A 72,089-nucleotide genomic window follows, 5' to 3' on the forward strand; every position below is an offset into this window, starting at 1 on the left:
TGGCCCATTTATGGAAAATTCTAAAGGTATTGTTATGCTTTTAAAAAATGGAAAGCCTATGTATTGGAAGTTATGGCCCATTTATGAAAAATTCTCTATGCTGATTTGCTAGTAAAATTCACATTTTGATGAATATTTTGGAAGTGTCTTTCTAATCAAAAGGCAATTTTGAATGTGCTTATGGAGTTCTCACTATGTAACTCTTCTTCCTTGAGTTTTGGGGCACCTAATGTCACCACTATAGACGAAGTGGTTTAGGACTCTCTCATCCTAATCCTACCCAACCTACAAAACCCGACCAAGGGGCGTAAACCTTAACTAAAGAAGAAGCACAAGAGGTTCCTACCAAGTTATTGAAGCTAACTGAGTGGCCTAAAGGGCAGAAGGGATTAGGATTGAAAAATCCTAAACCAACCAACTTAAAGATCAATGGCCGAGGAGCTTAAAACCCTAAAAAGATCTCCCATATCACAAATTGTGTGATGAGAGCTGGCATGGCATGCTATACGGAAAGATTCGTGATTTGTGAAATTGCATGTTGACGTGGCAACGTTGTACGAACAACCCACTCGGCATGAGCTTTTGGTAGGCCAAGGGCCTTTAGAATGTGTGTACTAAGCTCTCTCTTTGGCATTTTACCACGTGCAGAAGCAAAGCAGAGCGACAAAGTTGTACCCTATTCAAGCATTATAAAGATATTCGAAAAGGGACACCACAATTTGGGGCCTTGCAATCTCAGAGTGGAAATTCATCACTTTGAGTAAGTTCAGTCTGTTTTGAAGTGCCTAAAGTCTATTCAATATGTTCTTTTCTATATTGGCACGTGGTGTCATCTTGATACACCTAACTAATACTCTAAATAGCAAACAACACAAAAGGCAAAGTGATTTTTTATTATACTAGAATCAGATTCAGTTTTGGTAGTCTTCAAATGGCTAAATTTCACTCAACAAACATAGTATAGTTCAAACTTAGGTCCAAAATTTATATTAGCATACAATTTCAATTTGGTGTCAACTTAATAGATTTATATGCTATACGGAAGGCCACATTGTGGAAGCTAATTTTTTTATCCGTGCAATTTTTGTACTTCATAAGTGTGTTCCAAATTGTTTGAGAGAGACATGTTTTCATGCTGTAGGTGCTTAAACACAAAAGTAAAGAACCGTGTGTAACATGGAAGCATTTATAAAGGTGATGATAGGTGTATGAATAGAAACATTGATGATAGGTCAACAAAATGCAAAAGGTGCACTTTTTTTCTCTTGATTCTATGTTCAAAAGAAGACTTTTGGGCTTTTGCCAACCATAAACTTTGGTCAAGAACTCATTGATGTTTACAAGAAAAATGCGCTCGTTGTCTAAAGATTGTGATACCTTGTGTAAAATGGGGTTAACCTAGCAAATATGTTGTTTTTGGTCAAATTGAACACTCCTTTGGCCTTTAGAGCTCTTCATGACCATACAATCAAGAGTTGTGATTGTTTCTTGTTTTTCCGACAAAGTATGGAAGACTACCAACACATACATATGATAGGGGTATTTGATTTTTTTCCAAAACTCTGAAAGGACACGTTTATGTCTGTTAGGTTACTAAACTAGTGATAGCTTAATGAATAATTGTTCCTCTCTAGGCCAAAGAGTGAAAAAAAGCCTTAAGATGGGCATTAAAGCGACAGGTTGCTAAAAGTTTGAGTAGGGATATAAACATCAAAATCTTGCCAGGAAGTGTTTTGAAGTTGTAATCTGAACATGCATGCACCCAACAATGTCCCTCTTCAATACCTGCCAATCCCTCAAAGACATCTGCTTCCTAGATCCTCGTATGATGTGTGAAATACACACCATGTGAGGCCCATTCTAACCTCCCATTTCAATAAACCACAAACTTTGACGAAGACATGGTAATAAAACAACAAAATGTGTTGAGATTTGAAAAGAAAATGTGAAGCAAGAGAGAGGGATTGTTAATTCCTCATAATTAAAGAAAAATAGGTGCCTTTGTTTTAAAAGCATTTTTTTCTGTAAAAAACAAGGCTCTAGGTAGCTCATTACTGGCTCTTGTACTGTGGCCGAGAGACATACATTCCTCATGTATGTGACCTTCGGCTGACGTGAAGCATGGTAATGGCCGTTTCAATTTTTGCACCAAGAGATCTTGGACATTTACCACTTCAGCTATGGAGACAAATGGGGATTGATTGCTGCCTTAGAGTTTGACAAGATGGATGGTCAAAATCTATGGATACACATTGATAAGCAGCTGCTTCAGGATTGAACTTTGGCACTTGAATAAACTGCCCATGCAAATGGCATTTGAAAAACACACTTGATTAGGACTGATGCTCAAGGGATGCACCACAAAAGATGTTGAGTGTATCATGTGCATTCAAAAGGAGTTTTATTTTAATTCATAAAATTTAATTTATTTTAAATTAATTTACTTAAAGACGGGGGTTTTTAATTGAAAATTAGGAAAAACCAGTAAGTTAAACAAGGAAAAGCTGTCATTTTATTGCCTCGCAATATGTAAGTACAGGGTTTTTTCAATATTGTTTGAACCCAAGTAATATAGATGGTTTCTTATAAGTGCACGCCGCCCCCCCCCCCCCCCCCCCCCCCCCCCCCCCCTGAAACACACGCGCGTGCACACCTGTAAGTCAAATAACTGCCAAATATAAACATGCTGATAGTGGATAAGAACATCAAATAGCTTGACTAATAGCTTTGACAGTAGTACCTTCAAGAAAAGGTCCAATATGCGGTGCCTTAGCCCTTGCAGAGATTCAGTTGGCCGATTTCGGAACATTAGATCTGCTTCACGTTCTATAAGCTGAATTAGCTCTTTAGTCAGTTGACAATCAAATCCTTGGACTGTCCACTTGATGTACCCAAGTACACACATTCTTTCGTCGACTGTTCGAGAGCACTTGGCCAAAGCAGTATACAGCTGAAACAAAAGCAACTTCATTATCACCAGAGCTCTCTCTGTGCATCATCATCACATGGGGCTGATAAGATGTATCAATGTCCTCAATTATGAAACAAGTGACAAATGATGAAGCTTTATTACTCATTTTAAAGTCGTACAATCCAGTGGCAGCACTTACCGTGAGCAGACAGGGCCTACATTCAGTTTACCAAGGCATGTCTTGCAAGCTTTCTGCCCCATTGGCTATAAAAGAATACTCACTTTAATTCTGAATTGGAGCACAAATTAAATTTTAACATTTATCCATCTCTCTTGAGCTTGTTTCTATAGGTGCTTAGAGAAGAACCACTGCCCCTGGCCTTTCCAGTGTGAAATAAACGTTTTGTGGTTTCAGCCGTTTTGAAACGTTTTGTTTCAGGGCATACAAAAAGCGAAACAGGTCTCACAAAATATATGTTTCATATAAATATAAAATATGTATTTATTTATTTATACACATTAATATATTTATCTATTTAAATATACCAACACATCTATATCTATATAGACATACATACATATGAGGTTGCATGTGTCATAGGTTTCGTCGAAACATTTCGCAAGTTTCTAGGTTTCGAGGTTTCATCACACCCATGAAACGGGTTTTCATGTCACATTGGACCTTTCAAAATTGTGACCTAATACCAGCTCACCCCTACACACGGTGGATTCATAACTTCTTACTGCTACCAATTAGATTGGTCTTTGATCCCAGAGTGGCTTTGAAAGAAGAACTTAACTTTGGCCCACAAACCCCAATTTTCAGTAACTAGCGCTGTACTCATTTGTGATGGATAGATAACTTATGATGTAATATTAACATGTTCAAATCTCAGGGACTTCTATATATGTAGATTTTTTTCACCATCAGGGCGAGGAAGGTGATAGGGAGAAGAAAGCTGCTCGCTGCTGTTGTGCTATCCCCCCCTCCCCCCCTTTTTTTTTCTGCCTTTTCACCGTTCGTAGTTTCCTGTTGTTAGGCCACCATTCACTTCAGCAAGAAAACGCCCACTCCCGCCTTCCTCGCAGTAGAAGACACAGATGGAGGCTCGTGCTCCACCCCAAAGAGACTCACAGGAAGCCCTCTCACCCAACCCCGCTGAGCCCACCATTCGACTTGCTCTATCGCCAACAGAGCAAGCAAGCCTTGCAACAAAGGTGGAGCGCCTCCACACCACCTCTGTTATCTGCAAGATCATTGGCAGTCAACCCAACCGAGGCGAGGTACGCGACCTCCTCCAGGCCCGTCTCCTAGCAGAGGTGGGAAAGATCATTGACATGTAGCTTCTCGGGCAAGGATACTACCGGATTGTGTTTGAGACTCCCGAGATGGCTGCCAAAGTCATCTCGATGAGCCCGCTAGCCATCGGAGCAGTCAAGGTTCATTTTCGATAGGGGCGCCATGGGACCCAGCTTCTAATGTTCGTACCAAGGAAGCAAACCTGCCCATCTCGGACTGCTTCCCCGCCTGAGGAGAGAGTACATCCCGCTTCTTTCAAGGATCGGTTCCGAGATCGGGACAGCCTTGGAGACCCCGCGCACGACAGCTTCAGTTTCTGCCAATATTCCTATAGTACGAGACACTCATACTCTTCCGAAGGTGGTCCTTCTACCTAGGGTGAGTGGTGGTTGCACTTCGACAGAGGCCAGTGACCCACCAGCTGATGGCTGGCAACAGGTGCACGGCCACCGTCGACAAGGAAGAGCAGCCCTTGGTAGCCGACTTCCAATAGCCTAGGAGCAGTGGGTTCCCACAGGGAACCGTTTCGACCCTTTGTAGCAGGATTCCCCTGAGGAGTCTCCCTCCACCTCAACTTCACCGGCAGGTCAAGGCTCTAGAGTTCTCACACCACACAGGGGACCTGGGGGTGACAGATTTGATACAGACACTTTGGCCTCTGGCCAAGTTCAGTGTGACGCCACCGAATGCAGCAGGATGTAGGCACATTGTGGTTCACCTTTTTGTCGATACTCAAAGCCCTCTTTGCTATGTATTTGTACATGAGGATTCTTGGACAGAGGATGTAGCCCTACGGACTGCACGCTCTGCTTGGGCTTGGGTGGGACAGTCACTTTAGACGCGCCTATCTAGAGATCGGTCGAATACGGATTACTCCCCATCCAAGCCGGCCTCGAAGATAGCGAGGTTGGCTGTTGTTGCAGTATCGGTCTTTTCTCACTGGTCCCATGAGGATTGTCTCATGGAATGTGCAGAGTTTAGGTGGGCCCCAGTTTCAACGTTAGAGAGGTCGCTCGCGTCAAGAGCTTCAGAGACGCCTTGTGGGTGGTATGATTGATAATCTTATGCTTCAGGAGCACCATCTTTGTGAGAGCTGCATTCGACGATGTGGTTAGATTCTGTGTGGCCACTATGAGACCTTTTGGTCAACTTCTTTTGGACCTGGAGGCATCCAGAGAGGTGTATGTATGACTATAGCTGACTCATGGAAGCAGACCATTGTGGCAGAGATATTATTGTGCGAGGCAGGGCCCAATGGATTACTATGCAGGTTCATGGTTGCCTCATGGGCTTCCTGAAAGTTTATGCACACAATGTGGCAAGTGCACAAGCTAAGTTTTGGTCGCATATGGTAGTCTTTGCCGCATGCAGAGCAATGGTGTGTCGGGGGAGAATTCAAGATGTTGGAGGACCCCTCAGATAGGATTGGAGGTAGCCATGCTGCTGTGCACACGGCTGAGTTGGCATCTTGGAAGCGCTTATGTATGACCTTGAGGATTTCAGATGTTTTGCAGCATGCAGGCTCCACAGGTTGCGAAGTGTTGTTTTCAGAGGATCCGAGTTGTGGGCATCTGTGGGGGGACTCATTGCAGTTAAGGCTTGGTCGAAGTCAGTACCCCACATGTTTTTCGAGGTTCAGGGAGAGGTCGTCTTCATAGAGTCTCAATAGAAGCTCGACAGGTTGCAAAGTGCTGCTTTCAGAGGATCCGAGTTGTGGGCATCTGTGAGAGGACTTGTGTCATAGATCCTAACCCAGTAGATCTTGAGTCAGGACACTGGCGGCTTTGGGCTTGGGAGAGCCGCCCTTTGGTACGAGTGCAGTGGGACCCGCGAGTGTGGTTCTGGCGGGATCCTTACTCTTCATCTGATCACCCAGGGACTCCTTTTTTCCAGTACACAGCTCGCTTGGGGTGACACATACTGGCAGCACGGAGTGAGGCTCGCCCAACTGCAGCACTTCACTGGCAAGAGGAGGGTCTCACAGCCGAGTTCTTGTCAGGCTTCTGGGAGTGGTTGTGGGACAGTAGGCAACCAAGGAGAGTTACCGTTTTCAGTGGCCAGTTGCGCACAGGGCTGCAGCAATTGGGAGTTGGTTGGTACACATTGGCTTCTCGGTAGCATGTGCAGCTTGTGGCCATCCTTTGGAGAGTCAGCGTCACTGTTTGTGGGACTATCCCATGGCACAGCACGTTTGGCTTCAGGTTCTTCGGCTTTCCACAACCCAACAGTACACTTGGGGTGCTGCACCCTGGTCCACTCTCACGGGCGCTCCATTTTGAGTTGGCTTCCACCAACAGGATGATAGTGATTCAACGGGGTCGACCTACACTTCAGCTTTCCACAGAGCTGATCCCCCAGGAGTGTTGTGATAAAGAGTAGTGTTGGGAGCTCGTGTGCGGCCTGACACTCTAGTTCATCTGGCGGGCCCACTGCTTTCACATCTTCGAGGCTCACCCTGTCCCACCAGCACAGACTGTTCATGACATTTGGCTGGAGCTGATTCATACACTCGGGGGTCAGTTTGAGAGACTTCAAGGCAGCTCCGACCGCATGCGGGAGTGCCGAGAGGCTTTCTTGCGACTTTGGCGCCCAGGGCCTTTCTTCACCATGGTTCATGGCGAGCCTAGATGGCACTACTGGCCACTAGTGTGTCTCTTTCCCCCTCCCATCTTGTGATCTAGCCCTCATTGTACATACTTTTTTCTCACTGGGAGAGTCTCCTCATGTTTCTGATGTAGCCCTCTCTCGCAGAGGTGGTTTGTAGCCTTTGGGCAGTTATTATTAACTAATGGAAGCCTGAAGGATCTTTTTCTTGCAAAACCAAAGGTAATAGGGAGAACTTTATACATATCTGCATATTTACAACCAGACTTTCTATACACATCACGCCACACAGTGTGAACAACTCTGCCAGTGGAGAAGTTGGTAACACCCATCAAACACAGCTCGTGAGCCTCGAAACCTCAACCTTGGGGTTACATCACGACAACTGAGCTACGCTCTTCCGGTGACGTATATTCAATACCTCTTTTAGCATCATAGCTTTCAGATCAGAGATGATTGGAAATTTCCTCTTTGTATGTCTCCCAAGGAACTCTGTCTATTATGCATCCAGAATATAGAGGCCTGGACTTACAACAACCTTAACCATTTACAATGAATGTGAACACCAACCACATAATCAAGATCTTTTGCTCTAATAATTACAATTTATGAGCCAAATTAAGCGATAAACCCCTATTTCAAATGGAAGTTACTTCAAGCTGTTCAGTACATACTCTCATAAGGTCCGAAGCACGTAACGTATCCAGGGTTTGTACATGTACTAGTCTTCCATCAGACAATTCCCACTTCTTAGGAGCACTCATTCTGCACATCATAGCTCTAATCCGCTCCTCTTTGTTTTCACGGCCAGCTGCCATTTTCATTTTTTCTACTGCTTGAAGGAATTTTACCTCCTTCACACAGGTAGTGCACACACAAATGAGTGAGCAAGAACTGCAGCTTTAGATGTTACCTCGTCTAACTTTTGCACTACTCTTTTACATGGTGTCACAAATCCTTAAAACCAAGCAAACCTTGTGCAAAAGTTCTTGTAAAGCCAACTTTCTCTCCAATTCTGATAATCTCTTACCCTCGATTGATCGGAGCTCCTAGTCAAGAGAAACAAAAGGTAAGTTATTCATAATATTTTTCTACCTGAGATAGAATATGTCGGAAATGTTGATCAGAATGGGCAACTGTTGCAGGTGAGATGAAACCTCTAGGTGCCAAGCTGCAACTTCTTGGTATAACACATCAAAGTCTTGTTTCTTTCTAGGTTGTTTATGTTTGTGTATTTCCACCTTCAATTGCAACTCCTCCTCTACCTTTTGCTTCTTCTCCAGCTCAGCAATTAGCTACAGCAGTTGAAGTTATAATTGTCAACAAGGTGAACTTTCACGTTAGCATTCTGAAACATTAAAATGACAAGGAAATCAAGTTATGAAAGGCTGTAAAATAAAGGGACCTTTTGAAAAAAAAGAAATTTGAAAACAATGCTTCACATGAAAAGGTAGGTCCAATCAATGTAGGAAATAATAAAATATCAAATGCATGCCTAACTCTCTTCTTCTCTAAGGCTTGTTTTAGAAAGCCAAAAAAGACACAGCAATTCCTGTGGACCACATACTTGAAAAGCAGGTGCTTGGTAGCAACATTTTCCCGCTAATCATTTTACCATTGGCAGGCACAGGTGTGTAAGAACTGGCTTATATATATACATCGCTGGATAAATTGGTTCTACATTCACTTCTTGTAACAAAACGACCCACTACACAGTACAAAGAGGTGATCTAAATCAAATACTAAGAGTCGCACTCAAACTCTACATCTTGATATTAAGCAGGCAAACATATGACTTTTCTACTGGCAATAGGTAATGTAGGATGTCAACTATGATGATAGAGACAAAGGTAGCAATAGAAAACTAGCAAAGCGTCAAGAACATAATTCATAAAAGTAAATCATGTTTCAAGACTTACTCTTTATCAGGTTGTATTAATTCAGCAGAAGCTCGGATGTTTAGCAAAAAGACATGCAATTTGTGAAAAGGAACTTACGAAGAAGGCACTCATAACCCGAAAAAGATATCTTAAATTCATTACCTTAGAAAATTTCAATGCGTGCTTCAAAATGCCAAAAGGGCAATATGCCCATGTTGACCATGAAAAAGACAAAAGGAGATAAATGCTTATGCGGAAACAGATAAGTGTAGCACATAAGAGCTACCGCACTTCGAACTAACTCTCCAAGTTCAGTTATAACCAAGCAATGTCAACCAAAATAAGAAAGTGTATCTGACAACCTACCTCCAACCTCTCCTTTGCAAACTTCTGCAGCTTCTTGGCCTTGCACCTTGCATGCCTTCTGCGAGCATATTGTTGGATAGTAGTTGCTGCTTTGTTTCTCTTTTCTTCCCATGACTTCGAATCTTCGTAAGGCCCAACAACAAGGGGATAATCTCTAGTTGCATCAAGAACAAGACCTGGACGATCCATTTGTGTCCATGTTTCTCGAGTAGTATTCCATCGTTGGTTTCTCGTTTCACAAAGCTGAGTCTCTCGTGTAAAACATTGAGCTAGCTCATTGACCGTGTTTCGCTTGTGTTCAGTTTGCTGTGACGCATTTACAAAACATGTTCCTGCAATTGACATCTTTAGTCAACATGTGCTTCTAAAATGCATAAAACAACAGTTTGAAGTGCCTCTGGAATACTATCAACAGTTTGAAAATCTAGAAACAGCATTCATAAGACTTAATATATTGTCCAAAATGAAGCCTAAACATCAAATACACATGATGAACCTGTCGTGAATCGGAAAGAATCCACGTATCTCGAGTCACTTGACAAGTCCTAAGGGCCACAGTTGACTAGCCTAGAAGGTAACTTCAGAAATTTCATTGGGCCTAAAATATATTCAGTAACTAGGCATGTGAGCCTGCATTCCCCTCTTACCCATAAATCTTGAGGATTACATACCTAGATGAATCCAGGATAAGCCCAAATTCACCCTTAAAGTAAAGTGCAAGGTATAGACCCATGGTAGTCACCCACAACACAATATAACCATCAGCTCCATCATGCAGTAGTATTGACTAAATACGACGACATCCCCAATAACGCCCAATAGTGGGTGTAGAACTAGGTACTAACATATGCTTCCAAACACCACACACAACACACGCACTATGAGTAGACCGACACCAGATTGGCCCCTAACTTAAGCGCCCCTTTCGGTATTTCTTTATTGTTCAAAAGAGGGAATAAAAGCTGTGGTTCCTTACAAGCTGCCCCGCACAAACTCGGCTGAATTTCCACTGTTCCAGCCCGATTTCGGCAGCATAACTGTACTAGAACCCTTCACAGTCAGTATTCCCATGCATTGACTGACTTTCCCGACGCATACGGGCACTTTGCAAAACCTGGCGAGAATCTGCAGCACGCTGAATTCTCTGTTTTCAGCCCTGAAAATGCGCCAGATCACCTGTACATCGGTCCCCTTGCGTCCTTGAACCTCCTGGGGGTATTAGGGTCCGTTTAGGGCCAAAACCCTAAACCTGCAAAAATACACAGCAGGCAGTAATTTACTGTTTCGGGCTCCGTTTCGCGTGCCGGTCGCATCCGTAGCAAGTCCTCGAGCTCCCGCACCTGTAGGACTACTTGCCCTTTGAATCGGACGAGATTTTTGGCGTGAAACCTCTTCGAATTCACCTGTACCTGCGGGGGGATTAGCCGCTAGCTAATCCAGTACCTGTGCAAGAGGCTCTTGCCTCGGCAATCGCGCATGAACCCACACAACTGTACATTGGTCAAATGAAGAGCCCACTAGAGGGGCATAACATACTGCCAAAGGGGAGAGAGAGGGCAGTGCGTAGCGTGCAGGGCATCACTCCTGGCACCGCACTGTGCATAAGAGGGAAAGCAAGCACTCCATAGCTCTTAACCTGTGACAAATTCTGAAAATCAGCCTCCTCTCTCATTTTAGGCGCCCCCTCTCTGGCCAGGAGTAGCAGAATGCTCACAGAGTACCACATGGCACATTTTTCGACTTTGGGCATTCCCGGATAAAAATATCTCAACTGGTGCATCAGTTGACTTTGCAGCAGAGCAAGAAAATGTTCCCCTTGTCATTCCGGAGGTAATGACGCCAACACATTTTCAGGTCCCAAAATAGCAGTTCCCTAAATTTTAGGAGATGCTGCCATTGTATCTTTCTAGGTCATCCGGCCCTCTTTGTACACTGCGGCCACATCCAGAACTGAAATGTAGCCTCTGTAGCAAAGGATTCCACTTTGGCTAGTCAATGACCCCACTTGGCTAACCATAGTCCTTGTCCAACCTTAGTGCTCTCTTGTCCTCAGGCCTGGACTCCCTCTGGACAGTTCCACACTAGCTATGCAATGCAGGGCAGTTAGATTTCCTGAGGGGTGTTTCCAAAAAGTGAAAGTAAATAGATAATAAGAAAGAAATCAACAAAAAGGATAGATAGTAGTCACACGCTGGTGACAACGTCCCCAGACCGTAGCCTGCGTCGTTTGGAGGTGCTTAGAGTAACCATTGCTCAGACTTCTTAATACTCCTCCCGTATAACCATCCAGGTCTGGGCCGGGAGTAACAACAACAATATTTTTTTCAAGCATTCAATACTTCCCCCGCTAATAACCACAAGGGTCCGAGCCATGAGTATGTGCAAGCATTCTCAGACATCATTTCTCACTACTCCACTCAGGAGTAAATCACCAAGCATTGAAACCAGTATTCAAACTAGAGTCAAACAGTTCAAATTGGCAGCAAGACAGGTTCAAAACAGATACCATCCATTTGAAACAAATTCCAAACAGGATCACTAGACAACTTCTCAAACAAAATTCAAAAAACTGCTAATTTAAACTGAAAAAGCATTCTCGACATCAGTCGAGCTCGAAAGTCAACTTGCTTTCCATTCTGGAACCTGCATCAAAATTAGGGTGAGATTCCTTTCATAAGGTCGTAGCAGACCATAGCATGGTCCATCAGCTCTTGGATAGACAACCTTCCTCTGGCGGTGATGGTAGTCCCACCGGACCTCCAAGGTTATCAGCTCGAGAAGAGACACCTACTGAGAGATGTCGAGAAATTTCAAGTTATAATCTGCTAGGGTTTCCATGGCAAGCATTCCAGGATACCCCACTCTGCCAGAAGTTGCACTCCGAAGGAAGATGTCAGAAACCATATAACTTTGGGGGAAAATTTTCTTGAAAGTTTGCCATGTCCTTGGAGTGTGCGGCTTGGTAGCTACAGACTTCCACTACTGCATCTGAGAAAAATAGCAACTCAAAACAAATCTTGGATCCTTCTCTTGCAAGTGATCTTTTTAGCTTATGCCTTGGAAGATAGAGCGATGAAGATGGGAGCGCGCCCGATGCGGCGCGATGAAGTAAGGGTGGAAGTGGCTAATAAGTCTGGGGATAGAGCACGAGCACGAAGATTCTTCAAATAAAATTCTAGTAGCCTTTGGAAGCGCTGGTTTGCTCTGTCTGCTCTTTTGTAGGACGGGTATGCTTTCAAAAAAGCACATGCCTGATGCTTTGATACCAGTGTCACAAGACGGGCACCACGTGCCAATAGAAAAGAACAGACTTTTAGCACTTCAATAACAACTGAATTGAAAGAGAGAGCACATGGCCTTTATGTCACTTGGGCCCCATCAGTCGGGGTCCCATAAGTTAACGGGAACTCTTCTTTAAACATAGGCCACTTGGAAAGACTTTGCAAGTTGGTAAAGCTTCTTCTACTGCTTCTACTTCTTCACTGAGGGTTTAGGCCCCTCGGTCGGGATCTGCAGGTTGGCTCCGTTCTTCAATGGCTTGACACGTCAGCAGTTTGTGACAAATAGTACAACGCTGACACTATTCTCCAAGGTTATTAGTATGAAGAAAGACACTAGAAGATAGATATCTGGGAACTTCTGGTTGTAGTCTTCCATAGTTTCCTTGGCCATAATTTTCAAGTTGCCCCATTCTGCCAAAAGCTGCATTTCAAATAAGGATGTCATGTAACTCTGAGCAAAAATATACTTGAAAGCTTGCCATGTCCTCGTAGCGTGAGGCTTGGTAGCTATAGAACTCCACCCACTGCATAGCATTGTCTTTGAGAAAAAGCGGTGGCTCAAGAGATCTTTGATTCTTCAGCGTAGTTACCCAGGGCATAAGTATTGTCGATTTGTTGCAAGAATTGTGAAGCTTTATTGCTATCTTTCACTCCCAAAAAGGTAAAAAATTTATTGATAGATCCACCATCCTTAAAGACCTTGGGCTGATGTGGTGCAAGTCCAAGATGTGGATAATACAGGTAGGCATACAGGCTCCAACCATTATACCCAGGTGGAAGTGGGGGAGGTGGTGGCAAAGGCGGTTGCAAAACTCCCGCGATCGGATTAGAAGACCATGTGGGTTGTCAAGAGGAAGCCCTTGTGCTTTTTGGTGCTAAAGGGGAAAAGACCTGAGGCAACAAATACGGTAACTATGTCATAAAATATAATATGTAACTTTACCAAATGATTTTCTCATATTAAACTGATCATTTAATATGGGAAGATGAAAGGGGAACAAGAGTTAGGATATATATATGTGCTTCTAAAGCTATCTCAATAGGGGGAAATGGTTGCATCTCAATAGGGTCCAAAAGGAGACGGTCTACCAAAGAGCAATCTGCAATAAGTGCTTCTAGATTTACCTCAGCAAGGGACCAAGAGGAGAGATAGTTACATCTCAATAGGGTCCAAAAGGAGGTAGTCTATCAAAGAGCAATGTGCATCTAATGGAGCTTAAAATTCCTTAGGGTTAGCTTCATTAAAGACCTCCAAAAGTTAGTGTTAAAAAGTCCTTTGACCTTAGACAAGCAAGGTCTGACCTTGAGGTGGGAATCCTACCCAAGCATGAGGTGCTTGTCGGCTTGCTAACTAAAGTGCTTAGAGTGTTTGTGGGAACCTTGCCCAAGCTTGAGGTGATTCTCATGCTTAAATGACTAAGGTTCTTGAAGTGTTCAATTCAGAGATAAACTCTCAAGAGACATAAACGGTTTCCATGCTTAATTGACTAAGTGCTTGAAGTGTTCAATTCAAACCAAATGACTGAAGAAGCATAAAAGACACATGTCAAAATCCTCCACATGTGGCTCTCATGATGTGTTTGAATCCTATTGGATAGGCTTTAAAGGGGGCCAATGAGAATTTAGATGCATAAAAATAAATAATTAAGTTCTTTCTCTCAAAGAGAAAAAAAAGGACACATGTTCAAATGATATAGTTAAATAATATGAGAGAGAGAGAGAGAGAGAGAGAGAGAGAGAGAGAGAGAGAGAGGTGTGGACCAAGCATGAGAGGGGGTATACTCTCCCACACACACACACACATTCTTTCATTGTGTGGAGTGCAAAGTGCAAGAGCTCCATCTCCTTCTCCAAGATTGTGGAGAAGCTGAGAGCCTACACTAACACTCTTGGCTATGGAATGCAAATCCAACCAAGAGCCATGCTTCAATGTTAGGTGCAGCGGAATGATTGTTTGCGCTTTGCTCAAGATGAGTGCTCCGAACTGTGCTCAAGGTTCCTTTTGTTCTTATGGAAGGTAGAGCCTTCCGTTCTTAGTGAGAGAATGCTATGATCACAAACAAAGTGAATGGACACTGTGCGTGCAAGTGTATGAGACTGAGAGATAGAGAGAGAAGAGAGATACGACACCAGAGACATTGTAAAACCCTCCTCCGAAGGCCCCACTCTTGTCGGCGAGAGTGGTCTACTTATGATTGCACAATCTGGTACAAACGGTATGCATGAGACTGATGCAAGTGTAGGCTATGTCGACGATGACGACGGTGATGACGATGACGACACTAGGGCTGAAATCTACAATCTTTTATCTGCTGTCCAAAAACGCTATGGGCTGAAATCTGACCTGCTTGAAAACGCTTGGGAAAACGCTAAGGCTGAAAAATTGCGTCTACTGTAGGGCTGATAACCGATGATCTTTGGGCTGAATCTGCTACTCTTTTAGGGCTGAATTTTCAGGTTTTCTTATGGCTGAAAATCGCTGCATGCTGAAAAACGCCAGCCAGAAAGGGAGGCGATCTATGGTTCTGGAAAACGCTAGGGATGAGAGGTGGTCTTGCTTGGAGGGAAAATCTACCAAGGTCTTGCTTGAGAAGTTGCCTGCTGAGCTTGGCTCCTGTTGCCTCTTCTGCCAAATAGTGCTAGCTTTGGTTTGCTTATATATTTTCTTACCCAAATTGCCCTACCTACTTTTGTTGGAAAGTCACTTAAATTAATAAGTGAAAAATGCCAAAAATAGGTAAAATAGGCTAAATGCACTGGAAAATTCCCCTGATGGAATTTGATGGATTCTGATGGAGTCTGAGGGGAATGCTTATGATCATGCTGTGTGCAACCAGAGGATATGCATCTACACTAAGTGACTGGGCATGCACGGTCTACGAATAGACTCACAAAAGTACCAGATCACTTCTAATCTAGATTGACTGGACTGACTGAACCCTTGTCGTGCTGTAGCTTGTCCACGGACACATAGGGTTGGATGTGTCACGTGACATTCAATGCTTAAGCTTGCCATCTTCTTCATCTTCATTAGTATGCTATTATGTTATGCTAAGCAAGAAGAGTGATAATAAGTAAGGAACTATTTCTTTCTCCTATGGATGATTCTTCTTCCTCTTCCCTACCCTCATTCCCCGCTAGCTCTCTCCACCTTCGAAGGTGTTTGAGGCCTTGGGACTGAGGCTTGGGATAGTTAATGCTTTTTGCAAAGTTTATGTTATGCTCGTGATGCATGAAGCTTTCCATCTTCATTGCATCACTTAGGTCACAAGGAACACAAAGATTGTATTGTACCAAGCCTCTTTTGATGGGAGAATCTAATACAAACGCCTTTTGGAGGGGGACCCGGCTCCAAGTAAATCCGGTCCTCAACTATTGTCATGTTCTCTAATACTCTCTCTCTTGCAAAAGTATTGTTCATGTCAAGTTAATTAAGTACTATGTGTAGCAGGGCTACAGTGTCACTTCACAGGACAGACAGACAGTTGGACATTTAGTTACAATTGGTCTGGTTCACACTAGACGGACCCTCTGGGCGGGGGGGTGACACGTGGCAGAGTACCGACGGTGGTCTAGTGGACATCGTGGCCAGGTCACCACCACCACTCAGTTTGGAGATAGACTTAGCTGACTGGACATTTATGAGCCGTTGGTGGCTCTTTATGGTTGTACATATGAGTAGTCGTTTTGGGCCAGTGGCATTATCTTGTACGTAGTCGTCTAGAGTGAGTGATTCACAAAGCACATCTGAGCCTCGACACCCCCATTGTACCTGTGAGTCCTGGGCTGGAGCTGAGTGTGCTGCCACGCCAGAGTCTGTATCAGTCTTTGAGATAGTCGAGTCATATGTTCTGGTCTGCTGTTGTGTCTTTGTGAGCTCTGTTGATGTCTATTGTTTCCTTTCTGTTCAGTTGTTTGAGTGAGATTGTCACGCACATTGCACTGAGGACCACCCACTGTAGAGAGCACGACACATTATCCGCGCTACAGGTGCTCTCATTTTGGCGATCACGGTGGGACCTCAACTGAAATCTCACTTTGTGAGGTGCAAATCTTGAAGCTAGTTAGGTTTATCTAGCTTCGCCGACCTTGCCTTGCATTGTTCTCCTATCGCCTGGTCCAACTAGTCTAGTCCTCTCTCGCCCTGGTCCAACCCGTCCTCGTCCCTGGTCTAGACCTCCTCGACCCTGGTCTAGTCCTTCTCGTCCCTGGTCCAGCCTGGTCTAGTCACTTGCCTGGTCTAGTAGAGTCTAGACCAGTCTTCAGCCAGTTCAAGGTTTTCTTGCCCGAAGGTTGGTTGGGTTGGTGGTCACTGCATGACACATACAAGGCGGTCAGTCGAGCGTCAAAGCGCACTACTATAGCCCTCTGAAGTGCTATAACAGAAGACGACCTTTGGTGCCAAGTAGAAGTCCATCAACCTCATCACCTATCCCTCCACACACATCACCCATTCCTTCATCCGCTTCCACATCTTCCAGATCACCTTCTCCAGTAAAGCTCTCTCCTATTTTGCTACAGGCTACTGAGCTACAGGCTCAGCAAGGGGCCATGGAGCCGTTGGCTAGCGTTTTGGCTAAGGTAAACATCAAGTTCCCTACATTCAAAGGACTCTCTTCAGAAGATGCTGACGACCATGCAAGGAGGTTTGTCTCTCTCTGTAGGGGTCGTGGTCTTAACAGGGAAGATGCTTACTTGGTACTCTTTCCATCCACCTTGGATGGCTTAGCAGACAAATGGTACAGCCAGTTTGCAGAGAACCATTTTGCAACTTGGGCAGCCTTAAGTCAACAATTTTGTGCAGCTTTCAAGCCCGGTGATTACCAAGAGAAGGTGTTGGATGAGTTAGCCAACATGGTGCTCCCGCCAGAGGAGACTTTTGCAGAGCTTATGACTAAGACCAAGTCTCTGGTTGCCAAGCTTCCTCAGCAACCCGGTGAATTCATGGTGAAGAAGTGGGTGGAGAAGGCGCTTCCCAAAACTTCTCAACAAAAACTCCGAGAGAGTCTCCGGCCCGACGCCACTTTGGAGTTGTTCATCGCAGCTGCTACTAGGATAGAGGGGACTAGGAAGCTGTTCAACAACTCCCCTCACATAGAGACCTCCTCTGTGTTTCCGAAAAGTCCTACTGATCCATTGACTTCTTTACGTAGAGAACTTGAAGCCCTAAAACTACAACGCGCTCTTCAAGAGGAGAAAAATATCTCTCTTTGTCAGGAGAAACCCCCACATCTTGAGGCTTTGGATCAAATCAAGAGAGAGCTAGAAGAGCTTCGGTCTCAACAAGAGACTAAGGCTATGGTATGGTGCAGCTCGTGTCACTCTCCAGGGCATCCTCCACAGGACTGTCCTTCGGGCTTATTGCCACATACAGGGATTGCTACTATATCAAGGGGTTGCGGCAAATACAACAAAGTCTAGGTCCTTCTCTCCAACAAGGGCTAGCACGTGCATCGAACATGGTCTCACCCTATGGCCATCAAAACCCGTTGCCACCTCTGCTGACAACACCTCCTACGCAGCACAATAACTTTGCATCTCCCAGCTTTTATCATGCTAGTACTCCTTCAGTTCCCCAAAGCTTCTACACGTCAGCCTCCGGTCCCATGCAACAAGGGCAGAGACCACCTCGCCCCTCAAATAGGCCAATTTTGTGCTACAGGTGCGGGGAGTATGGACACTATCAGAGTAAATGTCCCTTACCAGAAGGGTCCCCTCCTTGCCGACATTGCCCTGAAGCTAAGGATCACTATAGTAAGGATTGCCCAAAACAACGAGTGTCCGCATCTGCAAGCACAAGCCAACAGGAGTTTACATTTCCAAAGCTTAACCTCATCACAGTAAGCTCCATTCCACAGGCACCACCTTCCACTCTTGTAGTTGCCTCTCAAGAAGGGTTGAAGCAAGTGGAAGAGCCGGCTCGGGTGCTCACACGGGCACAAAGAGATGCTCTTGGCCTTAGCCTCCCTGGTGGTCCAATCTTTCCATCTCCTGTCACACAAATGAGTCGACCTCCAGTAGTAGCTGACAAACCAGCAGGTAGTGTCAAGAGCCAGCCTACCTCGCTTCTATCAGATATTGATGGTGCTTTCATCGGAGCAGTAGAGGACTTGCAGAAGCTTAGCATACCAGAGCAAGCTCTAATCAAAGGAAACAAGCCCACAGCAGAGTCTATCTTGAAAAACACTTTTCAACAAGTGTCACTGTACGACATGCTTCGACTTGATGCAAATTTTAGAAGTGACACCCTTTCCATCATCCAGTCTCTGTACCCTGGTGCAGGGCCTAGTGGCGGGCACCTACCTGTACAGCCCTTGGAGTCCTACATGATTTCATATCCAGCTGCTCCCCTCGCCGACTATAAAAGTCCTCGTCTCACTGTGTCTATTCTTGGGCATCAATTCTCAAGCGTCATAGTGGATGGTGGATCTGGGATCAATCTGTTGCCAGAATTTACTATGTTGGCCTTAGGCCTGCAGCCTACCCGCCTTGCTCCATTCAATGTTACATTGGCAGACCAGAGGACAGTCTACCCTGTGGGCATAGTAGAGAAGGTGCCTCTGATGATACAAGACTTCACATTTAGCTTGGATTTTGTGGTGGTCAATCTTCCTCAGGTGGAGGGAGGATTTCCTTTGCTGATTGGTCGACCATGGTTGAGGCATACTAAGGCACTTCATGATTGGGGCAACGACGCCATGTGGATACATACTCCTGGCTCCCCCATGCAACCAATTCGGCTCGAAGGAGGTATGGATCCAGTGGTTCATCACAGCTCATTGTCAGTACAGTCCAACCCCGACCCTGAGCAACCCATCCCACCTGACGGGTATGACGACGGCCTGTTGCAGTGGTTGGAAGCTACCGCCTCGATGCCATGCTATATGGTCTCTATTCAAAACTCACATGTGCCGGTAACACTCTCTCTTCCAACTCCTCAGGCGGACACAGATGTCACAAGTCCTACACTAGACAGTAGTCCTACAGCAGACAGTGGACCAGTCCAAGCAGTAAGTGGGTCAGCCCCAAATTCTCAAGATTCAGATGATCCTCCTATGGAAGCCCTCGGCCTCGGGGAACCTATCACACATCACCGAAGGGGAAAAAAATCTGCTCTGCATGAAATCGCCAATGATTCCCCCCTTCCTCTAACATCTCCCAGGTCGGATGCTCCGCCCACTCTAAAGCACTCGGTTATGTCTGTCTGAAGATTTACCCTTCGATGAGCTTCCGCCTGGATGGTCACAAGAAGAGTATGCGGAGTTTCCAATCGATCAAACGCCAGCACATGATGTCTCGAAGCTCCAAGAGGCAGCTCATGTTTCAACTTCTAAAGTACCCTCCACAGTTACACCTCCTGACCCTGTCAAAAAAGTCAACCTGGGCAACCCTGACAACCCTCAACACGTCCTCTTAGCAGCTTGGTTATGGGAGCATCCCGCATTACTCAATCAGGTAGTCTCTTTCATACACTCTTTTAAAGATATTTTTGCTTGGTCCTACAAGGATTTGGAGGGGGTCCCACCAGAATTGGGTGTCCACACTATAACTCTGGTTGAAGGGGCTAAGCCTGTAAGAGGCCGAGCTTACAAGCTCAACCCGAAGTATGCTGAGGCGGTCAAGTCAGAGTTGGAAAAAATGCAAGAGGCAGGGATCATTGTACCTGTGGAGCACTCTGAGTGGTTATCACCCATGGTGATAGCGCCTAAGAAGCAATCCAACGAAATCCGTGTGTGCGTAGATTACCGTGCTCTGAATAAGGTAACTATCCCAGATGGTTTCCCAACACCTTTCACTGAGCGTGTGCTCGAAGATGTAGCAGGGCATGTATTGTACAGTTTCATGGATGGGTTTAGTGGATACAATCAGTTGGGCATCCATCCAGGTGATCAGCTGAAAACGGCCTTTGTGACTCCCTGGGGTATTTTTATCTACACAGAATGTCTTTTGGGTTGAAAAACGCTCCATCTTCTTTCGATCGAGCGGTGTATCTCATCTTTTGTCCTTTGCTTACGGATCATCTTCGCATCTTCATGGACGATTTTTTGACCTTTTCAGGTGCTCAATGTTCAACCCCAGTGGAAAATTTAGAGGAACACCTCGCTCAGCTCTTTGCTGTCTTCCTCAGGTGCAGAGAGGCACGGCTAAAACTCAATCCTAACAAATGTCACTTTTTGGTCACTGAGGCACACTTCTAGGCCATGTGGTGTCTGCCAAAGGTTTAGCACCAGACCCAGAGAAGATCGTGGCAATCTTGAAGTTACCCCCTCCTATCAATCCGAAAGGTGTTCAAAGCTTTGTAGGCCACACAACATATCATCGTAGGTTCATACGAATGTATGCACAGGTGGCTCAACCATTGACCCAACTCACTAGTGCTACAGTACCCTTTACATGGTCAAAACCTGAGGCTGAAGCATTTGAATACCTCAAAAAGCGCCTCAGTGAAGCACCTATTTTAGTGGCTCCAGATTGGTCTCTTCCTTTTCATGTGCATACGGATGCCAGTCAACTCGCTATGGGAGCTGTGCTGACTCAGCCTAGTAAAGAGTACAACCTGGATCGCCCGGTTCACTATGCAAGTCGCCTGCTCACCAAAGCAGAGCGCAACTACAGCACCACAGAAAGGGAAGGTTTGGCTATGGTGTATTCTTTACAAAAGTTCCGTCATTACTTGTTAGTGGTTCACTTCACCACTATCATCACAGATCATCATGCGCTACGCTATCTTCTAAATAAACCCCAAGTTGCAGGAAGAGTGTGGAGATGGCTACTCATATTCCAGGAGTTCGACTTCGAAGTCCAGACAAGCGGCACGTCATGGCTGACCATCTCTCTCGCATACACACAGGTGAGCCCAATACTGGGGTTGATGATGATTTTCCTGACAGTCATCTTTTTAAGGTGGACACAACCCCAGAATGGTATGGAGATGTGTTACATCTGCTCTCTACTGGCCTATATCCTGAGAATGCTTCTCCCTTGCAAAAAAGAAGACTCTTGCTGAAGTCTAGACCGTTCTCTTTGATTGGTGGACAACTCTACAAATCTGGGCCAGATGGTGTGCTGTGCAGGTGCGTCTCCCCTCATGAAGTAGACCACATTTTGGAGGATGCACACAGTGGTCCTACAGGTGGACACTACCTTGGTCACATCATGGCACAAAAAATCTTACAGACGGGCTTGTGGTGGCCCTATATATTTCGAGATGCTATTGCTCATGTCAAGATTGTGATGTCTGCCAGCGATGTGCGCCTAAGCCTAGCAAGCAATCAAATCGCCCTCTCCAGGTATCTATGGCGTGGTTGCCCTTTGAGAGATGGGGTTTGGACTTTGTTGGTCCAGTTACTCCATCTGCTCAACCAGGCAATCGTAAGTATCTCTTGGTAGCAACAGATTATGCAACGAAATGGGCCGAAGTGGTGGCTACCATCGACTGCATAGCTGCCACTGTCGCAAAATTCTTGTATGAAAATATTTTTTGCAGGTTTGGGTGTCCTCTGGAAGTCACCAGTGATCGAGGTAGTCATTTTGTCAATGACTTGATCTCCACTCTCCTCACGAATTACAAGATTTTTCATCGCAAATCTTGCTCTTACTATCCTAGAGCAAATGGGCAGGCTGAAAGCACTAACAAAGTGCTAATCGCGCTTCTTAAGAAAGCTTGTCATCTGCATCCAACCTCTTGGGCTCAGGCTATCCTCGGCACAGTTTGGGCTTATCGCACCTCCTTCAAGGCAACCACTAACTACACCCCATTCCAACTAGCTTTTGGCTTAGAGGCAATTGCACCATATGAGTTCAACTCAGGTTCAGCAAGAGTGGGAAGCGTCCGTGTCACAGCTGGGAGTGCTTCAACAAACCTCTCTCGTCTCTCAATGTTAGAAGAAAGCAGGAGATTAGCTTCACATGCTCTCCAAGCCGAGTAGATTCGTTGCAAAGCGTGGCATGATCGTCATCTCCGAAGGCTGAAAATAATGCAAGGCTTGCTGGTGCTACTGTATCAAGCTAAGTATCTGAAGAAAGCTAAGAAGTTGATCCCAGCCTGGCAAGGGCCATTCAAGGTATAGGAGATTTTGCCACAGGGGGCTGTGTAGTTAGTCACTTTGGAAGGCGTTCCTTCGCCACTAGTAAATGGATCAAGAATAAAGTGCTATCACTCACTTGCCTGACTCTATAGAATCTGGTTGTGTTATAACTCCCACATACAACTGTATGAGTGTCCCGTCTCAATTTTCGGCTCTCTCCATCGATCCATTTTCCCTCTTCTCAGATTTACCTTATCTCAAGTTCTCATCTCAGTTGTAATCTGTGTTATCGTAAAAATTCTCTTGTTTTATGCATGCATCAAACTCCTTCTCACCTCACATTGACATAATTCGAATTGGATTCCAACTACTCTCGAATTTTTTCTTTTTAATTATTGGAATTCACAAATAGATTGGATAATCAGCTTCCTGTTTCTCTCTGTCTCCGTGTCTATCTGTATTCTGGGTATCTCTATCTCTGGTCCTTACAACTTACAACTCTCTCTCTACTGACCCCTCTCCCTCTCCTTGTGGATTTCTTCAAAATGGCGAGTACAACTCTAATCAGATAGAATATGGATTTTCCCGATATTCTGGCGCATCTCTCTCACACTGCTCACACACACTAATGTCATTAGTAGCTTCTCCCACACTCTAATTCTATCAGGTGGAAGTCCTGATAGGCCATTGGCTATTAATTCTGCAGCATCTACACTCTGTATCCCTCTCCCTCTCTCTCTCTACCTTGTACTCCAAGCCGCTGCTGCAACTAGTTGCTCCTTACTATATTGCTTTGTGCTTTCGCTTACTGCTTACTGCTAGCTTTGCTTTTTTCACTCGCCCCTACCCAATATTGCTTTTTGCCCTGCTTACTGAGTGGTGCGTTCCCTGTATGTGGTGCTTTCCTGACATAAAGACTTTAACTGACGCCCCTACCCTCCCCTTACTCGCCTCCCCACCCTCTTCCCTACACAATTGTCCCTCACCCCTACTTACCCTACCACACCCCCTCGCCCCTACCCTACCCCCACCCCCTCGCCCCTACCTACCCTCCCCTTACTCACTCGCCCCTACCTACCCTCACCTTACCCCTCGCCCCTACCCTACCCAACCCCCTCGCCCCTACCTACCCTCCCCTTACTCCCTCGCCCCTACCTACCCTCTCCACACCCCCTCGCCCCTACCCATCCTCCCACACCCCCTCGCCCCTAACCTACCCCAACCCCCTCGCCCCTACCCTACCCAACCCACTCGCCCCTACCCATCCTCCCACACCCCTCGCCCCTACCCTACCCCAACCCCCTTGCCCCTACCCTCCTCTTTTGGACCTCGCCCCTACCCTCCCTCACTCCCTCGCCCTACCTGCTCCTGTGGCCCTCGCCTCTACCCTACCCCAACCCCTCGCCCTACCCTCCTCTTACTCCCCTCGCCCATACCCTACCCAAACCCCTTGTCCTCACAAATCCCCTCGCCCACCCTCCTCTTCCTGCATCCATCCGCCTGCTCATCACTTTTTTTGAAAGTGACGCCTACTCGCTTATTGCTTAATCCTCGCTTTTTTTAAGTGCAGCCTCCTGTGAAATCAAGTTATTCCAAGTACAACGCTACATCTCTGAATCTGGGAGTTCCAGAGTTCACCCTGCATACTGCCAAGCCAGGTAGCTAGCTTTATGATGGCTGGTACAAGCAAACAAGTTAGGAAGAAGAAAGCTCTCTCTCCAGAGAGGCCAACTGAGAAATCCCAAAGTTCTGCAGAGGAAGAGGATGTGGATACCTCCAGCCATGGCCTCACTGATGTGTCCTCCACTGATCACAGTGATGAAAATTACAAGGCGTCCGACTCAGGCTCTGCTTCCGACTCAGAGTCTTCTAGCAAAGAGGAAGAGGAAGAGGATGAAGAAGAAGCTGTAAAAAATCAAAAGAAGAGGAAAGCCAGCATGCAGGTACTGAGTCATCAAATTCCTCGGCCTCCTTCTTCCAAGACCCAAACCAAGTTCACTTTGAACTTCCATCTGTAGCAACCTCATCCGTCTCTTCGAGAAGTCTTATCAAAAGACCAGCTACATACGCTAGGTCTGTCAGCATTAGCAGACACCGATCTGCCTTCTGATATTCCCATGGATATGGTGCATGCAGTTCTCAAGTTTTTTCCCAAAGTCAGAGGACACCCACTGACTGCTACACGCATTGGTAACGCTTTGGGGATGACAACCTTTCCTGCAGTCAAACCGGCTACGAGAACCTATTCACAACTTTCGAAAGATGCGACAATCGAGACATGCAAAGAGCTACTTAGTACGAGTCATGCTGACTATGCAAGGAATAAAAAGCTATGGGCATTTTCAAGTATTACTTTTTGGTCAGAGATCCTAAAGTCAGCAAGGGCAAGGGCAAGGGCAAGGGCAGATGTGACGTGCCTACTATATTCTCGCACTGCGAAGGCCTATACTGCCTCATCCACACCATCCCGTGTGGCTTTCATCAAATTTTCTTTACCTCTTTACAGTCGCCGGCAAAAAGATTCAGAGCTTAGGTGCAATCTGTGCAATCTAGCTTTCAATGCTTTGCAGCTCCCATGTTGGCCTGGGTCATTAATATACCTATTAGTCCTATGGATGTGGATGCGGATATGCGGCGTAAAAGCTCTAAGGGAAAAGGGAAAGATATTGAACAGACAATGGATCTCCCTAAAAAGCCAAAGAAAAGAAGGGCAAAGGTAGTGAAGGACACAGTAGAATCTTAGTATCCCTGCCAGTTTCGCAAAGCCAACAGCTTCGAGTGAAGCAACCTGTTCAACGTGTTCCTCGTATATGGTCACTACTGATTCGATGGTAAGTTCAGGTGGTGTAGATCACACTATGCATGTCACAGCTGTGGCTTCTACAGTGTGTGTTCCTCTCTCTACTGCTGCTATTTTTACCCCTACCACAGTGACTAGCTCCCACGTCCCAGTGGCAGTTGCTTCTTCTCCTATGCCTAGTCCTGCTGCAACCACTCCCACCATCTCTACTCCGACAGAGAGGCATGCGCCCAGTCCACCACGAGCAGTCCCACCAGCTGTACCACTTGCCAGCTCTCTTCACCCTGACACTGTTACAGGACCTTCCACACAGGGTCGGACTCTACATCATTTTTTCGGCTATCTGAGGATATATTGCAGGAGTCTAGGCAAGCCATTGCCACCATTGAGCTTGGAGCAAAGCGTTTAGCAGCCACACACCGGCGTCACACAGCTACTTACGCAGCTATGGAGGGAGCTCTAAAGGTTGCTGAGAGCACCATCGCAGATAGGGATGCCACTATTTTCGCACTCCAACAGGCCCTGAAGTTAAAGTCTCAAGTGATTAGTGACCTTCAAAATCAAGTACAAGGATTTAGAGAATTGCTCTTACATGAAAATAGGACAACACAGCCTACGATGATGGGTATGGGATATGGGTGGACTGGAGCAAGTACACCAGTGCAGCATGCAGCAACGGGTCCTTCTCAGCAGTTTATAGGACTTTACTCACAGACTCCAGTTCCCGTTCAGTACTACAATCAACAACAACAGTATCCTCCTCAGGGGTTTCAGTCGTCACCATTGCCTCAGATGCAAAATATGACTTGTTGTGATGGAGTTGCTGGAGCACATCGCCATGGCTGTGTTACTCGACGTCCTCAGTACACTACAGGACAGGTGCTACCATCTGCCCAGCATCTGGTCATTTCCCAGGAAGCACACTTACTGACAAGAGAGCTCACATACAACAGGGCCCCATAATCGATTTGATGGCTCCACCTCCAGAGGCTGATACTTCGGATGCAACAGTGGCCACCACTCTATCTCTTGGATGACAGATTCAAGCGCTCACCATTGTACATACTAGTAGTTTTCTTTCCCAGTTTCAGCCTTCTTCTCACCGAGACAGTGAGCGGTCTTGTGGCGGGCAACTTGTAGCAGGGCTACAGTGTCACTTCACAGGACAGACAGACAGTTAAACATTTAGTTACAGTTGGTCTGGTTCACACTAGACGGACCGTCTGGGCTGGGGGGTGACACGTGGCAGGGTACCGACGGTGGTCTAGTGGACATCGTGGCCAAGTCACCACCACCGCTCAGTTTGGAGATAGACTTAGCTGATTGGACATTTATGAGCCGTTGGTGGCTCTTTATGGTTGTACATATGAGTAGTCGTTTTGGGCCAATGGCATTATCTTGTACGTAGTCGTCTAGAGTGAGTCGATTCACAGAGCACATCTTCACCATCCCTGCACATCTGAGCCTCGACACCCCCATTGTACCTGTGAGTCCTGGGCTGGAGCTGAGTGTGTTGCCACGCCAGAGTCTGTATCAGTCTTTGAGATAGTCGAGTCATATGTTATGGAATGCTGTTGTGTCTTTGTGAGCTCTGTTGATGTCTATTGTTTCCTTTCTGTTCAGTTGTTTGAGTGAGATTGTCACGCACATTGCACTGAGGACCACCCACTGTAGAGAGCACGACACATTATCCGTGCTACACTATGTTTATGTTGCTACCATCAATTAAGTTCACCCTCTATGTTCTCAAAGTAATCTCACAAAAATGCTCACTCTAACTCTCTTAATTCCGCTATTCTCAAAGTTCATAGGCCATTCCCATTACATTGGTGTCAGAGCATTTGGTTTCTCTTTTCTTGCTTAAGAAGAGAGGTCCTTAAGTAGCTTATTAATGGTTGATTTTGTTAATTATATTAGGGTAAGTGGGAGTGGGATCTATTATCGGTTTTGTTGAGTCCACTATGTGGGATATGGTGCACACCTCGGGAGCTTTGGTCTTAATAATGGGATCTTTTTAGAGTCGCCTACGGCTTTACCATTATTGACCCATAAGAAGTCCGAAAGGATCTATCCCTCGGCAATTCTGCTATGTTAGACTAACTCCACTACTCTCTATAATTAACCAATTCGAGCCATGGGTGTAGATACTTAAAGGCTAAGAGGAGTAGCAACTAAGGTTTTGAATTGCCAAAGGATACACTAAGTAAATACATAAGTATAATTAGCATGGCTGACAATTACCAAGAGAGTAGAATGAACATTGATAACTTTGATTTTGCACATGAAGGTGCTAATGATGATGCCCCCATGTTTATCAATTATCTTGCTACTAGGTTGCATCAAGCTATGGGCAATCCTACTTTGCAAGCCGAAGTTACTCGACAACTTCATGTTTATGGGATTTCCCTTCCTCTCCAAGAGGGGAGAGAGTTTAGGAGGCCTCTTGATGAGACTCCCAAAAGAAGACTCTCTCCCATAAGGGAGGAGGAATCCAAAGAACGAGAAAGAAGTGAATCCCTAAGTTCCTCTAAAGATGTGGCTCCATGAAGACGGCGGTCTAGATATCGCCAACTCCTCCCAAGAGGAAACGGTCAACCCATAGTCCTCCTTGTCACTTAGAAAGGGAAGAGAGGAAACAAAAGAAGAAAAAGGCAAGAAAGAGGTCACCCTCTTCTCCTTCTTCTTTACCTTTCTCCTCTTCCGACGAAAGCTATGGCTATTCTCCTAGAGAATACAAGAGGGAAGGACATCGCAAATCATACCTTGCATGGCGAAGATCACAAAAGCTCGAGAAGTTCAAAGAGGGAGGAAAGAGTATCTCTTTTCTCACCTATGATGGCACCTTTGGTGCCACAGACAAAGTTCATCCAACAATTTGATGCGGCCTTTGTAGACGAGGGCTTCACGGAGTCCTCCAAGCTACACCATGTAGCTATGCACTTCCAGAAATTTTCTCGTCAATGGTGGGCTAGCCTTTGTGGCAATGGCGAGGCCTCAAAAGACATGGAAAACTCTACGAGTTTCCATCATGAAGCAATTCCTTGCAAGCGATGCAAAGGACAAAGTGCTTACCGGATGGCGGAGCTTGAAGCTGCTCTTCAACGAGTCTATCCACAAATATGTAGACAAGTTTTAGGATTTACATCTCAAAGCTACAGTCTTTCAAAGGATAGACTTCACGGAACAAAAGCAACAATTTTGTGCGGGATTACTTGAAGAAATGGCCGAGTATGTCAACTCACAACGGCCTAGCACTATCACCGAAGTCATCCACTACACTGTGGTTGCTTCAAGGATCAATTTCCAACAAGGTCAAGAAGAAATTTCAAACCCATGGAAAACAGGATCGAAATGAAGCTAAAGGAAAGAGTAATGCTCAAAACTCTTCCCCAGGGCAACACCAACACCAACACCAACAACAATAAGGCCAAGGAGAAAGGAGCTTACAAAGGTGAAAATAATCTCTCTCGCGAAGAATTAGAGACCTTTATAAATGCTTTAAAGTGTGGAGAGTAAGGACATGATTATCGTTCTTGCCCCAAAAGAAATGTACGCAATGACACTCCTAGAGCTTCCATGGTTGAAGCTCCAAAAGAAGATACTCATCGCAAAGGCTCATCCCTCTCCTATGCTTGGGGAAAAGTAAGGGAGCATGATGCCCTAAGTAAGGGAGCATGATGCCCTTATACTCTTTGACCCTGGCTCTACTCACAACTTCATATCAACGGAGTTGGCCACTAAGTTTGGCATTCAAGCTTTTGAGATGGAAGATATTGTAACTACCGATACAGCTTTCAAGGGATAGCAAGCCTCCATTACTCCCTTCATTGGGAAGTTGAGACTTCATGTCCAAAGCTACGTTGACAAAGAAGACTTTTTCTTCTCTTTCCTCTCCAACATGAGGATGTTATCCTAGGGCACAACGAAGGTTCACGCGAGGAGCACGGCCCGCCTCGGCCTACTCAGGCGGAGATCGAAGAGATGGAGCGTCGGTGATTGATTGGCGATGCAACAAAGATGATGCTAAATTTTGCGAAGGACCCAAAATTTGCAAAATTTATGAGCCAGACCTCCTTCGACGAGGTGCATGCAAAGTGGTGGCAGACCATAGAACCACCCCTCAAACCGGCCTTGAAGAAACCTCCTACTCTGAGGATGTACACAGAGCAAGAATTAGAAGAGGTGGTTGATGCACGAATTGCTCAGCTTTTTGATGCGCAGAACAAAGCTAAAAAGCACGACAAAAAGCGGAAGAAAGGCATTGACTTCTCGGGTTATTTGGGTCATCAGTCTACATTTGAGTCGGCAGAAAACAGAAGAAGGGTTTTTTATTTGAAGGAGTACCCAGTTCTTCTTCTTCTTCTTCTTCTTCTTCTTCTGACAGTTCTTCTAGCTCCTCTGACTCGAGCGAAGAAGACAGAAAAGGCAAAAAGCGAAGCAAAAAGCAAAGCTTTGGAAAGGGCAAGAAAAAGGCAAAGAAGCTTAAATCTCGCCCAGTTGTTGACAATTTTACTGAGGACTCGTCTTCAGATAGTTCGGACTCTGACTACAGCAGCTTTTATGCAAAGAAGAATTTTTATAAAGCCAACCAGTATGACTTTCTGGAAGATAAAAGCAAGAAAGTCCAAGAGTTTAAGGAAGGTGGACAGTCAATTAAATTTGACACGTTTTCCGGTTATAGAGATGCTTCGAAGGCTTTGTCTTTTATACAACAGTTTGACATAGTTTTCTCTCGAGGGCGTTACTCAGAGCACTCCAAGATTCTGTGGGCTGCCTCTTACTTCAAGGGGAATGCTCGAACTTGGTGGTCCACGCTTCTATTAAACAAGACAGCGCCAATTAAATGGCTGAAATTCAAAAGGCTTTTTATTTCTTCTTGGCTGACTCGAGAGTATGAACGCGACATACGAACTGCTTGGAACCATCTTCGGATGACCAAGAAGGATACAGTGGATGCTTATTGCGAGAGATTCTGGAGCTCTTTTCTACCCGCCTCTCTTCATTTAAAGAAGATCTCGTTCAAAGAGCAGATTGAGTGGTTTACCTTGGGTCTTCCTTCAGAGATCCGAGATCACTGCTTAGAACAAAAGTCAGCTTCCATTCAGGAGTTGATGAGTCATGCGAAACGGGGTTTTGCCATTCACTCAGGTAGTTTGACCTACCCCACAGATAAAATCATGATGCAAAGGGCCGAACAGACTTCGAAAAATGAAAGTAGAAAGACGAAGAGTAACCCAGAAAAGAAAGAGAAGGATGCACGATCCAAACTCACACCTCAAGAGAGAGCTCTCTACATCAAGGAGGGGAAGTGCTTTGGATGCAGGGAAACCGGACATATCTCCGCGAAGTGCCCTAAAAAGGCATAGAAACTTGAAAGAACAGAACGACAAGGACGATGAGGGACGTGAGAGTTCGAGAGCGGATGAGGAATGTGGACGAAAAGGCAAGATGAAAACAGGACTGGTTTTAATTTGCGTGGGTACTGACCCCAACACGATGGACGAGAGTACAGAACTATGCCGAGCTTGGGGCAAAGTAAAAGACCAAGAAGCTCTGATCTTCTTTGATGGAGGAGCCAAGGCCAACTTCATTTCACCGGAATTGGCGGCGCGGCTCGAGATCACTGCCGATTGGATGGAACCACTTGCAGAGGCAGTTCTAGCGGTAGCCGGCAGGGACGTAGCCGTTACACCTGTCATTGGCAAACTTCGTCAGGAGTATTTGGGGCATGAGGACTTCTACATAATGCCTTTGGAAGGTTGTGATGTCCTCTTGGGAATTTCGTGGTACCATGAGAACAACGCCGTGGTTGACTATCGGGCGAGGAAAGCGACTTTGACCACAGAGAAGGGCAAAACCATTGTACTTGATAAAAAACTTAAGGGCGAGTCTGTCCCTATTGTATCAGCTTCGGCGATTTCAAAATTAATGAAATCCAGTCTGTTTGTTTACTCGATCTTTTTGAAAGAGTTGAGTGATGAGGATAGGACAAATATATCTAAACTTGATAAGAACGCCAAGATGTTCTCCATGCTCATGCCGATTGCTTCTCAAAGGGCCTGCCAGGCGAGTTACCACCCGCTCGTCCTGAAGATCATACCATTGATCTGATACTTGGAAGCACACCACCAAACTGGCCACCTTATCGTGTGAGCCAAGCCCAGAACGAAGAGATTATGAACCAAGTGAAAGACCTCTTAGAAAAGGGTCTCGTCCTTCCTAGTACTTAACCGTACTGCTCTCCAGTGTTGTTGGTTTTGAAGAAAGACGGATCTTGGAGAATGTGCATCGATTATAGAGCTCTCAACAAAGTCACCATAAAGAACAGATTTCTGATTCCTAGAATCGATGATATACTTGACTGACTTCAGGGATCCTCGTGCTTTAGCAGGATCGACTTGAAAAGTGGATATCATCAGATCCGAATCGCGCCGGGAGATGTCTACAAGACAGCTTTTCCGACGACTTTTGGGTTATTTGAGTTTTGGTGATGCCTTTTGGCCTAACCAATGCTCCTCCGACATTTAACCGAATGATGGACACGATTTTCTGAGAGTATAGACTATTTGTTGGCACTTTCTTTGACGACATCATTGTTTTCTCCAAGGATGAGGCAGAACATAGAGAACATCTGCTTCAGGTCTTTCAGGCATTACGAGATCACAAGTTGGTGATTAATGCGAAGGAAAGTGAAATTTTTCTACCACAAATACACTTTTTGGGACACATTGTCTTGGCAGCAGGAGTGCAGATGGACCCGGCCAAGATAGAGACTATCCGTGATTGGCCCGATTTGAAGAATGTTTATGAAGTTAGAAGCTTTTTGGGCTTGTGTTCGTACTACAGGCGGTTCATTAGAAAGTTTACAGAGGTTGCTTTCCCTTTGCATATCTTGACACAGAAAGGAGTCCCTTTCTTGTGGGGACCCACAGAGGTGACTGCCTTTCAAACTTTGTAAGAGAAATTGACTACGGGACCAGTTTTGACCTTGCCGGACTTGCAGAAGTCATTTGAAGTATATTGTGATGCTTGTGGTCGTAGTCTAGGTGCGGTCTTAATGCAAGAAGGCCATGTCATTGCTTACGAGAGTCAATTGTTTTCAAGGCCGGGATTGACAGCACAGATTTATGAGAAAGAGCTCTTGGCGGTTATCCATGCTCTTACTCAGTGGCGACATTACCTACTCGGAGCGGATTTTACTGTCTTTACAGACCATCAGAGTTTACGCTACTTCTTGTCACAGAAGCAGCTATCGAAAAAGCAAATGCGGTGGGCGAACGTCTTGTCACAGTTTCACTTCTAGATTGTCCATGTGCAACGACATAAGAATTTGGTGGTAGATGCTTTGTCTCGGAAATCATTCGTTCTGGCTATTTCCGTGATACATCATAGGAGCTTCGAGGATATGGTCGATCAGTATGCCACAGATACAGATTTTGCAGACATTTTCACACGGATACGGGATGGGGAGACAGTAGCGGGAAATTCCATTCGGGATGCCTACTTGATGAGGAAAACCATGTTGTGCGTTACACAGCCGCTGAGGGAAAAGGTTATGACCGACTGCCACTGTCCACCTTTTACGGGTCATGGCGGCATTGCTACCACCTTGAAAGGGGTAGAGAGATACTTCTTTTGGCCAAGTCTCAAGAAGGATGTGGACGAGTTTGTGTGCAATTGCTTGGTATGCGAGAAGGTCAAGTTTGACAGGCATAAAGCACAGGGATTGTTACAGCCTTTGCCCATACCCACCTGCCCCTGGAAAAGTATTGCAGTGGATTTCATTTTTGATCTCCCAAGAATACAGAGTGGTCACGATGATATCTGGAATATTATTGAAACATTTAGCAAGCAGGCTCATTTCATTCCAGTGAAGAAAACAATTAAGCCGGATCACTTAGCGAGACTGTTTGTGGCCCAAATCTTCGGATTACATGGCATGCCTAGGCGATTGTCTCCGACAGGGACCCCAGATTTACGAGTTTTTTCTGGAAGGCAATTTGGGAGAACATTGGCACGCGGTTGTAGTTCTCCTCATCTTTCCACCCGCAGACTGACGGGAAATCTGAGATTGCCAATTCAATGGTTTTAGATTTATTGAAGTCTTACATCTTGGATCAGAAGACTCAATGGGAAAAGTATCTACCTTTGGTGGAATTTGCCAACAATAACACGATACACTCTTCGACGGGGAAGGCGCCATTTGAGATTATTGAAGGTGTTGCGAAGGTTCCACCCTTCCTAAGCACGAAAGATAAGATTTTTTGAAGCCCGATGAGTACACGCGCGACTTGGACACGACTTTTGCCAAGGTCTGCAAGGCTTTGCAAAAATCTCAGGAAAGTCAGAAAAAGCAGCAGATCGCCATCGTCGCGATTTGAAATTAAAGGAGAATGATTGGGTGCTCTTACGTTTTGAGAAGGCACGTCTTAGAAAGAAAAAGGGAAAGGAGAGGCTTTTTCCAAAGCTTAGTATGCGATACTACGGACCTTTCCAGATCTCCGAAAAGATCAATGATGTCTCCTTCCGACTGAAGCTGCCTAGACACTTGGAGGATTCACAATGCATTTCATCTCAGTCTCTTCACACCTTTTAAAGGTGATATGCCTGAAGATGGGGAGCCTGATGAGCAACCGGAAGTGGAAGAAAACAAGGAAATCCTTGTTCCAGAACAGATCTTGACACATAAGGACAGAAAGATTAAGGGTAAAGTGAGAAGGCGGTTCTTGGTTAAATTCAAGAACTATCCTGCATTGGATGCGAAGTGGATGGAGGAGGAGGACCTAGCAGATACTCCTCAGATTGTGAAACTTTACCTTGAAGCTTTTGGTTTAGCATAGTCTATTCCAAATGGAACCCCGAATTCAGCTTGGCCGGAGATCTAGTGCAGTGGGTTTGCACAAGAGGGGAGCTACTCCGCTCCTTTGTCAACAGAGTCCTCGATGTTTGAATACTCGAGTCACTGATGTCTCTTTGAGCTTCAGGAATACTGAGAGCTGACAATATTCTGCTGTGTATGACTTTATGAAATGGAATTCCAGAAAATATGAAACTAATTTTTTCTTGACTTGTTTAAGTGCAGGAACTGATATATGAAATGGCTGCAGCATTTTGGTCGAATGATCTCGATAGACATGGTTGCAATAGGGATTAGTCAATCGGGCATCTATGAGGTCCTGAGTGGATCTAGATGCGATTGCAAATTGCATTGCCAATAAATCATGGTTTGAGATCCGAATGAATGTTGAATGTGATTTGTCATGTGATGTCCTGTGATGTCAAGTGATGTCTTGTGATGTGACTGTTGATTGGTACATGTGCTAGATGTGTGCTGCTAGTGCGTTAGTACTAACAGACAGTGTCTGCTAAGACAGTTTATGGCTTCTGTCTGTTTTGCAGGCATAATTGAAGGCGATTACAATGCTTTCATGGGGGGGGGTATGTCACAAACTGGTGACGTGGCTATCCCTAGGCATGGACAGTCCCTGCATAGGCAGCCCCAAAAAAGGACCTCCGCTGGCAGCTGCTCTCGGAAATGCAGATGCTGAATGCTGACGTGGCAGACACTGTACGGATAGGCCAAAAAACGCGGACAGGCTGATACGTGGCATCCTGTAAATCGCGGCGCTTTTTGCGGCAGATTCCATGGCAGTCCTGGCGTAGCTTTTGGATTTTGCTTTTTCTACGCAAATTAGAGAGAGAGAGAGAGAGAGAGAGAGAGAGAGAGAGAGAGAGAGAGAGAGAGAGAGAGAGAGAGAGCTTGAGAAAGAAAGAATATGCTTTTGATTTTCAGCTTTTGGGCTCTGCTTTTAGCATCCCTTGTAAACTCTTTAAATTGGTATTTTGGGCTCTCACTTCTCAGAGCATCTGGATGCAGAGTCTGAGAGTGAGTCCCGACTACTCGCTTGTACTTTGAGTTGCAGATTAATACAAAAGAAATATTGAAAGGGGCGCCAGACTTTGGGGCCGATATCTTTAGGCATGGAACTCTGCTAGGCCAATGTCGAATCAATTCTGAACTATGAACTGATTTGAAGTAATTTATTGTGGTGTCGCGGTAGAATCTCGACTTGGAATGTCCAAGTTGTTACACTGGTACAAGATGAAAAGGGTCTAAAATACTCAAAAGAGCGAAATCACAAGAGATCCATCATGGGTCGCTGACGGATCTCATCAATCTCCTCCATGGTCAGTAGTCTGACCGGGCATCGTGCATGTCTAATCCGAATCCTCTGATGCAACCTTCGTCGATGTTGTGTAGTCCTTCGCAGTCGTGGGCGTCTGGATCTCCCTAGCTCGGTCGCTCGATCGATCAAAGGTGTGAGGAGAATGTGAGCTCTACTGTGGTAGCTGCTCCTCCGGCTGCCCAATGTTCTTTGTAAAGGAAAATGTGATTCGTCTCTGAGATTGACTAGCCTCTCCTCTTATTAGGCTCTCTCTGTGGTTGCGCAGCTCGAGCAAAAATAGTCCCAGACATCTCTGGTCCTCATACCCCATGATTCTAGAGAGTGGTCCAAAGCCCTCTTTGAACAGGCAATGAAAGCGGCCTTGTATCTCATAGTAAACTGGGCAGTGGCATGTGTAGTGCAACTCTTTCTCAGGCTCCATGTGACATAGGAGACATGTCCTGGCCTCTGTTGGTACTCCGCTGTATCTACCAATCTCGATCCGAAGCTGGTGTGAAGATGTGCGTATCTGGCCAATAGCACATCGTATCCCATGAGATAAGTGGGTGTCCATGTATCTAGGCCTCGTCACAAAACCATCCTCAGTAAGTTGGAGAAGATTCTCTCTATAGAAAGCCATCTTCGTGCCTAGCTCCTTTGCCGCCTTTATCCAAGTCCTCTTGGTATCTAGCCTGCCTCTGCCCTCAATCTCACCCACATGTACCTAGCCTGCTCATTCGTGCGGGCTATATGTATCAATGGCTGCAACTCCTCCGTGAATAAGACTACCACTCTCCTTGAGCCCCGCTTCTGTGCTCTGATGGAGTCTCCCGTCTGCAAGCTGTCTCCCATCTGTATCCGTTGACATGTGGCATAGACTGCCCAAGGGCGTGATGTGTCTCAGAGTAGAAGATGATGTCCCTCCCAGTGAAACTATCCTCAAAAGCCCCCACATCAAGGGGTAGAGATCCATTACAATTCCAAGTAGCAACTTTGAGTGTGGGTTCTCGTGCCGTCATGTGGAGCGCCTCTTCATAATAACCACTCGTCCATACCTATAGAAGGCGAGTTTTCCTTTCTCTCGGGCTGGTCTTATCTCAAGCATAACTTCTTGCATATGAGCAAGCTGTGAGAGTGTGAGGTCGTCCCCAAGGAATATCCCTGTCTTCTTTAGTGTAGGACGCCTCTTCAAGAAATCCTTCTTTGCTTCCATGGAGGGGAGGGAAGGATCAATGCTCTCTCCTTTGAAGTCTCCGCATTTCCTTCTCTCTTCTTCCCCACTCTCCAGGCCTTTGTGTGAGTGGCCTCACTACCCATCATAATTAGAAGCTCTTTGACTTCCCCCTCCACATCATCACGGTCTTTTAGACCGGTCACTTGTGCATGTAAAGCTCTAGCCTTCCTCCTTCGCTCTTCCTAGGATGTTGATGATTGTGGGAGGGGATGGCTGTTGGTTCTTTCCCTTTTGCTTTCTTGGCGACTTCTATCCATTTCTCTGCCTTATCTACCTTCTTCTGTGTTTTCGTGATTACATCTACCCACGATGACGTCTTGGCCTCATGTTGCTTCCCTTCTTCTTTGATCTTCCGGACTTGTTTCTTTGATGACTTTGAGTTCTTTATCATTGAGGGCTGGATTTCTCCTTCTTCAAGTCCACTCCCCGCTCTAATTTCCGCAAGCTCTCGCTTGAGGGCTGAGACTTCCTCTCGGAGCGCTTGGACTTTCGCCTGAAAGTCTTTTTTCTGACGTGGCTGAATTGTACGGAACTTAGTGATTTGCGTTGGCTGCTTTTTTGGCAGTTTTTGGAGCCAGTTGCTTTTGGAATTAAGATGCTTTTGGGATTATTGCTTTAAGAACCAATTGCTTTTGAGTTTAAATGCTTTTGGGGCTCTACTTTTGGCATCCCTTTGTAAGAATAAAAGAGCCCTAAGGGCCTCACTCTTTAGGGCATTTGGACGCAGAGCCGGGGAGCCGAGGACCCACGGTAGTTGTACTTTGCAATGATTAATGAAAAAGAAATACCGAAAGGGGACGCCAATCTTTGGGGCCAATCTCTCTAGGCACGGATTTACGATGGGCCGTGTCGACTCTCTTTATCAAAGTGCAGTGATTATGAAGATTTTGTTCGTATGTTGCTATTGATTTCTGGCTTGGAGTGCCCAAGCCTTTTACAGTGGTATCAAAGCCTTGAAAGATTCTTCTTCCACAGAGGATTCGATCCTTTTTGCAGCACACACAAGTTTTCTTTGTGAAAGATGAAAGATCTTTGTGAAAGAATCTTCGTGTCCCGACCCCAGACTTATTAGCCACTCCCACCCTTCGTATATCGTGCATCGAGCGCGCTCTCGTCTTCATCGCTCTGTCTTACAGGGTATAAATCCATAAAGAATCCCAGATTAGACATGGGTTCTTGTGGAGAATTTGACAGAGATAACACCTCTCAGTGGGAAGGCAAAGAAAAGTTGAAAATCCGGTGTGGGAACTAAAGAAAAGAATGAAGATTTGGGCAAATTTTTCGGCGGAAAAGTTTACCAGAACAAAGTACAAACATCAATTGCAGGTTGGCATATGTGTGAACAGATTGATTAAGTACTCCAGGGACCCAAGATTTGCGAAACACCTGAAGAATTACCTGATCGATGAGATTTACTTGAGAAGGCGTGAGGCCATTGATTCTCCTCTCAGGTCAGGAGGAAAGCTGGAAGGACAGACGAGTGCAAACAAGCGGAACCTGTACTCGTAGAAAAAGAGATGGACAAGAACTCTTGAAAAGAAGATGAACTAGAGGACCACAAGAAGATAAGCCAGAGAGTTACAAAGCAGCAGCCGAGTGCGGAAGAAAAGGAAAGATAAAAGCAAGATTGGTACCAATTTTGTGGGGATCGCCGACATTGATCAGATGAATGAAAATATCGAACCTTGCACAGCATGGGGCAAAGTGCGAGACCAGGAAGCCCTCATCTTTCTTTGATAGAGGAGCCAAGGCCAACTTCTTTTCACTTGAATTGGCGGCTCGACCTGGAATTACGCCCGACATGCTGAGGCCACAGGCGGAGGCAGTTCTAGCGGCACCCGGACGAGATGTTGCCATTACATCGATCATTGGCAAACTTCGTTTGCAATGTCAGGGGTGTTTAGGGCACGATGAATTTTATATCATGCCTTTGAAGGGTGTGATGTCCTCCGAGGAATCCCTTGGTACGAGAAGAACAACACCATGGTTGACTATCGGGTTGAGAAAGCGACTTTGACGAATGAGAAGGGCAAAGAGATTGTACTTGATGGAAAAACTGAAAGGCGAGTCCGTCCTACATGATGAAATCCAGTTTCTTTTTACTCGATGACGATTGAAGGTCGAATATGTTTGACCTTGAAAAGGAACGACAAGATTTTCTGCAAACTTAGGTTGACTGTTTCTCTGAGGGCGTACCAGGCGGGTTGCCTCCTTCACGTCCTGAAGATCACATGATTGATTCCATGGTAGTACACCACCGAACCAGCCACTTTATGAAGTTAGCAGACGCCAAAATAAAGAAATAATGAACTAGCACAGATTTCCACATTACGAGGATCAATGATATACTCGACAGACTTCAGGGTTCTACTTGCCGAATTGATCTGAAGAGTGATTATCATCAGATTCGAATTGCTCCTGGAGACGTCTACAAGACAACTTTCAGGATGACTTTTTGGATTTTCAGAGAGTACCGATCATTTGTGGGTACTTTCTTTGACAACATTATCGTTTTCCCCAAGAATGAAGCAAAACACAGACACCACCTGTTGTAGGTTTTCCAGGCATTGCAGAAGCATAAATTGCTTAAAAATGTGAAAAAGATCGAGTTTTTTTTTTTTTTTTGGTTTGAGATACATTTCTTGGGACACATAGTCTCAACAGAAGAGGTAAAGATGAACCCGGCCAAAATTGAGACTATTGGCCTGATTTGAAGAATGTTCACGAGGTTCAACGCTTATCTGGGCTTGTGCTCATCTCTGCAAATTATCGATGGTTCATTCGAAAATTTGCAGAGATAGTTTCTACTTTGCATATGCTGACTCAGAAAGGAGTTCCTTTTACTTGGAACGACAGAGAATTGCAGCCTTTGAGACTCTCAAAGAAAAGTTGACTACTGGACTCGTGTTGGCCTTACCTGACTTGCAAAAGACATTGAAGTTTACTATGATGCTTATGGTTGCAGGTTGGGAGCAGTCTTGACGCAAGAAGGCCATGTGATTGCTTATGAGAGCATGATGTTTTTACGTCCTGAACTGGTTGCACAGATTTATGAAAAAGAGCTATTGGTAGTGATCCATGTTCTTACTCAGTGGTGACTAGATACTCGGAGCTGATTTTACTGTCTTTACTGATCATCATAGTTTATGCTACTTCTTGTTACAGAAGCAGCTTTCGGAAAAGCAGATGCGATGGGCTAACATCTTGTCACATCTTCATTTCTAGATTGTCCATGTTCAGGGACACAAAAATTTGGTGGCGGATGCTTTGTCTTGGAAGCCCCTTGTATCGGCTATTTTTGCAATTTATCATAGAAGCTTCGAGGATATGATTGAACAGTACGCCACAGATCTTGACTTTGCGGACATCTTTACCCGCATACAGAATGGGGAGACAGTTCCAAGGTATTTCTTGCGGGATGGCTACTTAATGAAGAAAACGATGTTGTGTGTTACATTGCCTTGAGGGAAAAGGTGATGACCGAGTGCCATTGTCCACCTTTTACAGGTCACCGCGGCATAGATACCACCTTGAAGGGTGTGGAGTGTTGCTTCTACTGGCCGAGGCTTAAAAAGGATGTGAAAGACTTTGTTCGCAGTTGTTTAGTATGCCAAAAGGTCAAGTTTGACAAGCATAACGCACACGAACTCTTGCAGCCTTTACCCATCCCCACCCGCCCCTGAGAAAGCATTGCTATGGATTTCATCTTCACCTCCCCAAGACTCAAAGAAGGCATGATGGCATTTGGACAATCATCAACAGATTCAGTTAAGCGGACTACCTTCTTTACGGTATAGAAGACAATTAAGCCCAAACTACCTTCTTTACGGTATAGAAGACAGTTAAGCCTAATCATTTGGCGAAACCGTTTATTTCACTGATTTTCCGACTATATGGCATGCCTTAGTCCATTGCTTGGACAGGGACCCCTGGTTGACTAGTTTGTGTTGGAGGACAATCTGGGAGAACATTGGCACGCGGTTGCAGTTCTCGTCCTCGTTCCACCGGAAGACAGATGGGCAATTTGAGATAACCAATTCAATGGTTTTGAATTTGTTGAAGTCTTATTTTTCGGATCAGAAGACTTAATGAGAAAACTTTTTGCGCTTGGTGGAGTTTGCCTACAACAATACACGGGGAAGCCACCATTTGAAGTATTTAAGGGTGCTAAGAAGGTTCTTCAATTTCTAAGCACCTAAGACAAGATTCTTTTGAAGTAGATTTTTGAAACAAAGTCGAGAAGGCATGGAAGGCCATCTAGCCGTTCAAAGGAGGAGAGCCCGTCCTCTTTTGACAATGACCAGATCAACAAGAAAACCAAGGGGTTCAAGGAAGGGAGTCAGGTCGTCAGGTTTCAGATGTTTTTTAGGCTACCAGGACATCCATCGAGCCCTTCAGTTTGTACAACAGTTTGATGTCGCCTTCTCTGGAGAGCGGTTCTCAGAACATTCCAGGGAGCGAAAGGCAGCATCTTACTTGAAAGGAACGATGCAAGCATGAGGATCTACTCTGTTGTTAGGCAGAGCAACACATGCAACGTGGTTAAGATTCTTTTTTTTTTTTCATGTCAACTTGGATATTAGATGAATAAGCACGAGATGTCATTTCACGACTTGGCATCACTTGAAAATGAATGAGAAAGATACATTGGATGACTACTGCCAAAGGTTTTGGGATACTTGTTTGCCAGTGTCTTCGTTTCAGAAGATTACTTTGAAAGACCAAATTGAGTGGTTTTGCTGTGGTTTGCTAAAGAAATTCAAGGCTATGCTTTAAACCAGAAGTCTGACTCCATTTAGAGACTTATGGAACATGACTAAGCAACGATTTCGAATGCATGCCGACTCATTGACTTATGCGATCGACAAGATAGTATCCACCTCAAAAAGGCAAGAGTCTATTAGTGAAGAGAATGAATCAAGGAAACCGGATGACAACTCATCACCGGATTCTGGAGAATCAGAGGGTTCCGACGAACCAAGGGAACCAGATGCAAGTTCATCAAAGGATTCCAAAGAAAGTGGAATTAGATGATAGTGCCTCTTAGGGTTCTAATGATTGACACTGACGTGCCAATGGACAGGGTAAGTGAAAGACACTACCCGCAGGTCCCAAGGCACAATGAAAGAAAGGAAAAAGGGAATCAGCTCGTAGATCAGAACATTCCCCAGACCCATGATAAGATTTTTGAAGCAAATAAGTATGATCTAGATCTGAATACTGTTTTTGCCAAGGTGCACGAGGCTCTTGAGAAGTCTCAAGCACAGCTTCAGAAGGCAGCCGAAAGATTCGACGCGACTTGCAGCTGAAAGAAAATGATTTGGGTGCTCTTACGGTTTGAGAAGGCACGCCTTAGGAAATGACAGAAAGAAAGAACGAAAGAATGAGACGATGATCTTTTGGAGCAATGATAGCTCCCGAATGAACTTGGAAGTGAAAGAGAGCGAGGAGATACTCATTCCGAAACAGATACTGGCTTTCCACGATAGGAAAGAGAAAGGTAAAGTGAACGATGGTTCTTAACTAACGATGGTTCTTAGTTAAGAACCATCGGGCATTGAATGCAAAATGAATGGAGAAGGAGGACCTAGCAGATACTCCTCGGATTTGGAACTTTACCTCGACGCTTTTGGTCTAGCAGTGGCTATTCCAAGAGTTCCCACAGATCAGCGGGTTGAATCTGGTGCAGGCGAGACTGCACAAGAGGGAAGTTACTCCACTCTTTTGTCATAGATTACCTAGATGGAATAAAGTCACTGACTTCCCTTTGGGTTTAGGGATACCGATGGGCTGATAGTATTCTGCTGAACGACTTTATGAGAGAAGTACTTCGAAATGGGATCCTCGAAAATGATTTCTCGCACACAACAATGCTTGAGAGGAATGATTACTCGCACACGACAGTGCTTGAGTCAATCTCTATAGACATGATCGCAATATGGGATTAGTTACTCCGACATCAGTGAGGTCCGGGATGGATCTAGATGCGGTTACTAAATATGTTGTTGGTAGTCATGGTCTGAGATTTGGAACGAATTTTTTTGTGATTGATTTGTTGTGTGATGTCGTGTGATGTCATGTGCAGTGATGTGACTTTCGTCTTTTTACAAGTGTTGAATGTGTGTCTTCTAGTGCGTCGGTACTTAGAGTTAGTGTCTGCAGAATTGGTTTATGGAATGTGTCTGTTTTGCAAGCGTAATCGAGGGCGATTACAATTCTTTCAAGAGGGGGGTATGTCACAAAATGATGACGCGGCAGTACTGCACGGACGGATAGATAGTACGGACAAATGACGTGGCAACTATACGGACACCTGCAAATCACGCTGACAGCGTGCTGACATGGCAATACAGAGGTCCACAAATCGCGGCGCAAATTGCGTTGGCAGCATGCTAACGTGGTTGAACCGTACGAAATTCCGTGATTCACGCTAGCTGCTTTTTTGGCAATTTGGAGCCAATTGCTTTTGGAATTAAGATGCTTTTGGGATTATTGCTTTAAGAACCAATTTCTTTTGAGTTTAATTGCTTTTGGGGCTCTGCTTTTGGCATCTCTTTGTAACAATAGAAGAGCCCTAAGGGCCTCACTCTTCAGGGCATCTGGACGCAAAACCTGAGAGCTGAGGACCAGCGGGAGTTGTACTTTGCAATGATTAATGAAAAAGAAATACCAAAAGGGACGCAAGTCTTTGGGGCCAATCTCTCTGGGCACGAAACTACGCCGGGCCGTGTCGACTCTCTCTATTAAAGTGCAGTGATTATGAAGTTTCTGTTCGTGTGTTGCTATTGATTTCTGGCTTGGAGTGTCCAAGCCTGTTACACACACAGTGGTTCTCACAGCAGGAGCTAGAGATGGACTGCCTACAACTGTTCCAGTATGACAGAGATGCACCACACATCCACCTCTCACATAAACTTTGCCATTAGAAACATCTGCCAAAAAGCATCTTCTATTTCAGTATTGTTCCAATTTCCAAAAATCTCCTAGTGTAGAATTCCTGCCACGTTAGCAAACAGCTACATCATCAGCATTCGTACAATGCAGAATTGCCATTAAATTTTGTGGCGCAATTTACGAGGCACTCGCCTGAGATTTGGGCAATGCGTTTTTCTCCTGTTGGGGCTGCACTCCAAGTTTTTCACATCAGCAACCTGTCACATTGCGTCTCACATTTGCTAACCTTAAGGTGTTTGCTATCAATGCACCTTTTCTTGCATATGAACCTTTGAGATAATGTGATTCAAAGGATCGACCGACAAAATCGCCCATAGCACAAGCTCATTAATGCGAGGAGGACCAAGGCATTTCCTCTACATTAAAAAGATGAAATGCATGTGAGCAGCGAGCCTTAGCAGTATCAACAGATAGTTGTAATGAGTTTGTTGAATGCAAAAGGCAGTCTTGCATTTTGAAATGCAATGCTCTTGATGATTGCTTAGATTCTCCTTTAAGTGATCAGAGCACCTAATCCTCAAGATTTAATTTTTTCAATTTAATTCTTCTTTTAGTGCTAGGCTTCATTATGGCTGAGTCTACCCTTGATCTCCGGAGTCATGACAGAAACTTAGTACACTGAACTTTGTCTTGATGTATGCTCATGGCAGCTTGTATCCCTCTCCCCTTTGTTGTGTCTTGAAAGTACAGGTAGAATAGATGACTATTAATGGGTGAAAGCTAAATCAAGGTTTAAAGTAAAGTCTACCACCCTTTTTGGATTGAACAGGCCGGTTACATGGTTCCATCGATGGGATTAAATCACTTTTTCCCATAGAAGTGAGCCTTGGTCAGTTTAGGCTTGAAGACACAGGGGATCATAGACCAGACACAGGAAATAGCAATTATGGCTGACAGACCAGATGATGTGACTGAAGAGGTTTCCTCTTCACAGGGTCAACAGACACATGAAGTGGGTGAGTCCTCAAGACCACCACAGACGGATGATGATATATTCAGGACCCAGTTGGCTACTGCTGTGGCTATGTTCACACAAGTAATGCAGAACCCGAGGTTTTTAGCCTTTCTGCAACCTCCTCTTCCGTCTCAGCAAGTTGGGTCACTGGATCATATTCAAAAGCCTGTTAAGGCTCGAGCACAGGTGATTCATACCGCACAGTCAATGGAAACACCTGTACACTTGACGGAGAACATGCAGTCTCCACAACCTATGCCTAAGGTGCAAGAACAGGTGGCTGAGATGCCAGTTTTTCAAGCTGTACCAGTTCAGCCCGCCACCTTTCAGCAGCCTATAGCTGGTTCTAATGGGCAAGGAATCAACTTACAGGCTATGCAACCATAGTTACCGGGGAACGCCCCCTAGCCCCCGTTCCGACGTTCCGGGGGCAGTTCCCTTCTCGAACGTTTCGAAACGTCCCGGAACGTCTGACATTTCGGGTGGCCAGTGCAAACCGGAACGGCCGTTCCGGAACGTTCCGGAATTCCCCTGGAACGGCCAATGGCTACAAACAAATTTGGCAAAAATTGAAAAAATTGAAGTAAATGTTTGGGCTTCTTTTTGAAGTGTGCAAGGCCTCAAGGACTCATAAAATGCACCCCCTCCCCCTTTCTCTCCACAAGCTAATCCTCAAGGCTCAAGCTCTCTCCCTCTCACACTCTCAAGATCTCTCCCTCTCAAGACTCTCTTTCTCAAGGCTCAAGGCTTTAGGCCTTCAAGCTCTCTTCCTCTCCCTCCCTCTCTCAAATCTCTCCCTCTCCCTCTCACTCTCTAGAGTCTCTCTCTCTCTCTCATCATCTAGTCATAGCAAGGTTGAATGGTCTTCAAAACGAGTTTTTTGTGAGTATTAAAGTCAAAGCACTCTAATACTCCTTGTATTTAGACACAAGGAGTTAAAAAATGCACTATTTGGGTGTTTTTTATACCTCCCGTTCCGCGCCGTTCCTGTTCCGGACCCCTAGCCATTCCCCTGTTCCGCGGGGATCCCGTCGCCGTTCCCGTTCCGCGTTCCGGGTAACTATGTATGCAACAAGTCTTCCCACCACCTTCAGTACACCCTGGCTATTTTGGAGGTGGATCGGTATTCCAGAGCATGGCTGGTCATGCACCTGGAAATCAGTTTTATACGCCAGGAACAGTGTTCAGGGGTGCTCAAACGATGATGCCCAACCCCATGTACAGTGTCATGGGTATGCAACCAGGGTTTCAGAGCACTCAGGGCCAATTTGGGATGCCACAAGCAAATTTTGGTATGGCTGGAATTACAAATCAGCAGCCAAATATGGCGTTTCCAGGTCAAGTTAATAGCGGCCAAGGAACACAGATGAACCCTAATAGTGTTCCCATGTTTCAGTCACTTCCATATGACAATTTAACGCCGTTGGAGAGGCCAACTCCGTACAAAGAAGGTGGCAAAGGTGTCTTTCACGACCTTTACAGGGTTTGATGACAGGAAGAAGGCTCTCTCATTCCTCCAGCAGTTTGACAAGGCCTATGCAGGGGGAAACTTTACAGAGGCTTCAAAGGTCCGCAAGGTAGCCATTCTCTTGACAGGGAATGCGGGACAATGGTGGACAACTTTATTGCTTCAAGGGCAAGCTCCGTCCACATGGGTTTACTTTAAGCAGATTTTTGCAGCAGCATGGTTATCTGATGACTTTGAAGCAGATGTCATGACAGAATGGCACCAGCTTAATGCTGCCACTTGCAGAAATCTGGATGATTACAATCGGAAGTTTTGGAAAGCTCTACTTCCAGTAACTTCCTATAGGTTTGTGCCATTGACAGAACAGATTGAAAAATACTATTGTGGCCTACCTAAAGGATTGAGAAAGTAATGTACGAAGACAAAAGTCACTACTTTGACGCAACTCATCAAGGTAGCAAACACTGGCAATGGTTTGCTCAAGGGGAGAAGATTGTGAATTTAACACTGGCGTCAAGGCAGGATCAGGCAAGAAAAATTCAACCAAGAAGCACGTTCCCAATGAGGCTCCTAAAGGGACTCAGGAGTCAGCCAACGCAGAGAAAGATAAAGCTATGGCTGAATCAGAAAAAGGACCAACGAAGAAATGGAAAAGACGTTTTCCTCGCAAGTCTGAAGAGCAAAAGAAGGTCCAGAGGACAGAGAACAAATGCTTTATTTGTGAGCAGCCTGGCCACATTGCTTACAATTGTCCTACAAAGAAAAGGCCAGCTGATTCTGAAGACAAGGAGGACAGAAAGGAAAGAAGCCCATGGCTGGTCTAGTGCCAGATATGGTGGGCGACAAGCCAAATTCAGATGCAAGTGAGCTTTGCAGAGCTTGGGGAAAGGTCAGGGATCAAACAGTGCTTATCTTCTTTGATCCAGGTGCCAAAGCCAACTTCATTTCCCCAGAATTGGCTTCAAAGTTGGGAATCAGACCTGAAAAGATGGGGTATACAGCAGAGGCAGGTTTGGCATGTCCTGGCCATACAGAGGCTGTGACACCCATCATTGGAAAGTTGCGTCTACATATCCAGTCCTATGTAGATGCTAAAGAATTTTACATCATGCCACTGGACGGATGTGATGTGTTGTTAGGTATTCCTTGGTTGTTTCGTGTACAGGGAATCATGGATGCCTACAACAAAAAGATCACTGTACAGAGCAGGGGAAAGACTCACATTCTGGATGTAAAGCTTAAAGGGGAGTCTATTCCTACTGTATCAGCTTCTGCTATTACTTCTGTAATGAAAAAGCATCTTTCTGCGTACTTGGTTTTTGCACGTGAAGTGTCACATTGTGATGAATCAAATTTATCTATGCTAGATAAAAAAAGGTCAATGTTTTTACAACAGTATAGTGACTGTTTTTCCGATTCATTACCGTCTCAATTACCGCCAGAGAGACCCGAGGACCATGCGATAGATTTGGTGCCAGGCAGTAGCCCACCAAATAAGCCTCCGTACAGGGTTAGTGCGGCTCAGCAGAAAGAGATAATGAGCCAAGTACAGGAGCTGTTAGAAAAGGGGCTGATTCAGCCCAGTTCATCTCCATTCTGCTCTCCAGTGTTGTTGGTGCAGAAAAAGGATGGCTCATGGCGTATGTACATCGACTACCGTGCACTGAACAAGAATACCATCAAGAATAGGTTCCGTATACCTAGAATTGATGATATTATGGACAAATTAGAAGGAGCAGCTATGTTTAGTAGGATAGATCTAAAGAGTGGGTACCATCAGATCCGCATTAGATCAGAGGATGTGCACAAGACTGCTTTTAGAACAACGTTTGGCCTTTACGAATTTTTAGTGATGGCCTTTGGTCTTACAAATGCTCCTGCTACGTTCAATAGGATGATGGACAGAATTTTCCGTCCACACCAGCAGTTTGTTGGTACATTCTTTGATGACATGATAGTCTACTCAAAGAATGAAGAGGAGCATAGGCATCACTTGGCCATTGTGTTCAAAGAGCTACGCAGTCATAGGTTGCTCATCAATGCAAAGAAAAGTGAGTTTTTTCTGGAAGAGATTCACTTTCTGGGACACATTGTCTCAAAGGATGGTGTCAGAATGGATCCTGAAAAAGTTGAACCGATCAAGTCATGGCCAAATTTGAAGACGGTGCATGATGTCCGAAGCTTCTTGGGACTATGCTCCTATTACAGAAGGTTTATCCGAAATTTCGCTGAGATTGCTTCACCTTTACATGCTCTTCAAAAGAAGGCAGTCACCTTTAGATGGACACAAAAAGAGATTTCAGCTTTTAATCTCTTAAAGGAAAAGATGACTTCAGATCCAGTCATTGTGTTGCCAGATCTTAGGAAGTCATTTGTGGTCCAGTGTGATGCCTGCGGTAGTAGCATTGGTGCAGTGCTAATGCAAGATGGCAGGGTAGTAGCCTATGAGAGCAGAATTTTGCAAGGGCCAGAGATGACCATGCAGGTCTATGAGAAAGAGTTACTGGCTGTGATTCATGCGCTCTTAAGTTGGAAACACTACCTGCTAGGTGCAGACTTTGTTGTCCAAACGGACCATCAGACCTTGCGATACTTCTTGACACAGACAAAGTTATCTGAGAAGCATATGCGATGGGCAAATATCTTGTCCATGTTCCATTTTTAGATTGTGCATGTGGAAGGCAAGAAGAACGTTGTGGCTGATGCCTTGTCAAGGAAGCCACAAATTTCAGCTGTGTCGATTCCTTATCACCATGAACTTGATGATATGAGAGAACAGTATGCAAATGATGAAGATTTTGCAAGGGTCTTCGAGCAGCTAATGGATGGACAACGTCATGAACACTATCTTCTCAAAGATGGGTTCATGATGATGCATGGCAGATTGTGTGTCACAAAGCCATTGCGACGCAAAGTGATGGAAGAGAGTCATGTCCCACCGTATGCAGGGCATCGTGGTATCAATGCTACAGTTAAAGCGGTTGAGACATTCTTCTATTGGCCTACATTGAGAAGGGATGTGGATGCCTTTGTGCGAGAATGCCTAATATGCCAAAAGGTCAAGTTTGACAAGCAAAAGGCACCAGGGTTATTGCAACCACTACCTATTCCAAATAAACCATGGGAAAGTATTGCTATGGATTTTATCTTTGATCTTCCGAGAACGCAGACAGGAAACGATGGTATTTGGACCATTATTTGCAGATTCAGCAAACAAGCTCATTTTATTCCTGTCAGGAAGAAGATAAAGCCAGATCAGATGGCACGCTTGTTTATGAGCAATATTTTCAAGTATCATGGCATGCCACAGTCGATTGTTAGCGACCGTGATCCACGCATGACAAGTTTGTTCTGGAGAGGCTTGTTTGAGAATATGGGCACCACGCTCAAATTCTCTTCGTCGTTTCATCCTCAAACAGATGGGCAGTCAGAAGAGGCAAATTCTACTGTCCTAGATCTGCTGAAGTGCTATGTGTCAGAGCATAAAGGAAAGTGGGAGCAGTATTTGCCATTGGTGGAGTATGCATACAATAATACAGTGCATTCATCAACTGGCAAGGCACCCTTTGAGATAGTTGAAGGTGGCAAGAAAGTTCCTCCCATACTGCATACAAAGGACAAGATATTTGAAGCAGATAAGTATGTTCAGGACATGGATGAAATGTACAAGAAGGTCAAAGTGGCCTTAGAAAAGACTCAGGCAAAGCAAAACAAAGCAGCTGATCGTCACCGTCGTGAAGTGGTATATTCACTTGGTGATTGGGTGCTTTTACGCTTTGAAAAGGCAAGGTTAAAGAAGATGAAGGGCAAGGAAAGATTGTTTCCAAAGCTCAGCATGCGTTATTATGGGCCTTTTCAAGTGTGCGACATAATCAGTGATGTTGCATATAGGCTGAAATTGCCTGACAGTTGGAAGATTCACAATGCGTTTCATGTGAGTCTTCTCAGACCCTATGTGGGTGATGTGCCAGAAGATATGCCAGCTGAAGATCAGCCGGAAGTCGAGGAACTTGACGAGATCTTGGTCCCGGAACAGATTTTGGCACACAAAGAAAGGAAAGTGAAAGGCAAGGTTGCTAGGCGTTACTTGGTAAAGTTCAGAAAGTATCCACCAATGGATGCTAGGTGGATGGAAGAAGGTGAACTTGCAGAATCACCAACTGTGTTATCACTTTACCTTGAAGCCTTCGATTTGCAACCTACCTTGACCCCTTGAGTTTCAGAGCTACATGGATTGTCAGTGTGACAATGGATTCTGAAACAAATGATGTACATGGTATTTAAAGTGAGCTCAAATGAAATACCTGTTACATGAATGTTAGAGCTGTACAGATTGTCAGTTTGGCAATTGCTCTTATGGAATGTCCAAAAGTTTGGTTAGTGCTATAGAAGTGAGTATTTCTTGTCAGTTTGTCAAGGATACAGTAATTGCTTCTATTAAAGAGTACATGTGTAACTGCATTCTTAAACTGTCGGTTTGGGTATGCTCAAAAGTGTTACGGGATCCAACGTGTACTATAAGACAGTGGCAAAATGTGCAGCTACCATTTTGTCATTGGAAAGTTAGTGACTCAAAGCAATGGCAGAGTGCGAAGCTACCACTATGTCATTGGGACAGGGTTCACACGCAGGCAATACATGAGTCAACGAGGTGTTGAATACACCAGGGTTGACAATGAGCATGTATGTGTCGTATATGTGTCGACAAGTGTTGAATACATCAATGTTGACAGTAAGCATGTACGACATAGATGCAAACGAGGACGTTTGAGATTTCAAGAGGGGGGTATGTCACCAGCGTGTGACTACTATCTATCCTTTTTGTTGATTTCTTTCTTATTATCTATTTACTTTCACTTTTTGGAAACACCCCTCGGGAAATCTAACTGCCCTGCATTGCATAGCTAGTGTGGAACTGTCCAGAGGGAGTCCAGGCCTGAGGACAAGAGAGCACTAAGGTTGGACAAGGACTATGGTTAGCCAAGTGGGGTCATTGACTAGCCAAAGTGGAATCCTTTGCTACAGAGGCTACATTTCAGTTCTGGATGTGGCCGCAGTGTACAAAGAGGGTCGGATGACCTAGAAAGATACAATGGCAGCATCTCATAAAATTTAGGGAACTGCTATTTTGGGACCTGAAAATGTGTTGGCGTCATTACCTCCGGAATGACAAGGGGAACATTTTCTTGCTCTGCTGCAAAGTCAACTGATGCACCAGTTGAGATATTTTTAGCCGGGAATGCCCAAAGTCGGAAAATGTGCCATGTGGCACTCTGTGAGCATTCTGCTACTCCTGGCCAGAGAGGGGGCGCCTAAAATGAGAGAGGAGGCTGATTTTCAGAATTTGTCACAGGTTAAGAGCTATGGAGTGCTTGCTTTCCCTCTTATGCACAGTGCGGTGCCAGGAGTGATGCCCTGCACGCTACGCACTGCCCTCTCTCTCCCCTTTGGCAGTATGTTATGCCCCTCTAGTGGGCTCTTCATTTGACCAATGTACAGTTGTGTGGGTTCATGCGCGATTGCCGAGGCAAGAGCCTCTTGCACAGGTACTGGATTAGCTAGCGGCTAATCCCCCCGCAGGTACAGGTGAATTCGAAGAGGTTTCACGCCAGAAATCTCGTCCGATTCAAAGGGCAAGTAGTCCTACAGGTGCGGGAGCTCGAGGACTTGCTACGGATGCGACCGGCACACGAAACGGAGCCCGAAACAGTAAATTACAGCCTGCTGTGTATTTTTGCAGGTTTAGGGTTTTGGCCCTAAACGGACCCTAATACCCCCAGGAGGTTCAAGGACGCAAGGGGACCGCTGTACAGGTGATCTGGCGCATTTTCAGGGCTGAAAACAGAGAATTCAGCGTGCTGCAGATTCTCGCCAGGTTTTGCAAAGTGCCCGTATGCGTCGGGAAAGTTAGTCAATGCGTGGGAATACTGACTGTGAAGGGTTCTAGTACAGTTATGCTGCCGAAATCGGGCTGGAACAGTGAAAATTCAGCCGAGTTTGTGCGGGGCAGCTTGTAGGGAACCACAGCGTTTATTCCCTCTTTTGAACAATAAAGAAATACCGAAAGGGGCGCCTAAGTTAGGGGCCAATCTGGTGTCGGTCTACTCATACAGGTGCAATCTAGCAGCCTGTATCCCTCTCCCCTTTGTTGTGTCTTGAAAGTACAGGTAAAATAGATGACTATTAATGGGTGAAAGCTAAATCAAGGTTTAAAGTAAAGTCTACCGCCCTTTTTGGATTGAACAGGCCGGTTACAGACGTTTGGTTGTAAAAGGCCAAATATCTACCGGCCCGGACCTTTTTAGGTTATGCGGGAGGAGTGATGAGGAAGTCGTTGAATATCTCCCGGCCCGGACCTTGTTAGGTTATGCGGGAGCAGTGTTCATCGGCGACTTAATGTTTCTATGTCTTGTACCATGCATATGTGAGCATTTGTGTTGCATTGTGATGTGCCAACCACTAAATATTCCTTATTGGATAAGATACTTCTGGGAAGTCCACGACCCAGGATATCAAGAGTTCCGATCTGGAATGAGACTCCTTATTGGATAAGATTCTTCTGGGAAGCCAACGACCCAAGAAATCAAGAGCTCCGATTTGGAATGAGAAAACTGATTGTCCCTTGAAATGTCCCTTAGAATGACCCTCGCAGATTTTTGAGCTAACTTGAGTTGTTTTGCAGATATGTTGCGAACGCTTACTTTCTTTCAAGAAGGGGAGATGTCACAAACTGTTGACATGTCAAGGCACTGAAGAACGGAGCCAACCCGCAGATCCCGATAGAAGTAGATGAAGAAGTTTTACCAACTTGCAAAGTCTTTCCGAGTGGCCTATTTTTTAAGAAGAGTTCTCGCCAACTTATGGAACCCCGTTCGATGGGGCCCAAGTGACATAAGGGCATTAACATAAGGCTGGACCCTCACACACACACACACACACACACACAAAATAGCACTGACTTGCTGACGTAGCAGCCTGTATGGATTTCCGCGAATTGCACTACTGATGTGGCAGTTGTACGGATTTCTTGCTTTTGTTCTGGCAGCTTTTGGACCAAATGCTTTTGAGTTTACTGCTTTTCATGTAACTACTTTTGAGGCCAAGGGCCTTTAAATATGTGCAAAGGACTCAGTCTCTGGCACTCTTCTAGATAAAGGTGCAGAGCACGAGTACCGGCATCGTACTGAGTTCAAGTAATATAAAGAAATACCGAAAGGGGCGCCAAGGTTTGGAGCCAGTACTCTCTGGGACGGAATTCTGCCACTCCATGTCGCGTGTGCTCTCTATTTCAGTTTAGTTATTATTGAAGTGCTAAAAGTCTTGTTCAGACTATTCTTTTCTATTGGCATGTGGTGCCCGTCTTGTGACACTATTGGAGTGCCATCACTTCTTCAAACTGATAACCTTGGAGGACCAGTGTGAGCACTGTACTATTGAAGTGCCATCACCTCTTCAAGAATACTGTTTGTCCAAGCAAGTTTCAACAATCCAAGAACTTATGGACCATGCTGCAGTCAGCTACAAAATATGAAACAAAGATTGGAATTTGTTACGGGATGATGAACCGGATAACACTTAGAATCCTCAACAACAATGCAATTTTTTGCAATTCTTGCCACAATTCGACTCAACCTGCACGACCTCGTTTGACGACTCGCCAACGAGAAACTTAGTAGTAAGAAGGCAGATGCTTCGAATGTTTCCAGACAAAGCACCCCTCCTATGTATGCCTGAATAAAGGGGAAAAACTCAAGAGCAACCTCCTGCATCTCTCTTGGTTCATCCAATCGGTCCCAATTTCTCCCAAAATATTAGATAAAACAAACCATTATTTGTTAGAGTTCAGACATCTCTCTTGGTTCGTCCAATCGGTCTCAATTTCTCCTAGGGATGGGTGCTAGGGAATGAGGGTTGTTTTGTTGCTGTGTCCGGCCACTCTGAGGTAGGTTTCTCATGTCAGGTTGTGTCTAGCCATGTTTAGCCTTGGGTTTTGGCTTGGTTCCATGGCCATGCAGGCTTTTGATTCCCTAGGTATTTTTCCCCAGTGCACTATGTTGCTCACATGCCCTATTTTTTCCTTTTTCATGGTCATGAGGGCGGGAGTTTGGGTCGGGCAGCCTCCTTGGAGAGGTATATAGGTGAGCAGGGGAGGGAGCCCTTAGGCATTGTCGACCAGCCCCAATGGGCGGGGCGGAGGGGGACCTTCCTTGGGTGCCCCAGTGGGCATGCTGAGGAGGTCAATGGGCGGCAGAGAGAGCAACATGCCTAGTGTTTTTGGTTTTGGGCATCTAGTGTTCTTGAGTTGCCTTGGGGTTGTTGCACATCTCCAATACCAGCACGTACTCCCACATCTTGCGATGGTCAGTAAGAGGATTTATCCCCAGCGCTTTCCTCAGGGCACAACACTGGAGGGCATGGAGTGGAGAGCTCCTCTAGAGGGCAGACCCATCCTTATGGTTGCCTTGAGACCCGTATTGAGGTATAACCCAATCTTGTATGAATGACAAGTATGCACACAATATGAAATTGAACCAAAAGTTAGCACATCCAAATTTTCCCTGAGCCTCACTTCAACTCAATACAAAAGCAACTAACGATGCACTCTAGTTTGTCTTAGAAAAGAAAATCTCAGATTGTCTGTTGATGAGCATAGCTTAAGAGAGTTTATATCGAGCATAAATAAATTGAGATTAAAGATTACCTGTTCTCTTGTCCACGTAGCCATGCCTGACATGGGGTTCTGTGACGATGTGATGCTCGTCAGACGAGGAAAGTTCCGCTTCCATCGTCGCCTTCTCTCTCTCTCTCTCTCTCTCTCTCTCTCTCTCTCTCTCTCTCTCTCTCTCTCTCTCTCTCTCTCTCTACGGTCCTTTCTTCTTCCGTTTCTGCAGCGCTAGACGGAGACTCGTATATGTACACAAGGTGGCCACCCGCTGTTTCGAGCGCAGGAAATGCAGTCATTCAAATCCATCTCCCAATTATAAAAGGTGATTGTGTGTGTGTGTGTGTGTGTGTGTGTGTGAGTGAGAGAGAGAGAGAGAGAGGGAGGGAGGGAGGGAGTAGTAATGGTGGTGGCCAAGGGCCATCGAACAAGATGAGAATCGCCTTCAAAATTTTGACGTGGAAAAAACCCATGGTTTAGTTCTTGTTGTTCACAAAAGGAATCTTTGAATGGCTTCCTTTTTTTTAAGAGAGATACCTACAACTTGAAATTACAAATCACACACCCTACTCCGTGAGACGGAGCATCCGAGGCGGATAGAATTAGTGTATATGTAATAATGAACCTCACATGTCACAAGAATTATCAAGGAAAGACCATTTCTCTAGGTTTGGGAATTACTTGCCACTAAATCCTTAGACCCTCAAATTGTGGTATATGTGTCTCCTCTGTAGGGAACTTTACGACAAAAACTGTAAAAATTAAAGAGAGAAATAATTTTTGAACGATGACAAGTTATGGTTTAAACACCAAGCCCGATATGTGAACATATGCAGCTCAAGGGTACTCAATCTTCTGAATGTTGAACATCTTATAAACTAGCTACTTTTGGATGTTACGTGTAGCACCCGTTGTATAGGTCTCTTTTTGAAGCAAGGGTTTGCCAAGGCTACTCCAAACTTGGCAAGACACCATCATGCATATCGTTCTGCAATTAGTTAAAGCTAAGCAATGGATGCTTGCTCCATTTGCACACTCTAGCACATTTCTAATCTTGGTAGGTGGTAATATGGGAGGGTAAGGGTTGCAAAAGTCGGGTTTACGTTATAGTCATTAGTCAATGTAGCTTGTTTTTGAATCTCTTTAACTAGCCTTTGAGGCTAGGCATGGTGGATTTGATGCTTGGGCTATTGATGCTTTAGAGTCCATTAAACTCATCAAATATTGTTGAGCTTCACTTTTAGCAAATGCTATTGGATGCTCACTTTTATCCTTGATTTCCTTAAACTCTTATACCAAGGATGACAACCCTAAAGGGGAGGGTTTAATAGCTCTTAGATTTTTCCTAGCATTGCTTGTAGGTGGCTAATGAATACCTTTTGCTTTGAGCAGTTGGAATTCACAACAATTAGCATGTCGTATAATCTTAGACTCAATTCCTCTACTTGGCATAGAGCTTTTTGACTTGGTTCTCTCCATGATGTGGCTTTCTTTAGCTAGGGCACTTGTTGGTTCTTTGCACTAAACGATTTCACTCGCATTGGTTGCTCTTGCTTTGTTATCCCCTTCAAATTGGTGTAAGAGAAGAGTAGAGAATCTAGCAATCGGGCTCGTGTGATCTTCTATCAAAACCTTATGTTTACAATACAATTGATTGTGTTCCTTGAGACCTTCTTGATGAGGTGAAGATGGCAAGCTTCACCAAGCATTAGCATAACGATTACAATAAACATGAGTAGCATGAACTTGAATAATGCCCAGCCTCAATCCCAAGACCTCAAACACCATGAAAGGTGAGGAGAGTTGGTAGGGAGTGAGGAAGAAGAGAGAAGTAGAAGTAGCTCTACGAGAAAGCAATAATCCCTTGCACATAATCACTCATAGCTCTTGTAGCATAGCTTAGCATAGTGATAATGGAGACTAGAGAGATTGATAAGCAAGCATAAGCATTCTCTTGTGTGGATTTGCATCCATAGCCAAGAGATTGTTGTAGTAGGCACTCAACTTCTCAAGCTTGGAGAAGGAGATGGAGTTCTTGCTTCACAAGAGTGTGTGAAGAGAAGAATGAGAGAGAGAGAGAGAGAGAGAGAGAGAGATAGGTAGCTTGGTCGACCCCCTTGCCTAGGCTTCCCTTGAAGCTCATTGGGCCATGTAGCCCTCTAGCCAATGAGAGCTTGGCTCCCTTTGGGGCAAGTTGTGTAGTCTCTTGACAAGTGTCCTTCTTTTCCTCTTGTGAGGTTAAGCTAGCACCCCCCTTGCTTAAGCACAACCCTTGCTTAAGCACAGCCCTTGCCTACTTGAGCAGTGTGCCTCTACACCTGACATGTGACCCCTTTCCTCTCATGAGAGTATGGGCCCTTCGTGAGGTGCATACATGCTACTCATATCCCTTCGGACTCGCTCCCTTCTTTGTAGCAAGATCTTTGAACTTGGTAAGTAGGCAGTCCCCCTACTTAAGCACAACCCTTGCTTAAGCAAGCTGCCCCCTTGCCTGCTTGGACCTTAATTGCCTAAAGTTTAAAAATTAAAGACTATGTCTTAAGGATTTTAACGCTTACCTTTGGAGGCTTTGATGAAGCCAACCCTAAGGTCTTTTTCTCCATTGGTTAACCTTGCTCTTTGATAGACCATTTCTCATTTGGGCCCCTTTACCATTGGCCCCGTGTTGAAATAGATCTATAAGCACATATGTATCTTAACCCTTGTTCCCGTTTATTCTCCCATATTAAATGATGAGTTTAATATGAGAAAATCATTTGGGTTGGTTAGATATTATATTTTATGATATTGTACTACAATGGAATTTTCTCCAAAGCTAGCTACACCAGTGTAGCAGGGTTGCAGTGTCATGGGCACGGGGCAGATAGTTAGTCACAGTTGGCCAGGGTTTCACACTGGACGAACTCTCTTGTCGGGTCGGTGGCAGTGACACGTGGCAGGGATACGGGTGGTGGTCCAATCGACACACTGTGGCCAGCGCACCACCTCACAGTTCAAAGATAGGCTTGGCGGGAGTGGATATTTTGCAGCCATTGGTGGCTCTTCATGTTTGTATATATCCATAGCTGTTTGGGGTTTTTATCCACTTTTGTATGGTTTAGCGTCTAGTCTTGAGTCCGGAGTCTAGAGTTATGCATGCCACTGGCACTCTCCCTGCACATTGGAGCCTTGACACCCCCATTGTACCTTGAGTCCTAAGCTTGGAGTTGTGTAAGCTGTTAGCCATAACCCAAAAAAAAATATAACAGCCACGCTGGCTACCACAACCAAAAATCATAACCATAAGGGATCTTCATCCCTTCACCAAGAACCATACTCATCACTAAAACTCATAACCATAAGGGATCTTCATCGCTTGACCAAAAACCGTATTCATCACTAAAACCAACTCCCACACTTGGAGCTTTGATTGTCCTTGTTGCAGTCAATTGAACCAACATATGTGGCCTTTAAAGATCAAGTTGTAATGCATGCAAAAGATTCTGAAGAACGACTAAAAATAATCTCAAATCATAAATTTGGACACATTTAACCATATGCAAGTGATGTCTCATAACCACACATCATTGTCCTTGCACATAGAGCTAGTTTGGACCTAGAAGGGTAGAAAGTAGTACACACATCTACATGAAATATCAATATCTATCCTTCAAGGTTTCATGCATCATAAAACATCATTACATACCCTAATCATGATGCAAAATAGCCTCATCACTTTGATCAATCATATGCCCTAACTCCACATGTAGTGAAAAACAACTTTTTGCTATTTTCGGGTGCACACACGACATACAAAAGAGAGTGTTTGACCTCATACCAATGCATCAAACGCAACCCTATAACATAGACTATCGCCTTACCACACCACTTGATCCATACGAAACTTATGCTAACAACCATGATGCAAAAAGAAAGTTGTCTTACGCAAAATTGCCAATAGAGTTTGGGTTGGATAACCATATATCAACTCATGATTCTATGGATATCAAGCAAGTGGAATCAAATCATCAAAACAAACCGTAAAATACATATGAACCTTACATCAAGCTCACTACTCTATATGATACCCCTCCTTGGTAGTACGTATACACGTATAGGCAACCCCGTACAAAAAGCAATCAATAACTCACACACGTGAAATGTTAACGGTTATCTAAATACATTTATCAGCATGTCTAATCAAGTTCTTGACTTGGCTATGTGATTTTCCCCATCCGACGAGTGACTCTCCAAGGATCTTGGGGTTCAAAATATTGACCAAGCGCAATGGAGAGCATGCTGTATTTTGATGGCATAACTATTCACTCAAGCAAAATTCTTACATGACACATAGATGAAAAAAATCTCTAAACAATGTGGGAAATCTTTGATTCAAAGGGTTTGTTCTGATCCATAAATGTTTGGGAGATATGGCCAAAATAGTCTCTACCGTCTACATGACATAAAAGGAATGTGTGCTTTTTATATACCTATGTGATCATAAACATGTTGTATGCATATGACAGCATCCTAAACATGATAAGACAAGCATAAATCTACCTTTTACACTTTTGACAAGCCTATGTACATGAAAACACATCACCCTTAAGAATAGTTTCTCAACACTAACAAAAACAGACGTGAAGAGAGAAAAAGATGATGGCTATGGAGTTTAGAGCTACTTATTGTGAATAAGAAGTGATTATCAATGGTCAAAAGGCTTCTTTATTTGTCACAAGAGAGCGAAGATGAGAGTTGCATAAAGGATTTTGTTACAAAGTTGATAAAGAGCGCGTTCACCGTGAAAAGAGAAGAGAATATAGTAAGAGAGTAGAGAGAGATGGTTCTTCTTCTTTTTGTGAGAATGAGAGAGAGCTTGTTATGGAGTTGGTGATGGAGAGCTTGCATCGCCTCCATATAATACGTACGTAGAGTTTCACTGAAGCTCTACTACTCCTTATATACTTCTTTTCCTTGGAGTGTTCCCCAAGGCAAAACAGGGCACCATGTTTTATGCCAAGAATAGCTTCAAGATTTTGGAAAAAGCTTCCCCCTTTGCTAAACACAAGTCCCTAAGGCAAAATAGGGCACCCTATTTTCTTCCACGAATAGCTTCCAGATTTTGGAAAAAGCTCCTCCCTTTCCTAAAAACAAGTCCCTCGTTTAGAAGTTAACTCTTGGCCATACCATCCAATTTTTCTTCTATAATCTACTCAATAAAAATGGTATCTAGACAACTAATGTGACCATAAGTGAACTACACCACACTGTGATACCCTAGCATGATCATGACACTCACCATACTGCCTTGGCATATTTACGATGGCTTTTTATGAAAATTATCTTCATAAAAATCTTGTTTAATCATGCTCCTCCAACGTATGTCTGTTTTGCAGTTTTATGATGACTAAAATCAATATAATTGGGTTTAAAGAATATTTAAAATCCCATTGCTTTTGGAAACTTAAAAAAGCACAAAAAGAGAAAAAGGCGTGAAAAGCTTAAAATATATATATATTTTTTAATTGAACCATGGCTTTTTTTTATAAAATTGAACATTAGCTTCTTTGGACCTAGTAAATTAAGGATCCGGCCTTGCTTACAAAAAGTGTCATAAGAATTTAAAAAAAAAAACAAATATTTCCAAAAATAAACCAAGTGTTCTTCTGACCTAGCAGAACATGTAAAAACTGTTGCTTTCCACTCTAAAACCTCACAACATTGTACAACAAGCATCCTACATAAAAAATAAAGTAATGTACATTGAGAATCTATTTTTTAAATTTTAAAAGAGATTCAAAAATCAGGGATCTTACATCCTCCCACACTTGAAAGATTCAAGGTATCCTCACCTCAACATGAAGTCTTTATAATTATGTCTCAAAACATTGTCGTGTTCCCCAAGTAGCATCTTCCTCAGAGTAAGTCGACCATTTATTGAGATGTCCGGTTACAATGAGGCCTGGTTCTACTCTAAAGAATAGTGTCAAGGTATGCTTCAAAAGTACCATCGGTGGAAGTAAGAGAGAATCATCAAGAATGTGATTTGGGTCGGTACATACTTCTTACGTAAGCAGACATGAAAAACATCATGTATCTTGATATAAGGTGGTAACAATCATTGATAAGCTTGATCATTTATCCTTTTTGTGGCACTAAGTTTCTTATACGTACCCGTTGATAAAGAGTTGTGTTTAAGCTTCGCTCTCAAAAATACCATATCTTTGTTGTCAAGAGTCTTGTAGATTGTTTAGGTTCAGCATACCTCTTCTATATATCCTAAGCAATATTTATATTGTGGCGCATAAGGTCAATCTATAATTCAACATGTCTTTGGATGCCACTTGAACTCCTATGAGTGGGTTTGTCCTCTTTAATGGAGTAAAGCACTCTTAGCAATACAATGCTTGAAAGGAAGACATCCCGATTATACGTTGGAATGAAGAATTATATGCAAACTATACTAAATATAAATGTATGGTTCACTTATTTTCTTCATGTATATATTAATTTCATGACATGTCTTCAATAATTTGATTGGTTCTCTTTGTTTGTTCATTAGTTTGACGATGATACGCGATATTAAAGGCCAACTGAGCTCTCAATGGCTGAGAATAAGGCTCTCCAAAAATTCAAAGTGAACTTTGTATCATGATCCAGAATTATGTGACAAGATAAACCATGATATATAACAACACCTTTCATGAAAATTTAGGCTATGTATTTAGCTATGAATGTTGTCTTGAGGAGAAATAAATCAATCATTTTTGTAAGCATATCGACCACCACAAAAATAGACTCAGATCCAAGAGATTTAGGATTTCCGTAGATACGGATTTCCATTTCATTTGATGTGCATCAATTACATGAAGCTTATCATGTATTGAACTCGCTCAACTTTAATGCATTGATATGTTAAGCATTCTGTAACATAACACATCGTGCTTTGAAAAAATCTTTCTTAAGAAGTATAATTTTTAATGTAACCTGGATGACCAACAATAGGGATGTTGTGAGCTTCTTGCAGCATTTGAAGCTTGATTTATTCATCATATTAGGGATATAAAGATTATTGTTGAAGTAGAGATCCTCATCTTTGTTTGTGAAAGCCTTTGATTTGTCGTTCTTGCTTCTTTGTTAAATTATGTAAGCCGAGTAAATATTGAATCCTTTTATAAAAAAATGAATCTTGAGGTATACTCTCTCGAATAAGGTCAATCAAAGAGATCCTCATGTTCAATGTGAAAGCCTTTGATTTGTTGTTCTTGCTTCTTTGTTCAATTATGTAAGCCTAATAAATATTGAATCCTCTTTAAAAATGAATAGGTCAATCACAGAGGTAGTAGAGGTTGCAATTTCCACTACTATACTCTTTTTGCTTAAAGCATTATTAGCCTTTAAGTTTTTTTTCCTTCTCGATTTATATTCAATTCCAAAATCACATTCACATAAAAATCCTATCTTTTTTTTTGTCGTATATTTAGATCAAGTTGAGTGTAGATCCACTTGAGGATTTTACGATCTGAATGTAATTCAAATTTCCTTCCAAGAAGATAACGTTGACATACTTTGAGAGAATGTACAACAGATAACAATTCCAAATTATGTCTTGGGCAATTCAACTTGTACATGTGTAGCTTACAAGATTCATACGCTATTGGTATTCCTTCCTGCAACAAAACACCACCAATCGCTTGTCCACTTGCATTTGTGAGGATAGTGAATGAGTTTGTGAAATCCGGAAGTTGTAAAATAGGAGCATTTATCAAAGCTTCTTTGACTTTCTCAAAGCTATCTTGGGCACAATCATTCCAAGCAAATACTTTAGTCTTCTTGAGGGTATTGGTCAATGGTGCCACTATGTTAACATAACCTTCAATAAAAGTACAATAGCATCCTGTCAATCCAACAACTTCAATCTTACTCGGGTCAATAGAGATTGGAAACAACGAATCCCAAGTATTCCACTCTGTCGGTGAAAAAATACATTTTCTATGCTTAGCATTAAGCTGATTTTGTCGTAGAAGTTCAAGTACCTTTCATACATGATGTTTATGCTCTTCTTTATTCTTTGAGTAGATCAAATTATCATCAAACAAGACAAGAAAAAAATCATCAATTTGTTTGCTGCTGGAGCATTTATAAGTCCAAAGGGCATAACTGTAAATTCATAATGCCCACATTGAGTATTGAATCATGTCTTTGATATATCTTCCTCCTTGATTCAAATTTGATAATAGCCAAACTTAAGATCAATTTTGTGAAAATGGAGGCTCCATGTAGTCAATCAGTAACTCATCAATCCTTGACATTGCATGCTTATTCTTGACTATTACCTGATTGAACCCACAATAGTCAATACAAAGGCATAGAATACCATCCTTCTTTTGTTTAAAAAGAATAGGAGTACTCCATGGAGAACACTAGGTTTAATGAAATTGTAAAACTGTCTCTAGACATTCAGATTGCATATGATCAAATTTCCACATCAAAAGCAAGAATTTGCAAATTTATCCCATTTAAGTTAAAATGGATGCTTGCCCACCCATAGGTCTCCTGAGTCAACCATAATTCCTTCAAGGGTTTGTTTATCAGTGTCCCAAAGAATGCAAAACCTATTGGTGTTCGCATCCAATTTTGAGGGGCAAATCACCTTACCAAGCTTCTCTGATAATCTGTAGTGAGTGCCCACGATAGAACATGCGTCATATTTGTATGAAAGAAGAGGGGAGACGTCTCAAGCAAAAGATTTTTGGCTTTTGTATCTCCAAGAAAAACCTCATAAAATCCACGCACACTAAAGTAAATGCCACGGACAACTTGTCATTTAAGGAGAAAGTCGACCCATTGTCCAACATCTTGAGCAATACACATTTTCCATGGGAATAACACGATAACTGCATCCATAGCATCTTGAGCAATAGACATTTTCCATGGGAATAACAGGATAATTGCATTCATAGCATACTACACAATTGGGTTAATGAAGTTGTGCACGGGAATGCGCACCGCAAGAGCAGGCACCTGGCCATGATCTCTGAAGCGGTCTTGAAAGCAAGTTCCATTTCATGCTTAAACACACACAGAGTGTCGAACATATATCAACAAAACCTTGCCAAACAAAAGCAAATGTCTAGACAAACTCTACAAAAATGTGTGGAAGGCAATCGAAGCTCAGTACAGAGATTACATAAAATTGCACCAAAAACCACAACAATTTTACATCATCTTAGCATTTCCCTTTCCACACTTTTGAGCATGACACACTGCAAGCGGTCACAAAACTCCTGAACAAGCTGAGATACAAAATGACACCACCTGTGACTCAATTTGCCCTCACAAACACTGACACACCTTGTTGCCCACACTCCTGTAGGGTTTCAAAGTGTGCACACTGCCCAACAACAAGCTGCAGGGAGACGAGCTACTGATGAGTGTAGACTCGTCATGCAAGCAAAGTGTAGACAGATCGAACTACCTCACAGATATAGGTACACATAGGGCAAGATGCAGGCGGAGGTGCAAGTACACATGTAAGTTTACATAGGCAAAGGCACATGTTTGCATAGACAGGGAGTGTGCAGGTTTGCTCTCTCTCACCACACACACACACACACAAACTTGGTCGCTTTACTTGCTTCATCAGTCTGCTTGCTTACATTACAGGCTATCTTTAGAAGGAATTCTCACTCTTTTGATTCTTTTAATAAGAAGTTTCTTAAAATTGCGTACTTTCAGCTGTTTCTTCATCCTTCTTCTTTTTTAAATTTTAAAAGGGGGGGGGGGATTGACTTGTGGTACATGCTTGTGATTACTCCTCCTTTTGTGAGATTTTGGAAATATCTAGATGCATGCATTGTGTATGTCCGCCAATGTCCACATACTCTAGTATTTCTAGACTCGAAGTGACTCTATAGTAACTTTGTTACCACTAAATCAATAGTCCTCTGTTTCCCCTAAGATAGTAGGAACCTCCCAACTATAGTTGGATGCAGTTGATGCCTTATCAAGCTGGATGGCTATTGTTGCTTTAACTTGTAATAGCTACCCACATGGTGGCACTGGATCCTTGTTGTTTACCTACCAACTTGGAACCTATTAGCTAGCTTGTAAATCCCAAAATCTGTCCCCGTTTCCACATTTTGTGACTCAGTCCCTCTCATGCAGTACGCTATTTCTTTATCCCTCTTGTTGAAACTAGTGACCCCGCTCAACGTGATGATTGGCTCTTGACTCACGGATTTGGATTGTGCCTCACTCAGTCTCTGTATAGAGCCATGGTGGATGTCTATATCCCTGTGAGTTGGTAGCCTCAAAAAATATTTTGTATACTGACGATTTGATATGGCTTGCTGCTATGGGTTAGAACTGCTTAGTTTTTCCCCTTACATTAACCATGTTGGCTATACTATTTGAGTTTAATTTTATGTAGGTTCCTTCCTCCCCACATACGGCTATTGATTTGATTTGTTTAGGCATGATAGTGGCAATACAACTCATGTAACATTTAATGGCCTAAAAACTTGTGTGTAGCGGAAATTAGCATGAACATAGTGGGCATTTCATTAGAATAGATTCCTAATGAGAATCACAAGAGTGGTTGGGTGGAGAGAGCAACAAAAAGCATAACACCTAGTTAGATAGAATCAACAATACTTTCAAAAGAGAGAGAAATTAAGCTATTGACAACAGTTGAGGACCGGATTTGCATGGAGCCGGTCCCCCCTCCAAAAGGCTTTGTATTATGGTTTCTCCCATCAAGAGAGACATTGTACAATACAATTCTTTGTGTTCCTTCAAGACTAGCTAGTGCAATGAAGATGAAAGCTTCATGCACTAAGCAAAACACTTAGTAAACACAACTTTAATTATCCCCGTTCTGAGACCCAAGACCTCACACACCTTCGAAGATGGTGAGAGCTAGCAGGGTATGAGAGTAGATTGAGAGGAAGAAGGAGTATCTTACGAGAAATAAGTACATCTCCTCACATAATCACTCTTATTAGCATAGCTTAGCTTAGTAATTAGCTTGGTAGAGGAGATGAGCATGCATTGAAGCTTGGCTCTTGGTTGGATTTGCATCCACAAGCCAAGAGTGTGTCGATGTAGGCTTCTATCTCACAAGCTTGGAGTAGGTGATGAGCTCTCCATTAAAGCTTGGGAAGAGATAGTCTTCTCTTTCTTCACACATGAGATTGTGTGAGTGTGTATGTGATAATGCCTTGCAAAAATAAGCCCCCTCTCTCTCTTGGGCGAGCCCTCTTGCTATTTGCTCTTGTAGGCTCCCCATTGGACCTCCCCAAGTCAAGCCAATGGCTATCAAGCCGCATAAGTGATAGCTTTCTGACATGTGTCCCCCTTTCCACTTTTGTGAGAGCTTTAGGTAATTTAATAATTAAACTAAACTCTCATTGGACCCCTTTGCCTCCTGGCCAATAGGAATCAGGCAAGACATTGGGCTCCTGAATGCTCATTGGACCCCTTGGGAGACTGTCCAATAGTCTTCTAGGAGACTTAATTCTCTTTGGTTCTTTTATTAAGTGTTTTTAAATTAATTAAACTAGATTTACTCTAGCCTAATTCTCATTGGTCCACCTCCAAGGCCATCCAATAGGAATTGGGCACACCTTGTGGGCATCTGGGCTAGGGAGCTGACATGTGTCCCTAATTCCCTTTGTGTAAAGGGAGCCTGTGTGTGTGTGTGACTTTCTCTCTCATCCCCTAGAAGAAGGGATCGCCCCCTCCCATGTAGGGATATGCAAAGACTTTTTAGTTACACACAAAGCATCCAATTTCCCCTAGGGTTGACCTTTGGACACAACCTTTGAATTTTGGAACCTTAGCATTTTGGAAGTCTTAATGGGCTGAACCTTAGGGTCTTTTTAGCCCATTGTTGCACATGGATCTTTTGCAGATTCCCCCCCCTTTGGATCCCTATTTTCCCTCCTTTGGATCCCTACTGTGGCCGGTCTGCTAGCTTAACCAATATTCTAGCTTTTTCTCCCCTGGCACTTCCCCACATTAAATGATCAGTTTAATATGAGAAAATCATTTAGGAGAATTATATATTGATTATTATGACATTACCTCTCTCTTGAAATCATAGTCGTCCTCGACTATGGTGTAGAGAAGATAAAGCATATTCATGAGTCCTTTTCTTAGCGGGTAGAGGATCCCTATGTTACCCTACGACATCATTCCACAATGGATGACTAGTCCATTTGGCGCTTGAGAGCCTAAGGCTGCCGCAAGCATGTCTGCACATTAGTCTGCAATGCAATCAGATTATAACTTGATTATGGAAAATGAGACATGGAAATCGATAAAGTTTCTAGAGGGAAAACAAGCCTCACTTTGCAAATGGGTGTATAAGAAGAAATACATGGCAGAATATCCCTAGCCTAAGTATAAAGCTAGATTGGTTGCTAAGGAGTTCAAGCAAAAGAAAGGCATGGACTTTGATGAGATTTTATCTTCAATAGTCAAGATGACTACATTGCATCTTGTGCTTGGACTAGTAGACACTTAGGGCATAGAACTTATCTAGATGGACGTGAAGACGACTTTCCTTCATGGGGATCGATGAAACACATCTACATGAAACAACAAGAGGGCTTTAAAGTTCAACCTGAAAATCCTACGAGGGTAGAATTGGTGTTTAGATTGCATAAGGCATTATATGTAAGGTTGAAGGCAATGACACCAAAAATTTGACAAGCACATGCATTCCCAAGATTATGTCATTAGAGCTAAGATCACTCTTGAGATAGTCAAGGTTCATATAGATGACAACCCAGTAGATGCTCTCACAAAGAGCCTAGCCTCAGAGCGGTTTGCACATTGCATTGAGATGATGGGTGTAGCGTGAAGCCACTGGAATGCTACTTCATGGTTGTATAGGTTGTACATACGTAGGCCACTTGGGCCATGTTGGTCTTCAAGTGGGAGATTTTTGAGGTTCATTCCAATTGGTTGGACGCCCCCGTTAATAACCCATCATTACTAACTCAGTTATTCTTTACTTGAATATAGAATAAGGAGTGTAAGAGAGGATAAAGAACTCTTTATGCTTCACTCACTCCATGCTCTCCATCCTCACACGACACTACATTCACGCATCTGCACATGCGCACTCTTCACTTGACATCCTTTCTTAAGCTAGACTTAGAGCTACTGGGAGGAAATTTGAGTATCAAATGAGAGGGTCAAGTATGATTAATGGTTCACAATTTTAAATATCAGATGATCAAATGAAATAGAACCAGATGGCACAGAATTAGACAAGATAGAATCACATAAATATGGCACCAAAATTTAAATGAATGGAACTCATGATGAGATTAGAATATGATAATTGAAATGCATTGAATGACTGAACACGTTGAGATTATAGAGACACTAAATGAGACATAACTCAAAATGTGATTTGGATTACAACTAAAGATAAGTACTTCAAATTCAGATTCAAAACTCAATGATACATTGGTAAAAGACTCTGAAAATGATAGCTTGGATCAAAATATGGATGAAAGAAATGGAAACGATACAAATGGATGACAATAGCCTTATGATGTCTCACCAGATCATAAGGTCTAAGGGATCTAAGAGTCTAAGAGGTCAACTAAGAGTGCCACAATGTCCCAAAATGAGATTAGCGGGTCCTATTTATTGGCATCTAAGAGTCTCTCACAAGATCATAAGGTCTAAGGGATCTAAGATTCGAAGAGGTCAATTAAGAGTATCATAAGGGCCCAAAATGAGATTAGAAGGTCCTATTTATAGGCATTTCCACTGGTCTTTGATTGTCCAATGTACAATTTAGAACCAGTGCACCTTTGTATGGAATTTTTTGCAAGGCCTCAATATAGGTTAAGTTCTAGGAGTCATCCTTGAGAAAAGTGCTATCATGATAGCCATCTTTGAGGTTGACAAGGACACTATTCCCACCATCTACATTCCTCCTCCCCTTTCTTGAATTTTGGTATATCTAAAATTTTAGATGACAAATGCATTTTCCTTTTCCACTTCCTCTTGTATGGTGCCTTCTTGACTCTGATCTTTTGCGCATCATTTTTTGGAGAACTCTGACCAAATGGAACAAACTCTTTAGAACTTGTTCTTGTTCCATGAACGTCATTCTGGTGAGCCGCACTCTGTTGTTGGTGCATTTTTTTCTAAGATTGTAGCTACTCTGTGGTCTAGGGATTTTTTGGCAATTTGTAGCTTTAGTAAGACTCCTTTAACCTCATTCTTAATGTCATGCATGCATCTGTCGAGTAGCCTATTGCCCAACTAGACTTTAAATTGAATTCCTAGACTCTATACATTCATCATCATCAACTTCTATTTTTAAGAATATATTGTAGTATCATCTTGTGTGAGGATATACTCAAGTATGAAATCAAGGACTTGGATGAAATTCGGATGAAGGGAAGTATATATGTCTATGGTTCATGGTAGTTAATGGTCTTCCATGGCTTAATCATCCTCTTGGCTCCCACATAAAGCATCTGATATCTTTCTAGATCCATATACACATGGTATTTAATGATCTTTCCCATTGTTTGATCATTCTTTTGGCTCCCACATAAATCATTTGATTCCTTTCTAGATCCATATTTACATCATCATCCTGAAGATAGGCTCAGACTTGGACCCACTTTTCTTTCCTTAAGCTCAAACTTAGACATTGATTGTAAAAGTTTGATGTGTGACACTACAAGAGGTTATGTGCACTTGTGACGCTATTAGCGACGGAAATACATTGGGTTTTTATACTCTCCAACGTCGCTAAGACCATCGCTAAAAGCATCGCTACACGAACGTCACTATAACCGTTGCTATATAGCGATGATTGTAGTCCTTCTGTAGTGACACTTATAGCAATGCTTATAGTGACGCTTATAGCGACGTTGCAGAACCTTATATAGAGACGCTAATAGCGACGCCCGAGAGTAAAATTTTTTGGGTTCAATGCCGTGCCACCCATCAACCATATTAAATGTTTCCAGAATAAAGTATACCTAAATGGATCGACGATAAGCACACATTCACCTTTGAAAGAGAGTGCAAGGTATAGGCCGAAAGTAGTCACCCACAAGACAATATAACCATTAACTCCATCATGCATAGTATTATTTGCGGAATAAAGATACAAAACTCACAAAATTAATTGGACGAAAGTAAATTGACAAAAGTAAATCAATGACAATTATACACATCATAGGCAAAATCACTTGATTGTTAAGCTTTTCAAATGGAATAGCTACAACACAATTGTCATTCTGTCGCAAAATACATGGTTTTCCAATAGTTACAAAAAGACGTATACACGTCATCTCATTATACATGCTGTGACAAAAGAAAACTAATGCTATCTGGCTACGGTTAGATTGATGTTGTCTAATCAGACATCTCATCGCGTCCAAGCGGCGTATCTATCGGATTCTGCAAAAAAAAAAACAATAAGACTTTCTGTAAGTATAAACATATAATTACAAAACAATCTATTTTCTTAGCTTATCATTAAAATACAAGAAATGTAAAATAGTAAAGTGAAATACTAACCATGCCGCCGCGAGAACTAAGAATTTCCATCAGGGCGTTTAAGCCCTTTTTGCTTGCGTACTCGCGCTCGTACGGTGTGGAGTCACGTCCTGTCATCGACCACTGTTCAAAACATACAAAGAATCCATTATGTTAGAATTTAAAGGTACAAATAGACGTAACTACCAAACCTAAAGAGCAATGCAAAAACACTTACAAAATTGGCCTCAAATGATGCCCACCCGCTGTTGGAATTAGGGTTGCATAGAAACACACACTGCTTGGAGAAGACAAAGGAAGCTCAAGGCACACAATAGAGAGTGTGTTACTTAGTGTGTAATGGAAAGATAGATAGCCCTAGAGTGATGGGCGTATATACAATGCTCGGGGGGGAAAAAAACTCCTAAAGAGGGGAAAAATGCCCTGGCGGTCCTAGTGTGTTCACGCACATCACTACCACATGTATATGGTAACAAATCCCCCCTGGAGTGATGCGGTGAATGAGAGCTGGCACATGAGTAAAGGGAAGTGCCATGCCCTGAGGAAATGATCAGTCCACAAAGGGGAGTAAGCCCAAAGCTTTGCGGAAAGCTTCAAGCTTCTCACAAGACAATGCCTTTGTGAAAAGATCTGCAAGGTTGTCCTGTGTTGGCACATAAGCCAAGCTGATCTCTCCTGCTGAGAGCCTCTCCCTGACATAGTGGTAATGCACCTCAATGTTCTTTGTGCGAGCATGATAAACTGGGTTCCTCGCAACTGCCAATGCACTCTTACTATCAGTGTAGATAGTGTTGGCAGTTTCCTGTCCAACACCCAAATCAGCCATAAGGCGTCTGAGCCATACACACTCAACCGTAGCTGTGAAGACTGCCCTGTACTCAGCCTCACAACTCGAAGTGGCCACAGTAGGTTGCTTCTTGCTCAACCATGATATACATGAACTGCCAAGCATGAAACAAAAACCACTTGTGGACACTCGCGTGTCAAAACAACCAGCCCAATCTGAGTCCGAAAAAGCATGTAAGTCTGGCGGCAATGATCCCCCCTTGGGATAAAACAAGCCAAGATGTAAAGTGCCACTAAGATAGCGGAAAATCCTCTTAACAGCCTGCCAATGCTTAGACCCTGGGCTATGCATAAATATGCTGACCTGTGAGACTGCAAACTGAATCTCTGGCCTCGTGTCGCATACATAAATGAGGCATCCAACAGCAGTTTGGTAAAGAGTGACATCAACAGTATCGCCAGCATCATGTAGACTCAGATTCAAACCTGTTTCCATGGGAGTGGCAATAGGTTTGCAATCCTCAAGTCCAAACTTACATAGCAATGTCTCTATGTAACTTTTCTGACACAATGCAATACCACCTTCACACTGCTTAAACTGTATACCCAAGTAATGATGCAACAGCCCCAAATCTTTCATCTTGAAAGTAGCATTCAAATCAGCCTTAAAGTTAGCAATATGTCTCTCCTTTGGTCCAGTGATCAGCAAATCATCGACATAAAGAACCACAATGAGAAGTACATCACCCTCACACTTTACATACAAAGTGTGAACCAACCATTTTTGGCATACCTCTAGCCTGCTCATTTTCAGCCCTTTCCTCATCAAGTACATCATGTACATCTGCATCAGTAATAGGCTGATGTATAACATTTTCAGAAACCCCCATAGGCTGTACATTTGCCTCATTGGAACTTACATTCGTATTTCCACCACTAAAAAGAGGCAACAGTGTCATAAATGTCGTGTGAGCTTACATTACTATCTCTAGTACATGAGAGCAAGGGTTGAACATAATCTTCCACAAACACTACATCCTGTGAAACCAAATACGTTTTGTTTGCAGATGATACAACCTGTAACCTTTGCTTTCAGCACTATAATCAACAAAAATACATTTGACAGCCTTATCATCCAATTTTTTGCGCTGTGTTTGTGGCACCAAAGC

The 72,089-nt window shown here is 43.8% G+C and overlaps 1 protein-coding gene across 2 annotated transcripts; it reads right to left on the bottom strand.

Moving 5' to 3' along the window:
- Positions 1-1,964: 1,964 nt before the first annotated feature.
- Positions 1,965-55,011, bottom strand: LOC147455899 (uncharacterized). 2 transcript variants are annotated; one of them, XM_086514527.1, is made up of 7 exons: positions 54,649-55,011; positions 9,062-9,393; positions 7,973-8,110; positions 7,790-7,864; positions 7,490-7,669; positions 2,741-2,950; positions 1,965-2,297 (listed from the first exon to the last, which is right to left on the bottom strand). In XM_086514527.1, exons 1-7 carry the CDS (start codon positions 54,731-54,733, stop codon positions 2,175-2,177), a joined length of 1,143 nt encoding a protein of 380 aa, XP_086370653.1. In that variant the 5' UTR covers positions 54,734-55,011; the 3' UTR covers positions 1,965-2,174. The 2 variants fall into 2 exon arrangements, with proteins under 2 accessions (XP_086370653.1, XP_086370655.1); XM_086514529.1 differs by lacking the exon at positions 7,490-7,669.
- Positions 55,012-72,089: the final 17,078 nt, after the last annotated feature.

This window comes from Adiantum capillus-veneris, chromosome 6 (assembly GCF_014529385.1).
Source record: "Adiantum capillus-veneris isolate H3 chromosome 6, ASM1452938v2, whole genome shotgun sequence".
Taxonomy (NCBI): domain Eukaryota; kingdom Viridiplantae; phylum Streptophyta; class Polypodiopsida; order Polypodiales; family Pteridaceae; genus Adiantum; species Adiantum capillus-veneris.

Coding starts and splice junctions, on each gene's coding strand:
- LOC147455899 (XM_086514527.1), bottom strand. CDS start 54,733: ATGGAAGCGGAACTTTCCTCGTCTGACGAGCATCACATCGTCACAGAA. Junction 7,865..7,972: donor TTGCAGCTTGGCACCTAGAG/GTTTCATCTCAC, acceptor TCTCTTGACTAG/GAGCTCCGATCAATCGAGGG. Junction 2,298..2,740: donor TATTGGACCTTTTCTTGAAG/GTACTACTGTCA, acceptor TTGCATGGGCAG/TTTATTCAAGTGCCAAAGTT.